This window comes from Manis pentadactyla, chromosome 2, assembly GCF_030020395.1.
Source record: "Manis pentadactyla isolate mManPen7 chromosome 2, mManPen7.hap1, whole genome shotgun sequence".
Classification (NCBI taxonomy): Eukaryota; Metazoa; Chordata; class Mammalia; order Pholidota; family Manidae; genus Manis; species Manis pentadactyla.
In genome coordinates, this window is record NC_080020.1 from 47,199,283 (window position 1) to 47,271,371 (window position 72,089).

The following is a 72,089-nucleotide window of genomic DNA, read 5'->3' on the forward strand; positions in this document are numbered from 1 at the left end:
GTCATTCAGCCCCTAAAGCCTCCCAGCAGCACCCTCAGCGACAGCCGACTTCCATCTCATCATCTACATCTTCCCGTCAGGCTCAAGTTCTTGCCCGTCCTTCCAGCAAGTCCACCTCTCTGTGACTGGGCCGAGAAGGAAGCACAGGAAAGCCTGTTGTCTGAGGTTTTCCCCTTACCTAACTGCATGACCTTCCCCAAAGCCATGTCAGGTGAAAAAAGAATGTTTTTCTATGGCAGACTCCAGCTACACTCTCCTTATTACACCTCAGACACACACCCGGCTAATTTCTGCCTCAAGACCTTTGCCCTTGTCCTTCCCTCTTCAGCCACATGACCCTGCCTGGGTGCAAGTGGAGTTTCCCTATGTGTCCAGGAGGAGAGAGAAATGGGTCTGGTGAGTGCCCAGGCTGTCTTCTCCACAGTGACTCTGATTCCAGCCCATCCTTACGGCGCTGGCCTCTGTCAGTGGTGGTCTGCCGGGCGGGGACAGCTCTGTTTTGTGGGCATATTGTTGGAATATGAGCACAGACTGTACTGCCACTCTGCATGAAAGGGAAGGTGATCTGTAATTCTTTTACTGCCAACGGGGGTGGAGGAAACATTAGGTGATCAGGTGCTCCACTTGGAGATGAAAACACAGGCTTGGAAGTTGGTGTCACAGTGAACAAGACACCATTCTCCCTCCATCAATGTGTGCGTTTCACAAGCATTTCTCATGTGCCCATGCTGTGCCCCGTGAGGAAGAAAAGGCCACATGGCGGCATGGACTCAAATAATGGCTCTTTTATGCTTGGTCCTCACTTACTAGAGGGACTCCAGGAAAGTCCATGTCTGACCCTCAGTTTTCTCATCTGTAAAATGAAGATGATTATGTGTCACGATTCTACGATCTTACCCAGAAGCCACCTCGAGTAATAGCTTTCTCGTGGGTGCTCAATAACTGGGCTTTTCCTTCCTTTTAAGAGCTTGGATCATCTGCTCTGAAATTTTAAAGACAAAGGTTTTTCCAACAACTGGTGTGAGCAAAGCAGGTCGGAACTTAGGTCTCCACAAACTCACTTCATATGCACAAAAATAAAGATACTGCCTGAATCCAGGAATGAGGAAGGAGTTTTAAAAATCTTTGATGTAACATAATTAGCAGGGAAGAAAAAGGTTGGCTTGTTCCATTTTCTATTGACAGTTATACAAGACTGGATTGGGGGATAGTATCTTGGTCTATTCAAGCAGCTATGACAAAATACCACCAGCTGGGTGGTTTATGGACAACAGAAATTTATAACTTATGGTTCTGGAGGCTGGAAGTCTAAGATCAAGGAGCCAGCCTAGTGAGGATTCTCTTCCTAGTTCATAGCCTGACTTCTGTGTTCTCAGGCTGCAGAAGGGGCCAGGAACTCCCCAGACCCTCTTTTATACAGCACTGTTCCCACTCACAAGGCCATATGACTTAAGCACCTCCCAATGGCCCCACCTAATACCATGGCCACTGGGGGTTAGGATTTCAACATATGAATTTGGGGGGACACATTCAGGCCACAACAGGCAGCATCGTGTTGTCTCTTACTACTTTCTTCTGTTCCCCTCCTTCCAATACCTTCTCCCCTTGAATCTTCTGGGAGGTAAGTGACATAAGGTAAGGAACCTTTGATGTTAGAAGGAACTGGGTTTGATTCCTGATTCTGCCCTGTATGTGAAAAGTTGGGCAGATTTTCAACCTCTCTGAGCCTCAGTTTCTTCATCTGTGAAATGGAGATAAGAATGCCCACCCTCTAGACTGCGTGAAGCACGGGGCACTTAGTAGATAGCAACACGTGGTTCCCCATCTCCTCCCTTTTTACCTTGGGAATTTAGACATGTGCCAGCAGCATGAAGCAGTCCAGTTTTTCATGTAACAATCTCTCAGGTCCTTTTTGTTCTTACCTTAACCTGGGAGGTTCTCATTCCTGCCTCCTTAGCGCCCTGCCCCTGCCCCACCTACAGGGCAGCCCCACACCTTTCCTGGCCTCACTTCCCTGATCTCACTGCTTGTAGCCTCTACCCTCCCTTCTGCCATGACACTGAAGTGATCTTCCCAATTGTGAATCTGACCCTTCCACGCCCCTGCCCAGAAGCTGTCAGAGCTCCCTATTGCTCTTAGGATGAGGCGCACAGGTCTTGACTTGTAGCTCAGGATTAGCCCTCCAGCCTCACCTCTCAGTAGAACCCTGTGACCCTGTGCTGTCGCCCTAATGAACATATCCTACCACAAATGCATCCTGTTGTTTGACACTCTGGCTCTTTGCACACACAGCTTCCTCATCCACCTGGCTAACTCCTACTCATCCCTCAAGGCCCAGCTCTAGTCTCATCTGGGGGAAGCCTTCCTGGACACCACTCGAGTAGAGCCTGCCTCTTCTTCTCTTGTCCCCACCATTACTTATGTATCTGTATCTGTTATCGTGGCACTGATTGCACTGAATTGATGCCATCTGTCTACTTACTTGTTTTCCCCACCGACAGAAGTTCTTTGGGTGATGCACTCTGTTCACCATTTATTAATAAATTCATCCACTGGTCTTATACTCAATATCTCATAAACCAGGCTCTGGGCTGGCACTGGTATCTGCGTGGAGAACAGGACAAATAAGAACCCTGCTTGAAAGGTACTCTTGTATCAGAAGAGTACAGAAAATAAACAAACAGATGAATGAGAGCTGTTGATGGTGATAAGCACCGTGGAAGGAAATGTGTCAGCGGGAGACAGTAGTGGGTGGGGTGTGTTGGGAGAATGATGGTCGACCTCGTGGGCTCTCCATATCCACCACTGAAGGTTTAGAAGGCTTGTTGGCAGAAAGGAGGAGGGAGAGGATGAGGGGAGCATGTCCCTCTCTTTGATGCATGTGACATTGTGACTAGTGGCCAAGTTCATTAGTGGGAAGTCCACAGGTTCTAAGAGAGTGTCCCTTTGGTCAATATTTTCCCAGAATGACAATTCTCATATTGGACTCGAGTCTTAATGAAGCTGGCAAAGTCTTTCCTTTCTCATTACCACCACCGCGATCGCCCCCTGGGGGGAGCCCAGTGCATAGGAGCTGGAGGGGAGTGATAATGGGTTCAGGGTCAGAGAAAGCTCCGGAACAATTAGTGCTGTGTGACATCCTCATGATGACAGCAATTAGGACAAAAATAACCCTCACTGTCCACATGTGGCTAGCCATTTCAAAAGTACATCCAAAGTCAATAGCGTATTTGAATCTCCCCGCAGACCTGTAAGATCGTGAGGCCTATTTATGGAAAGGGGAGCTGGAACTCACAAGAGTGAATCCACTTTCCCAGGATCATAAGCTGAACTGAATGTCCAATCCAGGGCTCTCATTCCAAAATATGGGTTCCAGAGAAGGCTGTCTTGTGGGGTGGTGAGCTCCATGTCCCTGAAGCGCAGGAGGGAGAGTGTCCTAAAATGTTAGCCCTCCCCAGAAGGAGTGCCTCTGACTCTGGGGCAGGCGTTCAGCCCCTGCCATGGCCCCCTTGCCTTCTGCAGGTTCTCAGGCTGGCAGCAGGAAGAGCATGCCCACTCTTGATGCTCCTCTTGGTAGTGGCTGTGCCATCAGGCAGAGCAGGTCTGTGTCCTGGCTCCGCTGCTTGCTCATGGGGGATCTTGGCCGCAGCTTAACAGCTAACAAGACACATCTGTTATCTCACAGCTTCTTGGGCAGGAATCCTAGAGTGGATTAGCTGGGTGGTTCTGGGGTGGGTCTCTCATGAGGCTGTCATCAAGTGTTGGTGGGCACTACAGGCATCTGAAGGTTTCAGGGAGCAGAGGACCCATTTCCAGGGTGGCTCACTCACATGGCTGTTGGCAGGAGGCCTCAGTGCCTTGTCAGGGACCTCTCCTCAGGACACTTGAGCATCCTCATGACATGGCGGCTGTCTTTCTCCAAAGGGACTGGTCTTTCTCCAAAGGGACTGGCCCAAGACAGATAGCAAGGCAAGGCTGGAACACCTCTTACAACCAAATCTCAGAACTCACACTCTTATCACTTCCTCCTTATTCTGTTTCTTAGAGGGAATCATGGCATCCATCCCACACTCCAGGGGAGGGATATTCAGTTCCAACTTTGGAGAGAGTGTCAAAGAATTTGTGACTGTACTTTAAAACAGCCACAGTCTCAGGACTAGTAAATAGCTTCACTGGTATTAAAACCTAAGTCATCAGGGTCCACAGGTCTGGAGTCCTTTTTCCGATCACTGTCATCCCCTCAGGATTAATATGGCACAGTATCATTAACTGACAACTCTCAGTCTCCATGGTGTAAGTAGGTATTGAGTGATCTGAGTGTGACTGGAAGGTCCAGAATCAGGGATGAGCTGCCCTGACCTGGAATTTAGGAGGTATTTTTTTGGAAGACTGTGGGCTAGAGTTGCTGAGGTTTCCAGCTATGCTCAGCTCATCTGTTACCAGGGAACAGGAAGGAGGTCCACGCCCCTGTGAAAGTGAAGGCTGTGAGTATGTGCGCTTATGTGGGTCTGTGTGTGTATACGAGTGTGTCTATGTGTCTGTGTGTATCTTTGTGTGTCTGAATCTGCTCATGTGTTTGTGTGTGTGTGCATATGTGTATCTGGGTCACTGTGTGTGTGTGTATGTGCCTTTGTGTGAGATGTGTGTCTCTTGGCGTACTCTGTCTATGTGTATCTGTGTGTCTGTGTCTGTGTGCGTCTATGTGTGCACATGTGGTATGCCTGTGTGTGTGTTTGTGTGTCTGTGTATATCTGTGTGTGTGTGTGTGTGGTGTCTGTGTGTGTGTCAATGTCTGTGAGTATGTTTGTGAGAGTGTGTGGTTGTGTGTGATGAGCAGCAGGCATGGGACTTGATTGTATGGCTCCTCACAGGCCCTGTTAAGGAGTTTGGGCTTCAAACTGTGGTGGGGGGAGCCATATAGGGGTGGCAGCCAGGAATGCCAAGGTCCGCCCTGGTCTGTGGAGGGAGCTGCAGGTGGAGAGCAGGCCCAGCTGGCTGAGCCCACCTTCCAGGTGGCTGTGAGCAGGCCAGCTGGACAGCAGAGCGGGAGGAGACGTGGGGCGAGGGGACAGTTGCTGGGATTTGGTGACTGACACTGAAGCCCAGGAGAACAAGAAAGGCTGTGGTGACACCTACTTTGTTAGGCACTGCGCAGTGGAGCTGGGGCCATCACTGGGGCAGGGCCCCAGCAGGAGCGGGCCCTGGGTAGGGGAGGACAAGGAGCCTAGTTCTGACCATCTTGAGGGAGGTGCCCGTGGTTCACCCACGGGTGGTCGATGAGCCCTGGGCTCTTCGGGTGGAAAGATGTGCAGAGGGTGGGGGCCAGGCATAGGGCGAAGGAGGCACCCTGGCACAGTGCAGGAGAGCGGGCTTGCAGCTAGAGACTGGAGCTCTGCATGTTCATCCTCTCTGCATCTCGGTGTCCTTAGCTGTAAACTGGGGACACACGGTGCCCTGAAGACTGTGAGCATACAGCAGGTCACAGAGTACTCTGGCAGACAGCTGGCACAGGTGGACTAAGAAGGCCCAGGGGACTGTGAGGGGTGTGGGCCTCCTGGGGAAAAAGAGGGAGTTAGAGCGGGGATAGGGGGCCTCCCTGGAGCTAGAGTCTGGGAGGGCCTGTGCCCTGCCCCAGGCAAGGCCCTGTTTCCTGCAGGCCCAGGCCCAGCTGGGAGTCGTTGCTGCCGCCTTTGTCCTGACTGTGCCAGCTGCAGCCTAGCTCCGCGCTGCAGAGGCTGATGCCGTTGCTAGGTAGCCAGGCTGCAGCACAAATCCTCTGAGGCACTGTGCCACTCAGACCTCAATACAGGGCTGCTGGCAGTGGCTGACTGGAGCTGCCTGTAAAAATGGGGAGGGGTTCACCTGCACGTCCAAGGGGTATGTTAGGGCTGCAGGTGTTTATGTGCGTGATGGGGAGCAAGAGGCAGCGATGCTAATAGCTCCCATTCATTGAGAGCTTGGTCTGTGCCAGCGTCTATCCACGGATTACCTTATTTTATGTTTTATAATAGCCCTCAGATGCAAGTTCTAAGTCCTCCCATATTACAGAGGAGAAACCAGGACTTAGAAGGGTCAAATGCCTTATCCAAGTTCATCTAAATCTTAAGTGGTGGAACTGATATTTAAATTGAGGTGTGTCTGATTCCAGGGCTCAAGAGAGGAAGGGGGATTCAGCTTTAATTTTTTGCCTGATTTCAGCACTCCCTGCTGCACCCAGTGTCCACTGTAATTCATTCCCTGTGAAGACCAGAAATCTGATCACGCGCTCCTGCTATGGCCCAGCCCTGCTGCCAGTGCCCTCAGGACACTCATTAAATTAAATAGTATTGTTGTGTGTGGCCTGCCTCTGCCCAGCCCTCTGATACATCACGCCCCCGCCCTGTTCATGCTTCCTGCTTCTTCCTTGTCCTGTGTGCTTCCTTTTCTCTAAGCTGGATGCTCTCAATTGCCTTAGAGCAGGTCACATCCCCTCCTTGAGCCTGGGAGCTCCTCCTCCTCCTTCAGGTTCAGCTCCTCCCTGACTGTGGCTGAGTGTGGGGTCACCCTGCTTCCAGGTCACCCTGCATAGCCCTCTCTGCACATTCACATGTCCCTCCTTTATCAGGGCTAAAATTCCACATCTTGCTCACCACGTGATCTACAGCAACACCTGTACGTACTTCCTGAGTGAATGAGTGTCTCCAAAGTGGGTGTTTGAATCTGTGAAGTGAACTTCCTGTGGTCTTTGGTCTTACATTCCTCTAGGAGAAAGAGCATTCATGTTTAATCTGCCTCTGTTCTGAGCCAGACATTGTGCTGGAGTCTAGGGCTATTCCTGGAAAATACTCAAGCCTCATTGCTAGTGCATTTTGCAGGTGAGGAACTTTAGGTTCAGAGACAGGAGGCAACTTGCCCAAGGTGGCTCAGCTTGTAATTAATGGTGCCAGAATCCAAACCTGAGTCTATCTGGTCCTACAGCTCTTTTGTGAAGTTCCAGGTCTCTCCGAAAAGCATTTAAAATGAAATGGTACAGAAATGAGAGCCCTGACATTTTCACATATCCTCCGTGTTCCCAGACAACTTTGGTTTGGAGACAACACCTGCCAGAGAATGAAAAGGCCAAACGGAGAGTGGGAGCAGAGTGTGGAGAGCAGCAGGGTAAAGGAGATGGGGGGGAAGCACAGGCAGAGAGCTGCAGCCCTGCCCTGTGCCTGGCCCTCCCGGGGCCACCAGGGGTGCCCTCTCCCATCCACCAGGTTCAGTGGGACCCTGTCCCCGCCCTGCTGCCACTACACACACCAAAATAGTCAATGATGGTGAATCAGTGGGCTTGCTACTGAAGTCTTTGCCTCTGTGCCCTCAGCAGCTCAGAGGCCCAGCCATTGACTCTGCTCCCCAGGAATGGGGCAGAGCCTCCCTGGCTGAGAAGGGAATCAGCCATCCCTAGGCGGCTGCAGCCACTCTTCTTGGAAAGTGCTTGGAACCTGGAGATGGAATGCAGGAAGCTCTGGGACAGCCAGAGAAACATTGGGGTGGAGGGGACAAATGGGGTCAGACCACAGGGACCACTTGTCCCTCTGTACAGCAGCATCAGAGGCAACTTTCTCTATCCATGACCTCCGTGGCTCACTGTTTTTCACAAAAGGAGACTTATTATCCCCATTCACAGAGACCCTGAACCTCATTCATTCATTCATTCACTCATTCATTCATTACTCATTCATCCAACAAGTTTTATTGAGCATGGGTTGAGCACTAGACATCTCCACTTTGCCTCAGAGACACGGCCAACTCCCCCCCAACCCATCCCTCTCCCAGTCCTCCTGTCTCCATAGGCAGCTCCCATCTGCCCAATGATAAGAGCCATTCTCAATTCTCCTTTTCTGTATCCAGTCCATTTGTGTCTACTGCTTCCTCTACTTCCCGTATCTGTACTGCTTGTTTTTCTTCTCTCCAATTCCAGGATCGCTCCCTGGACCTGGTGGCCCTAATCTCCAGCTAGGAAGACTGCATCAGCCTCCTGACTGGTACCTGCTTGCACCCCCAAACTTTGTAGATAACAAATCAAGCACATACAGCCCCTGAAGGAAATCCTCTGTGGCTTCAAGGAGCACATAGAGGGGCATGCCTTTCTTACCTGGGCCTGCATGCCCACAATGCTGCCCTCTATCTACTTCTACACACACACACACATGCCTGCCCCTGGACCTTTGCTTTTGTTTTCTTCCTGTAACACTTCCTATAACATCTTCCTGTAACACCTGTAACACTTTCTTTGCACAGCTGTCATTCATGCCTCAGCTCATGTCAGTGTATCCATGAGATCTTCCTCTCCTAGTCACTCTATATCACATCACCCTATTTTATTTATTGGCAGCTTATTTAATTTATTGTCTTGTGTATTCTCCATACCCCAAACTATGTTATAATCTCTGTAAGAGCAGGAATTGGTTCTGATGACAGTACCTAGAACAATGCCAAGCTCTCTGCTGACAGGGAGGATGTACTGTACAACTCCAGGGGCCATGATTCACATGAAAGTCTCTACAAAGGAAGCTTTGGAATAGTGCAGTGCACAACATGTGCAACTGTATGTGGCAGCCCCAGGGATATATTAGTGAACAAGGCAAAACCAGTTACTGATCTCACAGACCCTGTAGTTTAGTTCAACAATTTGAGCCTATTATAATAAATTCATTTTTCTTCTCACAACAATTGGGTACAGAGACCCAGAGAGGAAAAGGGACTTCCACAAGGTTATACATAGTGGAATGTAGAGTTGGGAATAGGAACTCAAGCCATTTGATTTCCTGGTTCTCTCTGCTTTGTGGCACTGCCCAGGAATGATCATGATTAAATGTGGCAGCTGCTCTAATTGAGGAATGAGCAGGATGCTGAGTGATGAAGAAAATGTCTGACTCTGCTGAGAATGGGACAAGTGTCACAGATAATGGCCTTGAAACAAGCAGAAAGTTTCCAGGGAAGCAGGATTCATTCCATGGGGCTTGAAGAAGTTCACTCCAGGCATAGGGCCATCATTAGAGGTGGCACCGGGACCAGAGCCCAGACTTCCTGACTCCAAGTCTGGCCTTTTGCTCAGCTCAGGACACCGGATATTGTTAGCATTTGTCCCCCGTCCTGTTCCCCTCTTGGTTCGTCCCCTCTCCCTCAGTCAGGACGTCCCTTAGGCTTCGGCTGGAAACAAAAGAGAGGGTGGTTTCCCAGCAATGCTGAGGGCTTTCACGAGGGCATGTTTCCTTTCCTTCTAGGTGCTTCCATCAGCTAAGATGTGACAGAAATGTAATAGCTGGCCTTGAGGGCAAAGGGACTTAGGTGACTCTGCCTCTGAAGGTTTCAATTACTTGGCAAGATTTCTCTGTTGTGAGATCGTTGGTGTTTCTGCTGGGATTCCTGCTTCCACGGCACTTCTAACTGTCACCTCCACTCATGTTCCAGCTGCCATCATCCATCCCACCTCAGCAAACCGTGCCATCCTCCATCTTTGCTTTTACCAGAGCGTAGAGAGTATTCACGCCTCCTTCCTCCAACATTTACTCCCACATCCACTTTATCTCCAAGTTCTGCTCATTCTACCACTCAACAAATCCCAACCCTGGGCATGGTCCCCCGCTTGCAGGCCTTCCTCTCCAAAGTCATTTCCAGGACATGATGCTGCTGACTCACAGCCAGTTGCAATTCCAGGAGGAGCTGCTGCAGGGAAGTGTGGGCGTGAAGAGAGAATCGCTCTCTCTCTCTGGGGTGGGACAAAAGGGTGGCTTTAAGCCTAGCCTGGAAGGCTGGGTGAGGCGGGGTCACCAGGCCTACAAAGGAGCCCCTGACCAAAGACCCCAGGAAGTTCTGGAACCTACCACCATCCACCCCAACGCCACGGCCCCTGCTGTGGGTAGGCAGAGGAGGCGCTGCCTGGACCAGGTTCTGTAGGTGGGCAGAGGGGATGAAGCGCGCTCCAACCTCCCCGTGTATACGGTGGGTGGAATCGTGTCTCCCCATCAGGTCTGCGGGAGGGCTAAGCCAGGTCACGGCTGACTGCATCCTGCTGGAGGCCAGGAGAGCCGGGATGAGATGGACGGAGAGCTCGGGCTGAGGAATGTGCGTAGCAGGGCTTTCCGTGCCGTGGAGGGGGCTGGGAGCCCAACTGCCGGGGTTTGAATCCCCCTCCACCACTGACCAGGGAGTGACCCCATTGAATTAATTGCCCTGGTGCTTCCCACCATTTCCCATGTCAAGACCCACACAGACAATGCTGCCATTGGTTTGTCACCCTGGAGAAGAGAGGCGGGTCGAACACGAAGGCCTTCGGTTCCCTCTGAGCACACCCCTGATCCCCACAGGGGCACCTTGCTGAGAGGAGTGACGTGCCTCTGACTTCAGACTTCTCATCTGTGAAACGGGATTGTTGGTAAAAGTCACGCTTTCCTCCACACACACACATTCTGAGCTGGATTTTAAAGGAAAAGGCAAAGTTTCTTATTCAGAAATGGTGGGAAAGGGTATCTAAGGCTAAAGGATCCTCATGTACAAAGGAATGAAGGTGGAAAATGTGATAAGTCGGGGCTCCCATACGATAGCTTTCCTTTAAATAGACAAGAGAAAAGCCTTGGAAACACACACAGCTATAGTTTTTGGCGAACGAGAACATCTATGTCAAGTGCTTCCCGCCACAAGAAGACTTGGTGCAGTGTCATCCCTGGTCTGCCGGTCTCCCCTAGGCTCTGCTGCTGACGCTGATCCATCCACTCCCGGCCCTGCCCTGCCTTCAGTGGGCTCCTGATGACCCCCCAGAGCGTCCTCACAAGCAGCGCAGCCCCTGTCTCAGGGAATAAACAGAGCACGACTCAGGTGTGTGCGCCAACCCCGTGGACTCTGACAGCTTCTGAGCCCAGGAAGCTCCTCCCCAGTCATGGTTCTGGTCTTGGCAAGCTGAGGCAGGTCTCCTAGCATGGTGGGGTGTCTCTCTCTCTGTCTCTCTCTGTCTCTCTCTCACACACACACACACATTCTATTTCTCTGCTGATAGTTCCTATCTATATTATTCATTAGCATATTTTCTCTAACCTCACTGACCGCAAGTATAATTTTTTTCTAATAATTCTAATAGAGTCATCAGTGGTTTACCATTGTTGATTTTCTCCTCTTTTGAAAATGGGTTGCATTTTCCTCATTCTTCATATATTGAATGATTTTGGATTTTATCCTGAACACATTGATTATTATGTTGTGGAAATTTCTTGATTTCTGTTATATTCCCCCCAAGAAGGTTGAGGTTTTTGTTTTAGCGGCCACATAGTTACAGTACGCTGGCATCTCCGGTTTGCCTGTGGCGGGTGGCAGCTCGGCTCTCTCCAGTGTCAGCATTTAATCCTTACTTGGGCTGCTTCGAGTCTTCCCCATGCATGCATAGATCAAGGGGGCAGCCAGACACTTTGACGAAGTTCACACACAGAACTGGGAGCTCCTCTTCCCCCGATCTCTGCCTTCTTGGATTTCTCCCCTCACTGTCTGGCACTGCAACCCACCCTGTGCTCTTGATCTTCAGGTCATCGGGGTGGTGGGTTTCCTCTCAGAGCTTCAGTTGCCTCACGGGCATCCAGGACCACAGTCCATGTCAGAGCAAAGCCGCACAGATGGGGACTCGCCCCATGCTGGTCTTTCCCGCGTTTTGACTCCTCTCCAAAACGTGCTGCTTGTGATCGGTCTCCAGAATCTTCAGTGTAGTTGCTATTTGTATCTGTCCATAGTTTATAGTTTTATTTCTGGGAGGACTGATATCTACTAGGAGTTAACTCACCATGTTCTAAACAGAATTCTGAGCTGGGTTTAAAGGAGAATGAAAAGTTCATTATGCAGAAATGGTGGGAAAGGGTATCTAAGGCAAAAAGATCCACATGTACAAAGGAATGAAAGTGGAAAATGTGAAAAGCTCGGGGCTCCTTTATGATAGCTTTCCTTTAAATAAAAAGACAAGAGAAAAACAGTTACAGCTAAAGTTTTTGGCATCCCTTCAGCCTGCTCTTGCCCTTAGAGAGAAGAATTGAGATAGTGAGTGTTTTAAATTCTTCTTTCTGACTATAGTCCAAATCCTACCACACATGTTCTCCGGCACCCAAGTCCTTCAGCTAGCAGCCCTGAAGGGTAATGATACATTTTGGGCCCATTGCTTGGGACAAGGTCTGGAAACTTATTTCTGGCATCCAGATATTATCAAAAGAATGTATCATTTCCTATCTCTTTAAAATTCCTTGCAGATTTCTATGACATATACGTGGATTTATGCAGAAACAGATTGGCAGCAAACTCCATGTCCATCATTTAAAATGTGTCCCTTTCTTTGCACCCCTTGTTCCCCACATTGCTTTACCTAACCCGACAGAGCAGAAGCCTCAGAAAAGCAATCTGCATAATAATCAGGGAGGTGGGTGGGACCTCTTAGCTTGTGACCAAAAGCTGCTGCATTTCATTCCTAGGAAGCTCACAAATGTGCCATTGCAGAGCGAGAAATAAAAACCAATTAATTTTGTCTGACTCTTGCATTTCTGACCATAGTTGCAATAATTTTTGAGAACTAAATTTTTAATGGGCAAAAAAATAGATAAATAAATAAAATTGATTAAAAAATTGATAAATAAATGCTTATTTACTGAAAATAAAGGAATAAGGAACCCTAGATGGTTGTTTCTACTCTACGCACATCTGCCTGTAGTATTGGGAAAGAGTGAAAACAGAATGGATTCGAAAAGACAAATGTGGTATTTTATTTATGGACCTGTTGGTGACTTCGCTTTTTGCAGTTAGGATTCACTAGGAGATGAATGTTTCTTGGTGTGTGTGTATGTGTGTGCTAAAGAGAGCTCTTTTCCCTGTTTTACCTCTCCCTGTGACAGCTGGTGAGACCTGGACAGGTTGAAGCCAGCCCTGCCCCTGCCTGCTCTTTCTCAGTGGGATGTGGCCTCCAGCCCTGAGGGCAGGGCATACACTGACTCTCCTCCTAGTTGGGCTTGGGTGGCTCCCCTCTCAGTGCAGCTCACCCTGGTGGCAGTGCAGCAATGGGCATGGGGGTGCTGGGGCTACTTACCATTCCTGGGTGAAGCCATCTGAGCCAATATGTCCTTGGACACCTGGGTCTATGCAGCAGAGGCAGCATGGTGAAACTCAGGCTATGGAAGGTCAGCCTTATTTCTGACCCTTCCTGGCTGCTCAAGCATGCTTCAACCTCAGGGCCTTTGCATATGCTGTTTTCACTGCCTGGACCAGGTGTCTCATTCCCTCATTCCTTCTCTCCAGTGTCAGCTCTATATAGATTATGTTATATTATGTTATGTTATGTTAAGTTATGTTATGTTATATTCAGCTCTTCATGGAATAACAGGTAAAATTTTTGACCTACAGTAGGTGCTCCATGTATAAGCTGACCTCTCTGATCATTTCCTCTGTCTTTAGCAGTTTTATTTTGCCTTTGGAGAATTTGTCACCTTCTAACATATTATATTTTCTTTTGTTCATTGTAGGTCTCTCCCCACAAGAGTGTCAGCCCCCGTGAGGGCAGGGACTTTGTTTTCTTCACAGCTGTAACAGTGCCCAGCACTTGGTAGGTAACATTCAAAATGTACTTCACCATTGGAAGCCTGTCTGCTCTCCCCTGCCCCCTGCCCCCAACGGCCCTTCCACCTTCCTGTCTGGGGAAATCTGACAAGTCCTTGAAGATGCAGCTGAAGTATCACCCCTCCCTTAAGCTTCCTGTGCCCCCCCCACACCGAGCAGCTGCCTCCCTCCTTCCAGACTGCACGGGAAGCAGTGCCCAGGAGAGCAAGCTTTGGAGTCAGAGGTGACTGCATTCAAGTCTTGGTTCCATCGGTGACTGTCATTGGTCCAAGCCACTTCACCCATCTGAGCCCCCTTTTCTGTAAATGATGACAAATAACAACTTCTTCACAGCGTTGTTGGAAAAATAAATGAAATAACTTAGGTCAAGTTTCTGGCAGGTAGTTGGTGCTCTGTAGGTAACTAACCACAAGCTGTCATCCTGACGGCTCCCTGTGTCCTGTCTCTGATGGCAGCGCACGGTCGTGACTTCCCTTCCTCTCATTCTCTGACCCCCATGAGGGCACTGGGTGGGTCTCCTCCCTCTGTGCCAGTGCCCGGAGCAGGGGCGGGCAGGCTCCAGCCCAACATCCTGTTCCTGTAGATAAAGTCTTCCTGGAGCCCCCTCCACCCCTGTTCATGTATCATCGATGATACACAGCAGCCCTGAGAAGTGGCTGCAGAAACCACATGGCCCACGAAGCCTTACAGAGTCACCATCTTGCCATTTACAGAAAATGTTTGCTGACCTCTGACCTAGAACGATGTCTAAAACCTAATAGATAGATGCTCATAAATATTTGTTTTGAGAATGAATGATTGAGTGAATAAACGAATGCGCTGTAACTGTGCTGCAGACTGGGCATCATGGGCTACAGTTAGGGGTTTGCTCAACTGGAATTATCCTCTTGTTTTTTCTTTTTCTGGAGTAGGGGGCTTGGCAAGTAGGTTCTGTCTCTTGAGCTAACTGGTATTTAAAGCTGACACCCTGATTATTACCTTCAGCAGAATGTGGCTGTCTGTGCAGGTGGTGAAGCCCTGGAGAGGAGAGAAGGAAGAATAGTCAGGGAAGCGAGAGGAGGAGGCACCGGATGGGGAGACACAGAAGCTGCCCCGACCCCTGTCTGCTGCCCTGCCCTTGGTCAGGCCTCAGTAAACCAAGCCTGGATTGTTGGTGTAAACTAGACCTGAAGACAGCCTGGCTCCTGGGAAGCACTCAGGTTTTTGCTGAGAGAATGAATGAGACCGTTCATTGTGGAGCTCCAGAAACAGCGTCGGTGAGGAACCCAGAGACCGAGTTTAACCATTCCAGCTTTATCCTGCGGCGCGACCTTAGCGAGGTCAGCTTACCTCTCGGCTCCAACAAGGAGAATGTAGGTCTTTGCCTTGCTTCCTTCTTAGGAGCACAGAAAGCAATGAGTGGCTTGTGTGGGTACCAGATGGAAGAAAGCTCATTTGTGGAACAGCAACTATGTGCTGAGCACCAAGGAGGACATTTCATACACTCTCATCCATATTCACAGCAAGTAGTGAGGTAGAGATAGATGTTCAGCCAATTTTATAGCTGGGAAGCTGAGGCCCAAGAACATAAGCTGATAGTCTTTTCATGTCTCTTTGAGCTTAATGATTCCGGCATCTCCTAGGGAAAAGGAGGGACATCCTCAGGTGTAAGATGTGAACATTTTATCTGGGCAATGAGCAAGAACATGGGGAGAGGAGCTAATGATTTGCTAAGAACATGCACAGTCCGTTATCTTAATTCAATGAAATAATATGATATCAAATAGAAATAACGCTACCAGGTAGTGAGTGCTTTTTTTTTTTTTTTTAGGAGAGCAAGGTACAGGCTTTTATTTAGAAATAAAGTGAGAGAATAGAGCTCCCAGCTCACCCCAGGAGGGGACAAGAGAGCCCCGTGAGTGCTTATTTTGTGCCAGACACTCTGGGACTTGTTTTGACATGCCTTATTTCGCTGACTTAATGGGATGGTGTGAGGGAAGACATTTCAGTCCCATTCTACAGATGAGAAAATTGAGACTCTGATATATTAAGTGACTTGACCAAGGTCAAAAGCTAGGCAGGGCAGGACCTGTCATCCTGTGACTGAGACCACTCAGCTACCTGCCTCCCATTCCTTGACTTATTTGTCATCAAGAAAGGGTTGCTTTGTTTCCTTTCAGAAAAAAGGTCCTCACTCAGTAGTGTGATTGATTACGGTAATTATTCTACCGAACAGGTAGAGTTTTCAGTAAGTCCAACACCACAAACACAGCCTAACAGCGATTCTTTTGAAAAAGCTGATAATTAAGTTCTTATAATTACACACCCTGTTTTTGCAGAGATAGAAAAAAAAATAAGTTTCTTAGGCTGAAGAAGAGTTCTTTACCAATTGTCAGAGATGACTATCTGAACTGGGAAAAATGCAGAATGTGAAAATGTGCCTTTGGGTGCTGAAGTACAAGGAGCATAAGGCCAATGACTTTGCATCTAGTTTTTTTTTTTTACTTTTAATGACTGTAACTGAAACACAAAAAGGCTTAGGCAAGGCTTTATTTTAGATTGGATTTCACTGACTACAGCTGGTGCTAAAGGTAAGCCTTTGGTTAGACTGTGCCCCAAGGTGCACTGGGCTGTGGGGTTAGGTACTGGCCTTCTGGCAGGTTCTCCTCCTCCTTTGGGTTATGCATCTTCCTTCATGTGGGGGCGCCCCCCCTGCCCAGGAAGTTCTTGGGTATAAAGAGTGGAACCTGGGACTTAGGCCCTTAAGCTCTTTTGTTGCTCCAGGTGATCTGCGCCAGCCGACTGACCTCTCCAAACCTCAGGTTCCTGACATGCAGTGGACACAGAGTCATACACAGGCTGTGAGGGTCAGACAGATGAAACCCGTCAGTGCCTGGCACCCAGCACATGCTCAGCATGGCTGGCTGTCATCATGCTTATTACTGCTTGTCATGGTTTATGAAATCATAGTCACATTCTTTAAACTGTGAAGTTAAACACTTCCATGTTACTACAAATCCCTCTGAGAATTCCAGCCATCAGTGCCTCCTTACCTGGAAGGTAGGCACATGCCTCAGTTTCCTCATTCTGCCCTCTATCTAGTTGGGCAGAGGCAGCAATGGCTTTTACAGCCTCTCCCCTCTTGGTGACAGTCCCATGGCAGGGGACTCACCAGTTTGGAAACAACATCCATGTAAGCCAGCTTGCAGGCAGGGTGCTGGGGATGTGTAAGGTGAGGGAGGTGGCTAATGAGATGCCCTTATAAGCAAATACCCTCTGCTGAGCTCTTGATCTGAGCAGTGACTGGGCTCTGAAACGCTCTCCTTGGGCTTAGCTCTCCATGCTCGGACCCCTCTGACGCACCACTTGTTTCTCCAGTACTTCCTCTTGGCTGGGCTGAGCTTCTCCCTGGGCTGCTTCAGTCAAGCCCTTTAAGTGACCAACTGTCCTGACTTACCTGGGATGGAGGGTCTGGGGGTCACTGGACCTCATTTCTCCTCTCCTTCTTCCTGGTCATGACACTGGCCTCCCTCCTGGGCCCCTTCCCGCTGCATGTGTGGAGTCCTCAGCCTGTCTGACTTTCTCCCCCCGACCCTCTTCCCTGCTCCTTGCCAGTGCCCCAGGACACCCCAGCCCTAAAGAGGGACATCACTGGGGTCTCTTCTGATATCAGCTCACCTCTACTGACCCTCACCCTGGTCCTGTCCCGTTTTAACCTCACTGCATCCTGGGAGGAGGGCACGGTCTTTACTGCTGTCCTATAGACACGGAAGACATAGAGATCTAGGCAGTAGGCCACCCAGCCAAGGTCACACAGCAGGTGACTTGTGAAACTGTCTTGCCCTCAGCCTGCGTCCATCTGCCTCCCTGCGCACCCTGCTCCCTGGCTGGGAAGGAATCTAGGGTTACAGTAAAAGCTGCCATGAATCAAGCCCCAAGGACCAGCAGCTGAGGTTCCTCGGTGTTTTCCATTCTCTTCCCTCTAGTGCAGCTCCACTGTAGGTTGGCTGCATCACACTTAATTATTCCCTGATTGCTTGGTCATAAAATTCAAAAAGCATTTATTGCATGTCTGCTACATATCTGACAGAATATTATATGCTTCACCTATATCATCATTTAATTCATGCTTTTGTAAAATCCCAACGACAACCCCAGAAGGTGGATGTTAAAAAGTCAATTGTACAGATACAGAAGCAGGTTCCCTGGGTCTAAAAAATGGTCCACCTGGCACAGCTGGCAGTGGCCATATCTGGACTCCATCCCCAGGGCTGTGGAGTGAAAGCAGCCTTGGTTGGCATCCACCTTCCCTTGCACCCACCTTTCTGCTTTCCAGGCTGCAGGCTGCCTTGTTCCGAGCTCTTGCCTCAATGCCGAGGCAGCCAGTTACCCAGGTGGCTGCCAGTCCCCTCCTGGGAGGCTGTGTTGGGCCATGTCGTGTGACAAAGTCCTCCTAAACTCCTGCTGAGACACAGAAAAACAGTGGCTCAAACTGGCAGAAGCTCTTCTCGTCAAGGCCTGTGGGACGGCTGGATCAATTGTGGCTTTTCCTCAAGAAATCAATATTTTTGGTGAGGCAAAACCCGGGGAAAGAAACCTGCTGAGTCCTGGCGCTCAGCAGAAAATTAGAAATTCTCCTTGAGTTTGGTTGTGCAAAGGAGATACAGAAAATCTTTAGTCTGATGAGTCCTCAGCCAGGGTGTGCAGGGAGAATTTATGAGATCAAGCACATGGAAAAATGCAAATTCTGTGACTGCTGTCCCAGAAGCCACGAATCGTGCTGACTGCAGAGTCCTGACTCGTCTTGGACATGGGGATTTGGGGATTACATTATTCAGCAAATGGAAACTAAGACCCAGAGGAGAAAAATGGCCTGAGGCCCACGAGATAGGTGGTTCAAGAACTGTTGAAAACTTCTGGAGTGAAGAAATGAGTTTTGTCTACCAGAAAGGAGAACAGAGACTATCCCTGACCCCAGGGGGCTCAAAAATCAGGGGATGCCCATAGCAGGGATCTTTTTTATAATTCTGAAAAAATTGTCCCCCATTTTTCAACTTTTGAAAAATTTCCAAAATGTTATTGGAATAGTATAATGAACATCTATGAATCTTAGGCTTTTAAAAACTGTAGTTGACATATAATATTACATTAGTTTAAGTGATTTTGGTAATTATATACATTACAAAATGCTCACTGTGTTACCATCTGTCACCATACAAAGTTATAGCAATATTATTGACTACATTCTCTATGCTGTACTCTCATCCCCATGACATATTTATTTTATAAGTGGAAGTTTATGCCTTTTTTTCTCCTTCATCTGTTTTTCCCATCTCGCATCCTCCCTCCCTTCCAGTAACCACCAGTTTGTTCCCTATGAGTCTTATTCTGTTTGGTTTGTTTGTTCATTTATTTTTCTTTGAGATTCCACATAAGAGTGAAATCATTTGGCAGTTGTCTTTCTGACTTATTTCACTTAGCATAATACCTTCTAGATCCACCCATGCTGTTGTGAACTGCAAGATTTCATTCTTTTTATGGCTGAGCAATACTCCATTGTACATATGTATTACTTCTTTATCCATTTATATATTGATGGATACTTAGGTTGCTTCCATATCTTAGTTATTGTAAATAATGCTGTAATAAACATAGGGGTGCATATATCTTTTCAAATTTAGTGTTTTTGTTTTCTTTGAGCAAATGTCCAGAAGTTGAATTACTGAATCATATTGTATTTCCATTTTTCATTTTTTGAGGAACTTTGATAATGGCTGTATCACTTTACAATCCCACCAACACTGCATGAGGGTTTCCTTTCTCCACATCCCCTCTAACAGTTGTTATTTCTTGTCTTTTTGATACTAGGCATTCTGAATGGTGTGAGGTGATATCTAATCATAATTTTGACTTGTGTTTCCCTGATGATTAGTGATGTTAAGTATCTTTTCTTGTGTCTGTTGGCCATTTGAATGTTTTCTTTGGAAAAATGTTTATTCAATCCCTCTGCCCATTTTTAATCAGATTATTTGTTTTTTTGTATTGAGTTGTGATTTCTTTATATATTATAAATATTGGCTCCTTATGAAATATATCATTTGCAAATATATTCTTCCATTTAGTAAGTTGCCTTTTCATTTTGTTGATGGTTTACTTCCTGTGCAGAAGCTTTTTAGTTCGATGTTAGACCATTTGTTTATTTTTGCTTTTGTTTCCCTTGCCTGGGGAACATAGCCAGAAAAAAAGTTGTTAAGGTCAGCGTCTAGGAGTTTACTGCCTATGCTTTCTCTTAAAAGTTTTATGGTTTCAGGTCTTACATTTAGGTTCTTGCTCTATTTCTAGTTTTTTTCTTTATATGGTATAAGATAGTGGTCCTATTTCATTCTTTTGCATATAGCTGTCTGTTTTTTCCAACACCATTTATTGAAAAGACAGTCTTTTTCCCAGCATATATTCTTGCCTCCTTTGTTGTAGATTAATTGACCATATAAACATGGGTATATTTCTGGGCTGTCTATTATGTTCCACTGATCTTCGTGTCTATTTCTGTGCCAGTACCAGACTGCTTTGATTACTGTAACTTTGTAGTATAGTTTGAAATTGGAGCACATGATACCCAAGCTTTGTTCTTTTTTCAACACATGGCAGTTGTATCAGGAAGTTTCCAGGCTCTCTGGGAGCACAGATGCTTGAGGCTGGGCAGGGCAAGGAAGCTGCTCTTTTACTATTCACTCAGTGTACAGTCCTCCAGGAGAGTGTGAAGTTTACCATGCTGGTGGATTTAAAGACAGGTCATGTAACTTTCTGAATTCATCCAATGACTATTTATTGAGTGCCTGCCAGGGGCCAGGCACATTTCTAAGTGCTGGGGATGGGATTAATGTCAATACAAATCAAGTCCTTGCTCTCCTTCTTTCTAGTGGGAAACAAGCAGTTTGATATATAGAATAATTATGACCTAAAAGGCCAGGGGGTGATGATTAAATATGGATACTTAGAAGTTGCTGTGTGACTTCTTGCTTCTCCTCAGGGAAATGGTACATGAGGCTCAGTGGCCTTGTTATTCACTTTACACATTCTTCTGATGGGAGGGCCTGAATTTCTCTCCTGAGCTGGATGAGCCAGAACCAGCTTGGGAGTGGTAAATAAAGCTAAGAAATATCAGAAGAATGGAATCCAGGCATCAGAAAGTGGGTGGTCATCTAAGTGTGGACCAAGATCAACAGGTCCAGACAGAGAGGGGGAACTGGCTCCATAGAGAACGGACTGTGCCTGAGGACAGTGGACAGGCCAGGGGGATGCAGAAGGTGAGTTCAGAGAGCTTCCTGAGATCCTTACAGCTCCAGATCTATTTTGCAAGCACCCAGGGTCTTTCCCATGGTGTATGATGGAATTGTTCTTTTTTTCTCCTGAACAATCATTATTGAATGCATGAAATTAAAAAATGCTTGAATATATATTCAGCATGAAAGATTAAAATAATCTAAAAGAATACAGAGCAAAATAAGGATGTTTTCATAGCTCCTCCCTATTCCAGTTTCCTCCCTGAAAGTATCTGCTTTAAATAGTTTTGCATCCATCTTCTAGATTCTTTTCTATGTATTTACATTCAAACATGTACTTGCACCATAAATCAGAAATGATATTAAAATTATGGTATACATATTCTTCTGTGACTTACCTTTTTTCACTTTATAATATGTATTGGAAATCTTTTTATGTCAGTAAGTACACATCTTTTTCATTATTTTTTAATGATTGTATTCCATCCATAAATTTTTAAATATCATTCTAATTTTTTCCTACTGAGAAAGGAATATCATTTATTGAGGACACATGTTACCATAAATAAATTCTTAAATATATATGTTTGTTTTTATATTCTTTATTTTGTTCTATTAATCGATTGTCTATTTCTGAGCCACTAAACTCACTGTTTCAATTACTATGGCTTTACAGTGTGGTTTATATGTAGTATAGTAAGGTCTATATCATTGTTCTTTTTGAAAGTTTTCCTTGTAATTCTTATATATTTTTTATGTCAAGTTCTGAATCCACTTACCAAGTTTCATTAAAAATTAGGCTCAAATTATGACTGGGATTACATCGAATATGTGGAAATATATGACATCTTTATAATTTGTCTTCCCATCCAGGATTATGGCATGAATCTCTATAATTCAGGCTTTTTCATTGTTGTTAACATTCATTTCATGAGTTTTAATCATTTTGTTCTTGTAAATTTTTCATGATTCTTATTAAGTTATTCCCAGATACTGTATGCTTATTTCTTTGTTTCTGTTATGAATGGGAATTTTAATTACATTTTAGGGTTGATTATTATGTAGTAAAGGAGATGATTCTTTTTTTTCATGTTGTGTAGATATCCACCTACTCCTCTGTTCCTGATGTCTCTTATCAGTTCTGTTATTTTGTTAGCTGATTTTGTAGGGAGATAATAACATTGGCTACAAATAGCATCTTTGTTTGAAACTTTATTCCTTTATATTTTCTTGCTTTTTTGCATTGGCAGGAACATTGAGTGTCATGTTGTTTAGCAGGGTGATCCAGAGAGCCCCTTGCCTTGCTCAAGTCCTAAGAGAGAGTGCTTCTATAGCTCACTAGTACGTCTGATTTGTTAAGCATCAGCTACTAGGTTATGACTTTTTTTCAGCAGAAACAGGTGTTTAGTTTTATCATGTGCTTTCGAAGCATGTGTTGAAACAACCATATATAATTTTTTTAACTGTTAAGCTGATGAAATTTAATACTAGATTTTTCTGATATGAAAACAGTAAGCTATCCTTGGCATTGTGATTTTAGTATACTACTAGATTTGCCTTTGCTTGATTTTATTCAGTATGTTCATATGTATGTATATATGTCTACTGTTTTCTTTTTTAATTTTGATGTCAGGGTTTTGCTCAGAGACTAAGGAGAAATAATTGGCATCTTATTCTATGTTCTGAAACAGTTTATATATCACAGAAAACATGTTTTAAAAAAACTGGTGGAACTAATCATGAATCACTTGAGTTTATTTCTTTTTTAAGGGATAGGTTTTCAATGGCTTAAAATTTTCTTCTGTATTTACTGATCTATTTAGGTTTTCTACCTCCTCTTGAGCTGGTTTCAGTAATTTATATTTTCCTAAGAAGCCAGACATTTCATCTAGATATTTACATTCAATACATTAAGGTGTACCTAACATTCTTAGATGTATTTTTATTATCACTGTTATCTATAGTTCCTTGCCTTCTCCCATTTCCAAAGTTATTTTTTAATATCTTCTCTCTGATTTTCTTGATAAGAGTTGGCAGAATTTTGTCTGTTATAAGGATCTTTTCAAATGACCATCTTGGGTTGTAGTGATCAAATCTGCTGATTTTGTTTTGCTTGTATTCTATTTTATTAATTTCTGCTGTCATCATTCTTAGTTGCTTCCTTCAGTGTAGAGAGTAACTTTGTTCTTTTATGCCCTTTTTTTAGATACACGTGAAGTCCTTTTCTTGTCAACCTTTGTGGTTTTCTAATAAATGCACTTAAGGCCATAGATTTTTCTCTAAGTGGCTGGAATGGCTGGAGATATTAATGATGCTAAACAAGGTGAGACAAGATGCTGCTAACCCTTGAGCATGCCTGGACAACCATGCCATGAGACCCATCATTGGTCCAACATCAGATCAGACTTGGTTACATAATGCAAATCATGTTCCAACAAATCCAAAGAGAATTTCAAATTGGAAAGTAGCTCATCCCAGCACCATCTCTTCTTAGTTTAGCTTAAAACACCTTTTAGTCACATTTGCATGCTCTCTTCTTTCCCCTGTCCATCTGCATATGTTGGTGTGTGTGTATGTGTACCAATCAACCATTTAAAAATTCCTGAGTATCTACTGCCTGCTCAAATTGCAGTGATGAACCAGTCGTAATCTCCGTCCTCAAAGCGTTCACAGTCTAGTGGGGGCACAGATATGTAAGTAGGTAACTTCAGTGAGTGAAGTAGCTGCTACGGGTCTAAATATTTTGAGGGCGGAACCTAAGGGATGCATGCATGGAGGTGGAGGGGACCAGAAGTTAGGGAAAGTCTTCCAGGGGAGATGTCACAAGCTGAATTTGGATATTCAACCAAGAGTTTATGTGGCTCATGGGGAGTTCCAGGTATTGTTTTAGGAAGAGGAATCAACTTAATAAAGGAAAAGGGGTAGGAAGGAACAGGGGCTGTTTGGCTACCCATGCAGAACTCAGTTTGGCTGGAGCCATGGTCTCATTTCTGGGGGATGATATTGGAGGCTCAAGGGTGAACCCACCACAGGGACCCAGAGTCTGGTGGGTCATCTTGTGCTGTCTCGGCAGAGGTGGGACCACATGGCCAGGTCATGCTTGCATAGACTCTGTGGCCTCAGTGAAGGGGGTTGGGTTGGAGAGATAGGAGTTCGGGAGACCAAGGCAGAGGACACTCAAAAGCGTGAGAGTGGATTCCAGAGACATCTGGGGCCCTGGGCTGCAACCCCGTTTGCATCGGCATAGCCTGGAGGTGTAGAGAGAAGATACCAGCATCCCTTCCCTTCTCCCACGGTGCCTGGCTCCTAAGTCAGGAGCTGATGACATGATCACTGTTTCCTGGAAAAGCTGCATTGTTGGGCAGTCCTCTGAGACAGGCTTCCATCCTTACCCCTCCTCTTATTGGTTCTGCACCCTGAGAGGGGCTGTGTGCTGCTCTTAAACTAAGTTTCCTCATCCGTAAAATACATAGCTAGGAGGTTTTAATGGTAGGTCTCTTGTTATTATACTGTTGTTTTGTTAAAAGATCAGTATATATTTTCCAGTTCCCCAACTGGGCACCAAAGTACGTTTTATTAGTTTTGTTTTTTTCCCCCTTAGAAAAGAAAAGCCTTAGTTCTTTTGATGTAATGCAATGATTTATGTATTTTATTTAAGAGGAAAGAAAAAACACCTCCTACAGAAAGGGCTTCTGTCTCCAGCACTGCCCTCTTGGTCGCTGCCACCACCTGTCACATCTCCCTTTGTTTGCTGCCTCCCCCCTCAGCCTAATGACATTCCCGAAGGTGGCAAAGGAGAGCTTCGGGTTGCCATGGGAACTGGGTGCCTGCAAGAACACGCGAATTCTAGCCCCTGCAGGCTGCGGATTTCTTGCCATCCGCAGGGAGCAGGGCTGGCTGCACAGATTTGGGGCGGGGAAGGTGCGCAGGCTACTTTAGGTCTTCCATGGACCCCATCGAGGCAAAGGAGGCTGGGAGGCCAGGGCTGTTGTGTGGGAAGACCCAGCGCCCTCTTTGGAACAATCTCTGTAGCTCTAGAAGATGGGGGAGGAGCAGGGGAGGGTGAAGGCAGGAGGGCATTCCTCGGGCCCTGGCAGGCGCATCTGCACCCACATCCTGAGTTCTGAGCAGACCAGAACTTTCTAGGTCCGAGCTCTCTGCAGGGACTCTGCTAGGGGCTTGTCTGAGGTGCCAACATCCCGTCATCACCCTGTTTCTTCACAGACGACAAAGCCGTTCCAAACAGGTAATTCATATGCTCTTTGAAACAACCCTGCAAAGGAAGGGATGAATCCTGACTCACTGCACAGATGCAGACCTGGAGGCCCAGAGCGGCAGTGCCTGGAAAGGCAGAGGTGAGCCCTTAGTCCCAGGTCTGTTGCACAAGGATCCGTCAGTCTCCAGAGTAGAGAGGGGGCCACAGGGTGAGTGGGGAAGGCTGTGTGGGCAGTAAGGGCTGAACAGCAGCCTCTGTCATGACAGAGGTTTAGACGGAGGCAGGTTGACTCATGTACCAGACCAAGGGCTCCCAGTGGGAATGAAGTAGAGCCCAGAACCTTCCTCCATCTGAAATGGGCAGCTATGATTTGCTTCTGTGAAGCCAGCCAGGTGCCAGGAAGTCTCCACGCCTTACCTTGAAGAGCCTCACAAAGCCCCCTGCAGGCAGGATTGCTCCCCAGTTCCCAGGGGTGGGAACGGAGGCCCAGAGAGAAGCAGCTTTCTCAAACTGTACATGAGTGTGGAGCAGAGTCAGGCTTAGACTATGGATTCTGTTTGACTCCAAGGCCTCCTATACCCTGGGGCGGGCCACCGCCTGGGGAGATCATCCTCCCCTGCAGCGGCACCCCTGCAGCCAGAGGGGGCCCCTACACGCTCCCACATCCACACCCACATTCTCTGTCTCATGCACACTCACATACATGTTCACACATTCACACAACTCACACACATCACATACACTGTCACATACATATACACACACACACATTTACATACACAAATACACCCTCACACATACAATCACACGTACACACACTCACACAACTCACACAACTCAGCTCCATGTTGTATTGAGGGTTTGTCAGTCATGCTGGTGTTGAGCACTAAGCCATCCTGGCCACTCCCCTCTCCCTGCACCCTCCCCTCGCACCTGGCCCCCACTGCCTGGCAATCTCCCCAGTTTTTCTTTCTATGGGGTGTGGTCTGAGAGATTTGAAAGTCAGTGTGTTAAGTGAAAAGGTATCCAAGCTTTCCAAGCTTTCATGGTCCAGCTCCTACACCTTGCCCAGCTGCACCCATTGGAGTTACCTCGCCCTACATGGCTGGCTCTCCAGTTATTCAGCCATAGAACATACAGGGTCTCTCGTCCTTCCTACTCTCCTCTGAGCTATGTCTCTGCCTGGAATGCTTCTCCACCCACCTGCAGTCACACACACCCTCTGCCTCCCCCCAAACTCCAGTTTCTCCTATAAAACCCATTAGGGAGCCACCCCTCTCTGAAGTTTTTCTGCCCTTCTGTTCTTGACCCCAAAGACATCATTCCCCCTGATCTGTTCACACCCCAGTCATTTTATGTCATAATAAGCAGAAGTTGTCTGCTTCCCTATCCTTTTATTCCACTGGGCATAATATTCCATCCAGGAATATGGAAGGAGGGCTTCCTGGGCACCAAGCAGTGTCTTATGCACTGATCTAGCAGCAGTTAACAAAACACACCCTCTGCCCTCATGAAACATATGATCTACTGGCAGAGGCAGGACATAAGCAAGTAACCCAACCAAAAACATCGGAAGAAGCTGTACTGAATGCTATGAAGGGAACGAGGGGTGGCCACTTGAAATAGGTCTGTTGGACAAACCCCCCAAATGCAGGAAGTCTGTTGGATGGAGTCCACTTGTCTATCACATCAGATCCCGTCAGTATGGGGGGAAGGGGTGGGCTTTGTTCCGTGCACTCATGTGGAGACCTGGGCCAGTGGAGGCCACGACACCTTCCAGCATGGGGCTTCCCAGTTGTCTGGTGTCCACTTCCAGGAGGGAGGAGAGAGGATGGAAGGCAGGCATGGAAGCTTTCTATGGGCTTTCCATCATGTTTCATGAGTTACAAGGTGAGTGTGCTAGGGCTGCCATAAAAATGTACCACAGACTGAGTGCCTTAAACAACAGAAATGTATTGTCCCCCATTTCTGCAGCCTACAAGTCCAAGATCAAAGTGTTGGCAGGACTGGGTCCTTCTCAGGGCTGTGATGGGGAATCTGTTCCATGCTCCAGTCCATGTTCCATGTTCCATGTCTCCTGTCTCCTAGCCCCTGATGGTTTGCTGGCAATCTTTGGTGTGCCTTGGCTTGTAGAAGCATTTCCCCAGTCCCTACCTTTATCTCCATGTGGCATTCTCCCTGAGTGCCTGTCTGTGTTCAGATTCTGCCTTTTCATAAGGACACCAGTCATATTGGATTAGGGATTCACCCTGCCTGTTCCACTTTGACCTTGTCTTAACCAGTTATATCTATAATGACCCTATTTCCAAATAAGATCACCCTCTGAGGTTCTGGGGTTAAGACTTCAACATATTGCATCCCATAACAGATGTTAATATCTTATTGCAAAGGAGGCTGGGAAATGTGGTTCAGCCATATGCCTGGGAAGACCAGGAAACTGATTTGGTGAACAGTTAGCTGTCTCCATTACACCCTGGAAATTTTTAAGCAGAGAAGTGACCAGATCTGACCTGCACTAGACCACACATGCCTGCAGGGCCAGACTTGTTCAGAACTGCCCCCGAAGGTCCCTGCACCAACTAGAGGTCTGGGTTTGCATGGTGCTCAGGGAGTGTGTCTGTTGAACTGGATTCAGAGTTTACTTGTGCATAGAAAGGGGGCAGGTAATGCAAAGTTAGAGGATGGAGCATTTATAACCTGAATAGTTAAAATAATTCAGAAACTAAAGCTGTATGCATGTATGCTCATGTGCGACAACTGTTTTATGATTCTGGCTGGAAACCCAAGGCCATTCTGGCAACTCTGACAGAAGCCAGAAGCTACAGGTAAAAAAAAAAAAACTCGCTTTGCAAATTTACTTCTGGAATCTCCCTTGCTAAGCCATCTCCAGATGAGAACAAGGGATTTGGGTGTGGGATAGATGAGTGTTTCCCTTCAATTTCTTACATCAGCAACCCCACCTCCTCACCAGGGCCCTCTCCTGCAGGCCCTGAGGAATGAGGAAAGAAAGGCTTTTCATGGATGAGGAACAGGAGTCCACAGGTGGAGGGTGGATTGATCTGATAGTCTTCCAAGGCTGTGAAAGATTGGCATAGGCTAGTGACAGAGCTCGGGGCTGACTTCCTTCCAGGGAAGCCCTTATTTAAGTCAGACAGGCAACTTGGATGGCCCTGGGGTCCCTCCAATGTCCAGCTGAGAGGCTACAATCTCCAGAGTGCATAACAACAGGTGCCATTTCCTGGGGGCCCCATAAATGCCAGAAACTGGACCAAGTGCACATTGACTAGCTGAATCTCTAAAACAGCAATGCTGTATTTTCTCCATTTCACAGGAGAGGAACCTGAATATCAGAGAGGTACAGTCACTTACTCAAGGTCACACACGAGCTATTCACACCCAGATCTGCTGACATCAATGCCAGGGCAGGGCCTCCCATGACCATTTTCATCTCCTTTGACCTGGGCTTTGGTCCAGAGATTCTGTCAAAGGTGCTGGCTGAGAGCCCTCCAATTTAATCACACCTCCTGGGTTTGAACCCTGGTCCCTCTGCTTCCTGCTGGGTCAGTTACTTCACTTGTTTAAGCTCAGTTTCCTCATCTGTAGAATGGACATAATGATAACGATTATCATTCAAAGGACTGTTACAAGTATTAATATAACTTAGCACAGTACCTAGCACACAGTCAGTGCTAAACAGTAGTTTGCTATTACTGCCAGCTCATTCACATGTTTGTTTCCATTTTCAACTCAAATGCCACCTCTTCAGAGAAGAGATTTGCCCTGGCAAATCAGACTACTTTCCTCACAGCATTTATCACTATCTCGATGGTGTGTGGTTTATTACCTATTTTATGCCTCCCTCTCTTCTACCCCACCACTCTCACACTAGAATGCAAGGTCTTGGGGGCATAGCTATTTCATTCACCCCTCTTTCCCCAGGCCCAGCTCAGTGTTTGGCACTTGGCAGGTGCTCAGTAAATTTGTATTAACTGTTGACTGACTGCTGGCTCGATGGCCTTGCCAATGGTCCTTCTTGGAAACCTGAGTCTTTTCACCTGTAAAATGAAGAGTTGGTGTTACTCTGGGAAATGCCTTCCAGGCCTGGTGGCCAGGAATCACAGCTTTCCCTGCTCTGGGGCCATGGAGATTCCAGCATATGCTACACACTCAACCGATATGAGTTCCCACTGGCAAACATCAGTGGCCAAAATTATTGTAAAATCTCGTCTTATCACTCTGAATAGTGTGCTCTGGCCACCATGTAGCACTGCCTTTCTGTGGTTAAATAGGAGCCAAGTCAAAATAGGTAAAAACTGCAGCTGCCAGTCAGTGAGTACTTGGCAGTACAGTGCTCTGTGCTGAAACCCCAGCTCATCTGCACAACCCTTCAAGTCGAAGCCCATTTGCCTCATTTTGCAGGTGAGCAAATGGGAAGTGACTTCCCCAGGTTGATTCAGGGGCAGGGCTGTAGAAGTACACAGAGGTTACACACAGGGGTCAAACTGCCTGAATCCCAACCCTAGCTCTGCTGCTTGCTGGCCAGTTGTACTAGCCTGTGGGGAAAGTGGAAGTTTAGGGTCAGGATCCTCACCTGACCCTAAACTACTTGATAATGTAACTGGCCTGCTGCTAGGCTACTGCTTCCACACCTGTAGGCAATACGCTCTTATTGACTGAGTCACTATATAAAGAGCTCTGTCCAGTGCTCTGGGTGGAGGCAGAGACAAGGAGGATCACAGACCTGCAGACCATTGGATGCAGACGTAATTCTAGTGCTGACCTATGGCCGGGAAAACAAGCTGGGTAATAAACCCTTTTACCCCAAGAATGTTCCATTGTCATTCCTCAGTCTCACTGAATCCGGTGAACTTGCCAGGGGCTGAAACCCAATGGTGAGACATAGCCCCTCACTGACTTGGTTTTCTTCTCTGCAAAATGCACGATTAATAGTGCCAGTGTCACGGGCTTGCTGTGAGGACTAAGTGAGTTCAGCCATCTAAAGTATTTAGCACAGCCCCAGCACCTTGAAAGCTGTGTCAGCTCCATCGGTATTTCTACCCAGGTGCTCTTAGTCCTCAGGCTGCTCTGACAAGAATAGCATGAACTGGGTGGCTTTATTTCAGTCTGCAGGCTGGGAAGCGCAAGATAGAGGTATCAGCAGACTTGGTGTTTGGTGAGAGCCTCCTTCCTGGTTCCCAGGTGGCCCTCACCATGCTGTGTCCTCACAGGAGGGGCAGGAGGGGCCAGGGAGCTCCCTGGGGTCCTTTAATAAAGGCACCAACCTACTCGTGGGGGCTCCCTGTCATGACCTCAGCACCTCCCCAAGGCGCCACCATCACACTGGCCTCGAACATGCAGCATGACTGTGAGGACACAAACATCAGTCTAGAGCGCCAGCTCTGCTCACTTAACACCTGATTCTCCAAGTGAGGACCCTCCAGCATCGGCATCGGCGTGGTGGCCACTGGGGGAGCTTGCTCGAATCACAAATTCTTGTCCCCCACCAAAACATGCTGAATCAGAAATCACGGGGGTGGTGCCCTGCAGTCTGTGTTAACAGCCCTCCAGGCAACTCTGACGCATGTTCAAGGGTGGGAACGCTGCTCTTCATCACCGCCTCCCCGGGAAGAGGGACAAGCACTCGAGGTCACGTTTCACCTTTGATGAGGAGACACACCATTATTTCATATGCCACAGAGACAGAAAGAGTGTCACCAAGAAAATTACAACGCAGTCCTTTCTTATCACAATGATTGTAAGACATTGTTATTTTAGAGATGTTAAACTGTGAAAAGAAAATTGCATCCCAGCGTCACTGGAATTTAGCATTAGGAGTGTTTAAAAGGTGAGGGGCTGAGGTGTTGCTCATCTTTCCTGTCCAGGGCTTCGCGGCCTGACTGCATGTACACTCCCCTGGCTACACGTGAGAATGGAAAACCCTCATGTCCAGATGGCCCCCGGGTCAGTCCCATCCGCACCTCCAGGCCTGGGGCCCAGGCCTCTGTAGTGCTTAAAGCTCCCTGGGCGGCTGTGATGTGCAGCTGGGGCTGACAACCACTGCTTTGGATGAACTTTCCACCCTCACCTACTGCAGACAAAGGTGAAATCAAGTGTGCTGGTCTCCAAACAAATAAAACCCTGCCCTCACAAGCCCCATCAGCATTCTGGACTCATCTAATTGACAATGGCATGGAGGGGGCACTCAGGCTGGTTTCCATTTCTTAAATTTCTTTCCATTTCCAGAGTCTGAAGTTCTCCCCCAAACCTGCCCCTGCTCCCCAGTGGTTTAGGTTGCAAATCTCATTTGTGCTCTTCTTGATTCCAATCTGGGAGCCTTTCAGCTGAGGAGGATAAACCTTCCTGATGAGTTAGTGGGGTAGGCTGAGCCCCGGCAAGAGCCGAGGAGCCAGGTCTGAGAACTGAGAAGGAGGGAAACATTTACTATGCATTTATTAAGAGCCAGAGGCTCTCTTGTCTATATGTGACTTCATTTCATGCTCATGACATGAGGTAGGTTTTATTCCTATTTCACAGAAGAAGAAACTGAGGATCAGAGAGGTGGAGGGACTTGGCAAGGTCACAGTGAGGAGTGGAGACAAGATTTGGATCTGAGACTGTCTAACTCTCCCCTCCACAGATGCTGCCCCTTCTCTGGTTCATAAGCCTAGGTTTTGGAAACTGGGAGCTCATGCAGGGATTCTGAATTTTCCGTGCTCTTTTCAGTGAAAAAGAAATAGAGGCTAATATCTGTGCGGTACTCTGGTCTGGCATTTTACATTTGTCATCTTGTTTGTTCCTCATGACAACCCCGCCATGTAGATGGTATTATCCCCATTGTACAAATGAAGAAACAGGAGCTCAGAGACCAGGGCAACTGTTCACTTTCACACCTGGGACCCAGCCTGGGAGGAATGGGGATCCCAATCATACCACTGGTGGGAGTGTTTCAGCAGCACCGCGAGCTCCTTAATAGCAATGATGTGTTTGATATGTCCCTTTGTCCCCAGATCTTGGCACTGGGCTTGGCCCAGAGCAGATGCTCAGGAAAATTAGAAACCAAACTGTCAAGTGGGAAAATGTCTTGTAATCTGACAGGTACCACCTGAGAGCTAGCCATTGTTATTTTTTTATTTAAACAACCACACAGTCATCTGCGGCAAGTTTAAAAATGGGTGACTGGAAGATTTTGTTGGTCTGCTTGGAACTCAGATAATCGCATGTGAAAAATACTAGTTTCCAGTTTCTTTAAAACACTGAAAGGCTCTGGCAGCACTACAATCACTTTTGTACAGGGTAGGGCTCAAGTGGAGCCAAGGGGAAGCTGAGCCAGGAGTTCACCAGAGGCTCCACCACACCCAGCAAGCTTCACTATTTGCTTCTCCTATTTGGTCCCTGTGGGAATTAGAACTTGAGACCCCAGCTTTGGGGCTTAAATTGAAACAGTGCAATTGCAACAAATAAGGAATGTATTTTGAAATTGGCATGTCAAATGGGAATAGCTGGCAAAATACAACAGCTCCTTAGGAGGTCAAAGACACACCTACTGGTAACCATTTGGTGTAACAGCATTGGTGCAAATAGTCAGTGACATTTCAGCCAAATGTGCATCTACCCCCATGGACTGAACCATCTAAGACCTTAGGTTTCCAGGAACAGTACTCTGTGGCTGTTGGAGAAATGTGAACACTGTGCAAAAGTGAGATGGAGGCTCAGGGTGTCAGGGGAAATTGCCTCAGTCATTTGTTCAATTTTGTTTACAGTCTGGGTGATTTTGTGCAGAGTCTTGCAAGGAAGATTTAAAAGAACTGAGCAAAAATGTTCTTGCACCATAAAATGCCTTTCCTGTCCCAGGAGCAAGAGGAATGGGGCCATAAAAATGCTGTTCTGGCCTGACCAGGTCTGCAGGTAAATTTTAAACCCTGAATAAACATCTTTTCCTTCTTCAGCGGCAATGGTAAAAAAAAAAAAAAGGCATCTTCTATAATGTACTGTGAAAATGCTCATCTCTTCCTACAACAACTCTTTGAGGTGGCGTCTCTAATCCCCACTTTGTAGAAAAGGAAGCTAAGGCTGAGAGAGGGAAAGTCATTTGTGTGAGATTGCACAGCTGGGACATTGAGTAGCAGGACTGGAAATGAAACATGCTGCTTAGTGGAATGGCTTGAGCCTTTTGTTCTGCTATCTGACCCTAAGGAGAGGGTACCCCCAGCATCCTTCCTCCATGCTGTCCTCTTCAGTCTGGCAGTGATATGGGATGGGGCAGGGGTCATGAGAAGGCATTCATGCCATTGGCCTCCCAGAATTCTCTCTATGGCCCTGACTGTCCTGACTGAGGTCCTGCTGTTCACTAACTTCCCAGCCCATGGCTGACCCGACAGGCTGCCCCTCCAGACTCACACATCTGCTGGGGAAAATCCCCATCTTGCTGCCTGACTGTGCCCCACCGCCCCGGGCTTCCTGGTGTCTGAAAAATGAGTTCCCCTGTATTTCCTGTAAATAACTCCAAACTTGGAGGTCTCCTGGATTCTTCTTTCCATTTCATCAGTTGTCAGTTTACATTGCTATTTTTTCTTTACAATCTTCCCATTTACCTGCTCACCTGCATTCTCTTCACCCTGCCCAGTATGGGCCTCACGACTTCTCACCTGGGCCTCTGTATGAGCACCCACACCCTTCCTTGCTCCACCCATGCCATCCACCACCCAGCGGCTTCAGAAGGGTCTTTCCAAATTGCAAAGACTGCCACAGGTCTCCAGAGTCAGAGGTTACAGTCAAATGCTTTAATGTAGGGTGATATTCAAGGCTTGGGGGTCTGTGCACTGCCACTCTCCCAGGTCTCCTCTCTCCCCTCGGCCCCACACGAGCTCTAGACTTCAGACAATTGGCACTACATGCTATTTTCTAAAATATTCTTAGTAGTCTTGCTTCTGAGATTGACTTGCGCTGTTCCTTCTGCTTAGAACTCTTTTCCCAGCCCATCTTGGCCTAACAGGACCATATTCATTCTTCAGGGCCTGTCTCAAAAATCCCATCTTCTAAAGGGTCTTCCTCCCTAATCCATGGAAGGGTTGGGAGTAGGCACATTAATCAGAAATTTCTTGGTGGTAAGTGACAGCGGCTCAACACAAACTGACTTAGCCAAAAGGAAACGTACTGAGTCATGCAGATGAAAAGCCCAGCTACAGGGCTCGATTCAGGCACAGCTGCGTCCAGGGACGGAAATGGTGCCACCAAGCTGTTTTTCTTTCTCTGATTTGTTATTTCTCTTCATCCCTCTTTACTGTTTTTCTTGTTTTGCCTTTTTGGTTTCCTATTTAGATTCTTTGCCTATGAAGGCCGTGTATAGTCCTGCTCACATCCTGCTAGCTTAGCAATGCTGATAGAAAAAGTGAGCTGCTTTTTCAAAACTTCCAGCCAGTAGTCCATCCTTTCACTGTACTGGCTGGATCACTTGCATATTCTTGATGCAAGTCCAGGTCCATTATTGAAGCAGAGTGGTATGGACAGTCTACATGGATGGAAGGGCTGGTTCCCAGGGCAAAACCAGAGTGCTGGGCAGGCAAAGATAGATGTCCACACAATGGATGGAACCAGAACCAATGTGCAGTTAGACTTGTAGACAGTCGTCAGAGAACATCCTGGTGTGTCAGTCTCCTATGGACTCTGTGAGGGAAGAGCCCATCTTCCACACTCCTGTCCCACACGAGCCACTGGACCATGTCTGGGGGATGAATGCGGGATGAAAGGTCACCTCTCCTCTCCCAGTGTCTGTGCCAGCCTAGCAGCTGCCCCATTGCCTCCCCTTGCCCACCTGTTGTCTCCACTTGCTGGTGCCTGTCTCTGAGTAACACAGTCCTGGGTTCTAGTTTTGCTGGCCAGTCACGCCCAGAATTTATGTTCTAGTGGTTGGAGACAGTAGTAATAACGGACTTTAAGGCTGTCTGTGCCTGTGTTGTGGAAGTAGCTATGGAGGGGTTATGTGGCAAGGAGCTGAGAATGGCCTCAAGGTGCTGAAACCAGCCCCCAGCCACCAGTCGGCAAGAAAATAGGCACCTTGATGCTACAACCACAGGGAAATGCATTTGCTGACTGCCACAGGTGTATTCTCCTATACACCCCAGCTGACGCTTTGAGTTCAGCCTTGTGAGATCCTGATCAGAAGACACAGCTGGGCTGGGCCCAGTCTTCTGCCCTACAGAACTGTAGGTCATTTATTCTGCAGCAATGCATCACTAATGCAGTGATGGCAACTGCCTCCTAAGATTGTTATGAGGAATAATCTGCATACGGAGTGCAGTAAAGAGCCTGGAGCACCCTGAGTGACTAATAAAGGGCACTTGTTATTATGAGAAGAAAATGTATATGTATGTGATATGTGTGTGTCTGTATACTGCTAATAAGTGCTAATAAAAATAAAGGAGGAAAGGGAATGATGGGGAGTTCTTGGTAGTGTGTGCATGTGCGTGTGCCTCTGTGTGTGTGTATGTGTGTGTGAAGTGCGTATTCATTTTAAAATAGAATCGTCAAGGGAAGTTTTACTGAGAAGGGGATATTTGAGGGGCCACCTGATGCAAGAGGAGGAGAAGGGAGCATATGGCTTTCCGGGGAAGACTGGTTTGGGGCAGAGGGAGCAGTAAGCAAAAAAGATGGGGTACCCACATTGTCAGGTAGTCCCGGAATCTCCCTGCTGGCCCGCCTGCACCATCTCTAACTCCCGTGCTGCTCAGGCCCCAGCTACCGTGGGCGGGCTCCCTTCCAGGCTCAGGGGCTGCCTGTCCTCAGATCCCGCTGGCGGGTGGGCCGGTCCGCAGCAGGAGCAGCACAGAGAGCTGGGCAGGGGTGGACCAGGGCAGGCAGGCGGGGTGGGGGTCAGGGTAACATATTATTACCCTGCCTCGGGCTTTGCGGTCACCACACTTCCAGGTAATTCATGGGCATCTGTTTGCCGACATTATACTCAAACGGTGTGTGGTTCTGCTGCCAGCCTCAGAGGGTGCCAAGGCACATCTCCCAGCTGATACCTGTCGCGTCATACACACAAGCAAGGGGAGACCAGGCCTTTGATCAGGAGGGCTGATCAGGGGGCTGAACCCTCAGCCTCACCGCAGGATGGGCACAGCTCAGATGTTAAAGAAGATGGTTTGCCTTGAGGGCAATCTTGGCTGTCAGCCTCTTGCCGATCCCTTTGCACTCCCTGTGCCTCTATCCAGGGTCTTCGTTTGTCCAGAGGGAAGCAGCTGGGGAGGCCACCCTCTCTTACAGCATTCAGGTCGCCTCCCAAGGAAGCCCCACCAGCACTGCCAGAAAACCCGCACCCCATCTGCACAGACCCAATTACAGACTAGCCATGTTTTGTTCCCAGGGTGGGGATGAGAGAAAGCAGAATTCCTGAGTTTGAAAGAAATCTGAGACTCGAATAGAATCACAGCTTTCATCGGCCTTGGCTGGGTCTCTTTTGGAATTGTGCCCAGCGTGGCTTAATTATGCCAACACACTGAGCTGGGGAGTGCGGTGGGGATGGGTGGCTGATCCACCCACTGAGGAGATGACTGGATTCCAGGAGGGAGGAGGCCAGGATCGCCAATTCCAGGAGGTTTCTGAACAGTTTGCTGACTTAGAAAACCAGCCTCCCTGTTGAAAGTCCCTGAGTGAGAACTTACTACCTGCAGCATAAGGTTCAAACTCTTTGGTGTGGCATTCAAAACCCTTTGTGAAGCGTCTCCAGATGGCCTTTCTGCCTCTCTCTACCCCACTCTCTCATTCTGTGGTCTAACAACGCCATGCCTGCCTATTTCCAAGGCAATATTGCTGTGTATATTATCTCATTACCTAAGGATCTGCCCAGAACCCCCCACTCATCCTTTAAGTTCCACCTCAAATGTCCCTTCCTTTATAAAGCTTTCCCCGGTCTTTAAATGGTGTGCCCCCACACTGTGTGTTCCTACTGCATGGGAGAGTAATAACTCACAAATCTTGTATTCACCAGGAATCTTTCAGTTACAAGTATCAGAAGCCCAACTGGCCTTAGCAAAGAGTATCCTACCTTCAGGAATGGCTTGATCCAGGTACTAATGCCAGCCCAGTGAGGAATTGCTGCAGTGCATTGCATTCATTCTCACATAGCCACCAGTGACTTTAAATTTCTGTTTTACCAGATAAGCAATATCTTCAGGAAAAGAGACTTTTTCCCAAAAGTTCCAGAAAAAAATCCAGAACTGGTGCTTGCTGGCCTGGCTTGGATCAGGTGCCTAATCTGTCCTGATCACTGTGACTTCAACTGGCCAGTCAAAGGTCACCGGCTACCCTGGCGAGATATGGGCAGCACCCCCAAGCCACATGGTCTGAGCATGGGTAAGGATGCCTCCCCAAAGGAAAATCAAGGGCAGCAACCAAAAGAAGGGGAGCTGGATGCTGGACAGAAAACAGCTTTAGTCACCACCACAACTACTGGGTACCCCTCAGGGTTCGTTTCCCCCACCATGCTGTGACCACCCTAGGGCAGTACCGGAGTCCAGGCACTCAGCACAGCGGATTTGGCTCCACTGAATGTGAAAGAGCCAAGAGAGTGAACCAGTGAGAAACTTTTTGCAACACAAAGAAAAAATGTCAATGTTCTTAGAAAGAGAGGCCTTTTACAGAGGATCTTCTAATGGCTCTCCCTAGGAGCCTGGATCCATGACTGAGCTGTGTGACTTCAGGCGAGTTACACAGCCTCTCTGTGCCTCAGTTTCCTCATCTATTATAATGTTGAAACACCAGCTAACATGCAGGGTCACCATGGAAGAAAAATGAGATAACGTGTATTGAAATTCTTTATAAATTCTAAAATGGTATTCTCCTGTTTTCCCCTCTAGAATATCTGGGTTGTATGGCCAGCCATGTGACTTTCCTGAAGACAGAACCAAACAGCCTGATACAAAAATGCTCAAATGCTAATAAATCTCCATGTTGGTTGGTGCAATAAGGTTGCATGGTTGCAAGCATGGACAGAGTCCTTTTCATTTCAGTCATTCATGTGTTCAGTTAGGAGTTTATTCATTCAAATGTTGATTGTCTTCCTTTTTGAGGGGTAGGGCCGTAGGCACAGGAGGTGCAGAGGTGAACAACAGTGGCATGTGCATGTCCTCATGTGGCTGGGATCCAGTTAGGAGACACGCAAGTAAATACGGGAATCAAGCAATTTCAGATTGTGATAAGTGAGGAAAAGAAAAGAGAATCTGAGGCAGATTGGCCAGGTGCATGCGGTGGTAGGGAGTATGGGGGCCACTCCAGCTGGAGGGTCTGAGGAGGCCTCTGAGGGGGGGCATTTGAGCTGAGGGACAAGGAGAAGGCAGGTGTGGGAGACGAGGGAGCCGGGCGCTATGCTCTGAGCATACAGCAAGTGTCCACACCCTAAGGCAATGTGAATTTGGGCTTTTCAAGGAGTAGCTAGAAGGCCAGGGGTCAAGAGGATAGGGTGGGGGCACAGGTGAGAGAGAGATGGGGGAGCCAGGAGGGTTCCCGGGAGTCAGGTGGGAGAGGCCTGGGTGATGCGGCCGGGGGAAGAGGCTCGGGCTCCTGTTGTGGGGGGCTGGCAGCTCTTGGAGGGCTTAACCTGGGCAGTGATGACTGGATTGATGTCTTGGCATTTTATTAATTGTTTTCACAGCCCCATTCCTGGGCTTGGTCTGTCCCTTGCAAACCCTCTGAGGTCGATTCAGGATTATTGCTCCTGTTTTACTGATCAAAACTGGAGGCCAGAAGAGGCTCCATGGGCCCATAGGATAACAAAGGCCCCCACCGCCTCACACAGTTCATGAAATACTTTTCACATGTCACCTCTTACCTTCATGCACCCTGGAGGTGTGGGAGGAGACACACATTAGTGCTGTGAAGCTCCCAGGCGCACCTACACTGTGGAACTCCACCAAGCCTTTGCCCCGGTGTGCATGCGATTCACTCACCCTTCACCATGACTGTCCCTGCCGCCAGAGGCCCTGATGCGGTGAGGTTGGCCCCTTCCCGCTACCTCGTTACCCTCATGTCTAAGCTGCCCTTCCCAGACTGTGCTACAAGAAGGGGAGGACAGTTTCCCTTGACCGGTGTAGGGTCCCTGGCTTAGTCTGAAAATAAAGCTGATAAAGATGAACAGAGGAAAGCATGCAAATGGTACTGAGTATTTACAGGTACATGGGAGCTTCCCAAGAGAATGAACACCCAAATATGTGACCAGAGACGAAGTATTTGTACCTTTTAGACCAAGAAATAATGGAAGAATTGGCAAGACAGAGAGATTTGGGTGAGGGGTGGTAGCAGTGAAAAAGTAACTAGGAAAATTAGAATTAATTTAGCACAGTTTATAGGGCCTTCTGGGTCCCAGTTCCCTGTCTCTGGGAATGTCTTCCTTCCACCTGGAAAGAACCTTGCACATGAGAGGGGAGGGCTGGGGGTGAGGAGAGGTCAGAGACCTTCCTGCCATTTCCACAAACTCAGTTAAGATATTCAGCGATGGGGTAGCGTGTCCTGAACCCCATCACCTACAATGGGGCGTTTTTTGCTTCCGTCTCCGCAGGTGGCCTTGGTTACCTGGGTGGGCCCAGGAAAATTCCAAGGGGAACACAGGAGGAGCGAGGCCCCAGGAGAAGGCAGTGAGATGGTGCAGGCAGAGCCTGGGGTGACAGCCACAGGCCGAGGAGCCAGGGGGCCCCCGAGCTGGAAGGGGTGAGAGCAGATGCTCCCCAAGAGCCTCCCAGGCGAGGCATCCCTGCCGACACCCTGATGTTGGCCAGTAAGGCTGACTCTGGACTTCTGACCTCCAGGTAGGAGAATAGACTCATGTTGTATTAAGCCACCTAGTTTATAGTAATTTTATTACAGCAGCCACAGGAAACAAATACACCCACCATGCCCTTTGTTATAGAAGTGGGCTGTTTGTAACCAGCAAAATAATCTCTGTCTTAGTTGTTTTGCCAAAAGGTCAAGGTCAAAGACATATGGTCCTTTGGAAACATCTATTTTCCTGTTAACCTTAACACTCTGCACTTCCTGCCCCCTGACGGAGCAATGGCAGCAGCCCAGCCACCTCCCTGCTGCCCTGTGCTTGGAGGAGGGAAGCTTGTATCAAAGGCCGGGACTGGCCCGGGTGCTCTTCAACTCCCCACATACCAGAACAACAGAAGCAGATGGACTGGCAGACCTGGGGGCGAGGGCAGAGCTCTATGGTGCATCCCCGACCCTTCTCAGAGCACTGATGGGTACCCTGTTTAGCTGGCCTCCAGGACCCAGAGGGCACCGTGGTGATGGCAAGATGATGGTGAACTGTGTCAGACCCTCCTGGCTGGCCCAGCCGCCCTGGGCCGCAGCTGATCTTCCTTCATGTCTGCTCTTTCTGCTCTGGTGAGTGTCCTTTTATTTGAAGTCACATATCCTTTCTTGTTTAAGTGGCAGGGATTTGTGATGGCTACTATTAGTTTTGAGAGCACCACAAGCCCAAGAGTGGAGAACAGGAGGGCCGGAGAGCTAGACTTGCTCCTTCCAAAGGTATCTGCTTTGAAGGCGGAGGTTAGTCTGCCAGCGAGGGGACCCGACTAGGCTGGGGTTGCACGTGTTTCTAGAGAGAAGCACTTGAGAGTTTCAAAACCATTGTGAACGGGCGGGAGGGAGCCTGCGTGGAGGCCTGGTCAGATGCCGCGCTGGCTGGGGCACATCCTGACACCTCTGGGGGATGAGGTGGCCTCCTCAGGGCCCCGCCTCCTCCTGCCTCCCTCTTGTTTCCTGGATGCATTTGCAGCAGCTCTGAGAGGGAAACGCCAGCGAGCCGCACTCCGCAGGGGCCTTGCCACAGGGGGGCTCCGGCTGGCTGACGGCCTTTCAGTGCTGAGGGTGGGAAGCCAGTTACCCCCTGTGCCCTGAAGGAAATGTCATGTGTGATTTCCAGAGAAAGAGCTGTGAAAAGCCAACATGGAACAAATACATCCTTACGCTGGCATACATGTAATGGGGACAAGAGACTCCCTCTCCCTCCCTGGGACCATAGTCACCATAAGGGGAGCAAGTGGATGTCCAGGTTGGCATGCTTTTAATTGGTTTTCCTGACACACACACGCACACACAGGCAAACAGCAATTAAAGCTGCCTTTTAAGTCATGACAGTTCCCTGAAGTGGAGGGCTTTTTGTTCTGCTGGCCCTGGGGTGGGTGCAGTTGGAAGTTTAAGGATAGAACTGAGGGTAAATTGCTGTAACCGGTGAGGAAAGTTGGGAGTCCTTGGGAATTTGGGTAGGGGGGTGAGAAATAGTCGGTGGGAAAGGGGAGAACAGAAATGAGATGTAGAAACGGCAGAAGGTTGCATGGGTCTTGGGCTAACTTCTCTCTCTGACATACAAGTAGCCAGTAAAATCGACTGAAGGTATGAATTATGTATGGAGTTTTTGGTGGATTGGCGAAGCTGGACGGAATTGTTAGGGTGGTTTTCCTCACATGGGGAAGGATGGCCCCTGTTGGCTTAGAGATTCCAGGATGGCAAGGCTGCTATGATTAAAGGTCTTTGCAGTGCAGCTTAAAGGCTTCTGGGAACTGTGGTTAGCTGGTGCTTGGCAGACCCCGCAGTCAGGAGTCCATTCCTGGGAGGAAGGGGAGAGTGCAGGGGGCAGGTACCCAGCAGTCCCTGCCACAGTGGGAAAGGAGCAGGGTCAGGTCAGGGGGACATGTGGCAGCATGAGGACATGTCATGGATAAACTGGACCCCAGGAGGGAGAAGAGGCCAGACAAGAGAGACCTTCCAGGAGTTTGCAGAAATCTTGGGAAGTCAGACTTTAGTTTAAATCAGTTTTACTGAAAATTTGAGCAGCATGAAGGTCCCTGTGATACTGTAACCGAGGTATGGCTTTGCATGAATCACTTTGCTCCTCTCTGAACCTCAGTTGTCTCATCTTTAAAATGGGGGTAATGATCCAAGATTGTTGTGAGGCTTAAATGGGATAATGAATGCCAGTGCTTAGCCCCATATCTGACAACTAGTAAACAGTGGTTTCCCATCCTTGGACTTGGTTTTCCCAGCTGGATGCATATCCCTTGTTGCTTCCACTAATCCTGGAGAAGAGAAAGGACTGTTGTGGTGCATTTGTCTCAAGGTCACTGGCTGCTTGGTTCACATAAAAGTCTGCTGAGGTTGCAGCTGCTGTAAAACGTATTCAGGAGAACTAGCAGCTGCCTTCAATTGCTGCACAGGTCTTAGACGTGTGTCTTTCATAAGGTGCTGATGCCGGGGTTCTTGTTCATGAAGCTGAAGAATGAACTTCACAAACACTCAAGGTAGGAGAGCAAGGTACAGGCTTTTTTAAATTTAGAGATAAAGTGAAAGGACAGAGCTCCTGGCTCACACCAGGAGAGGACAAGAGAGTCCGGGGTGGTGTGTTGTCTAGGGGTTTTATAGGCAGATGAGGATTTTCCGAGAACACGAAAAAATGCTTAGGGGTGTGGACTTATTAAGTGGTCCCAGAATATTTAGAATTAACACAAGTAACTTCCTGCCCTGTTGATTTCTCCCTGAGATACCAGCATCTTGGTCTGGGGGCATATGAAACAAGGCCACCTGCTCAGCTCCTAAGGAGAGGAGGGCTGAAAGTAAGTTAAGTGCAATCTTATCTTCAAGGTGGAATCCTTCTTGTCTTTTACTGTGTTATGGCTGGGCCTGCATGCTAAATTAGTTTGCCCAGTTTGCAAAATCATTTTATCAGATCTGAAGGAGGAAAGACAGCACATAGGCCTGAGCCTTTTAGCATGTTAAAGTGAATCTTACACATGATTATAAATGATTAGCATAAAATAAACATGTGCTACTCTTCTTTATCTGGAGTACACCAACTGATCTCACTGAAGAATGACTAGAGCTGAATGTTTAACACAGAGTTTTAGTAGGGGGTTTCCTTGCATGTAGTTACATTGCTCTGACTGCAAATATCCTGCCTTTTTTCCCCAGAGGCCCTCACCCTACTCTGACGACCCCCATGGTCCCTGTCTCAGTGTTTTGTCTGAGAAACATTCAATTTTCCAGATCCCAAACAAATGTCACCTCCTTTGTGAAGCCCTCCTTGACCACTCTCCTTCCTCATAGGACTGAATTGAATGCACCTCTCCATCCTTTCTTGGTGTGCACAGAGACCTTAGCACATTCTGCCTCTACATTTATCTTCCTCCTTCTTCCAGGAGACATAAATGTGCCAGTTATGTGGGACAAGGTGGAGCTATCTGGGTCCTGAACCAGGCCTCATCACTTATCTCTTGCTCCCCCTACCCCTGACTCCTCCACTCACATCTTCTTCCACCTGAACATGGCCCCAGTGAGCCTTCTTAGAAACACATGGGAAATAAAACAGATCCTAAAGCCTCATAAACCACATCACAAAACATAAGATACCACTTGTGAGGTCAGGGTGGCTGTTCTGAAGCCACTGTCCCGCACAGCAGGTTCCACGTCAGGAACTGGGGCTCTTCAACCCCGCCTGACTGCAGATGGTCTTGCCTCATCCTTATTGTCCAGAAGGTCCTTGTCGTTGACTCCACTATCAAGTAGGGTGGTCCTGCCTCAGTCCAGGCCCAGGGTCCTCCCAGCCTGCTAAGCATCAGACCGAGCCTCACCCACCCCAAGACGCCACACTCTAGTGCCTAAGGACAGCTGAGCAGCCCCGGCCAACTCCAGCTTACTCCCATGAGGCACTGGGAGCACTTATTCCAATGAACTCCCCACGGGCTCTGTTTCACGCCTAATGCGTACCAGGCATATGTGTTAATACCTATCACATTGAGAGTTTTTATAATTTTTTTAAACCCCCAAACAATGACTTATTTTCTATATGAAAAACTAACAATGAATGATCTGTCCAAGGTCCCCACCTAGAAAGGTTATGAGGGGGATTTGACCCTGAGTTGCTGGGCTCCAGAGCACAGGGGCTAAGCAGTGTGCTGTGTCAGTCTCAACCCTGGTTTCCTCAGTTCTCACAAAAGTGGTGGGAAGTAAAACACACTTGGGGAGGTGAATAGTTTCCAAGAGAGACCACAGCCAGAAAACAGCAGAACAAGGCTTCAAGCCCAGGTCCGCCTGAGACCAGGGCCATAGCCACTTCCTGGCTGCCCTCCTCGGCCTCAGCCTCTGCCGTTTGCTTGCCCACAGCTGCGGGCTTCCCCATCAGTGCTGATCCACGTCTGCTCTTCCACTGCGAACAGCACAGACAAACAGTTAATCGCCCCAAGACTGATTGTTTTTGTCTAACATCTGGTCCTCAGCGAGCAACAGTCTGGTTCTTTGAAGGATGAGGCGGGCTGGAAAATGGCTATTAACTCTTCATCAAAGCTGGTCGCAGGGGCATGGAGGTCCCTCCTCTGTCATATACCACCCAGGAAGGGAGGTGGCCAGGCTGGAACCTCTCTCTCCCACTTCTAGTCCAGGATTCTTTCCTTGCACCATCCATTGTCATAGTTTGCTTATTTATTTATTGGTCACTGAATCAGACAAACCCAGAGTCTAGTTAAGAGCATGGCATATTGTAGCTGTAGAATATTTATCAAATGAATTAATGAATCAGCCTCCATTCATCAGGCATATAGAACATCTACTCTGTGTTGGAGCTTGTGCAATGCAGAGAGGAAGGCGGCATGGTGCTTGCTTCTAAGAATGGTTAGGAGCTCAAATTCTAGGAAAGAAAGGCGAGTAGATACTTGCTGCTCAGAATGATGGATAAGTAGGCATGATGGAAGTCTGTGCAGCCTACGGTGAATTAACCAACAGTTCAAGGAATGGGCTGTATGCCTGGCCTACTGAGGGGAAGGGAAATTAATGAATTACTCAGACTGCTTGCCAATTAGTGTTGAACTCTGCTTGATCTCTGACCCTCTCACTTGAAATACTGCCCTTAAGTAATATATTCTGAGAAAGAAAGAGTCCTTTCCCCAACGTCAGAGGGAGAAGTGAACAGAGCCCCAAGATCTGTTTTGGTTCTTTTCTTGCCAGGGGTGCCTCTGAGTAAACCTAAGCACAAAATTCACCAGACCTCATGAATGGGGGTGGAGTGGGTCTGGGTCATAAACATGCTGAGTGCCGAGGAAGCTGCTTTGCCCCGGATAGATCCTTAATGGGGCTTGAAGGAGAAAGAGCCTCAGACATCTGCTTGTCAGGGAGGTCTAGGCGGCGCATTTATTTTGTTTGATAACCTTGACTCCGCGCTGATGGGTTGATCTGGCAGTTCCTGCCTCCAGAAGCTGGGGGTGGGTTCTAGGGGTGGGGGGACAGAGACAGGGCTGATCCCCTAGCCACAGGGACACACGCCCAGCTAGGACCACAGGAAGTCCGGCTTCTCCGAACTCATTGCAGCCCCCTCAATGTCAAGGCATTGGGGTCTTCTTCCAATCCAGGCTGCTGTGTATCTACTTATCAGGCCTGAGAGCCACAGACCTGAATTCAAATCCTGCCTCTTTCACTCTGGCAGTGGAGGTCTTGGCCAAGTCTTTCTCCTCTAAGACTCTGACAAATCATTTGTAACGTGGGGATCTAATAATGTTGCCTTTTTATAAGGCAAAGGGTAGAAGTTACCAAAATTTGATCCAGAAATTCGACACTCCAAAAACGCCAAGATACACACACACACACATATACACAACAGGAGTGCACACATAGGATGTTCCCTGCAGCCTTATTTTATAATGGTCGGAAAGAGAAACAATGAAATGTTCCCAATGGAGGGTCCTTAAATATTTTGTGGCTTCCATGTTATTGATTATTTTGCAGCTGTTTAAGAAAACAAAGCAGTCTTACTGGTTCTGACAAGGAAAGATCTCTAAGGTGTATTATGAAACTGGAACAGCAGGTCTTAAATCAATGCGTGTCATTTCACTTCAGGATGAAAACAAAACAAAAGCCCCCAAACTGGACAAGTGAAGGGGAGACCTCTGACTGCTTCTGTTCCCTTCCAACTGTGCAGAGGTGGAGGGGCCTTTTGGTCTCCATCACAACCTCCCTCCATCTTCCGAGGTTCAATCCATGTCCTGAGAGGGGTGCTCATGAGGGTCCCAGGAGGCTGGAGGGGTGGTGGACTGCCCAGGTGTGTCAGATGGGGGCTGGCACAGGTGTCCTTGGATGTTGTGAGGGCTGAAAGTGATGGGCACTGCTCAGCTTCATCAACAGCTAACCGGCTTCTAGGTACTGGTGCCCCCCCACTCTGGATGGGCCATGGGTGCAGAGCAGGCCCCAGGAGCGTGCAGGTGGGTGGTCCCCCTGACTGACCCAGCTTCTGCCAGTGGCCCCTTGGTTGGCTTCCTCTCCTAGGCTCTCCCTGAACCTGGGCCCTTTGCTGTCCTTGCTTGTCACCCTCTCTCCCCTCCCCTTGTCCCCACTGATGCAGAAAGTTCACTTGGAGTGGAAAACAGGCTCTGACCATTCACCTTTATTTTTTATATTTTGTAATTGGACATCAGCTTTAGAAATTCAAAAGCCAAGGACTGGACACCTGTGTTCTCTGTCTGTCCTGATGAGCTGCCTGGCAATCAGTAAAGGAATGCTTCATATCAGACTGTATGAAATGAGGACGCCACCCCACAACAGAAAAAGGAAGGGGGACATTGATTAAAGCACAGAATTGTATTACCACAGCTACTACTGCTTGAGGTTTGCGTTGCACACAGTGAAGGGCACAGACATTTTGTCGCTGCCTGGTGACCCCATATAGTGAGTCCCTCTACCTGCTTCCTGTGGGTTTCACCTTGTAGACACTTAGGTTTCATAATCCATTTATGTTCCTCATCTGGTATTGCCAGCTCCCAGAATTCACACAAAACTCTCAGTCTCGCTCTCACTATTAAGAGAAATTGCCTGGGTGCTGGACACCATCAGAAAATATGGTGGACACCTGCACCCCATCATGTCACCCTGCACCCCGGCACCCCATCCCTGCACCTACATTTTCCCTCCCGCTGTGCCCTCCAGTACCTCTTCCCAGAGCAGCCCAAGACACCTTTTCAAAACAGGCACCATCTCATAGGGAAACCCTTCAGCTGCCCCAGTAGCTTGAGATAAGGCTCAGAATCTTCAGCCAGCCTCGGAGGCCTGTGCAGCTGGCTTCTCCCAAGTCCACTGGCATGAGGCTTTCTCTCTGTCTGAGGTAGCCAGCTTGTCTGCCACCCAGGGTTTCTTGGCAAGAGGACCCAGGACACCCCCCTGCTTTGGGGCCTCCTTGCTCCTGCCTCCTCCCGAGCACATGACACCTTTCCCCAGTTGCCAGACTTTTCCTAAAGTAATATAAGCCAACAGACCTCAGGTGGCTGAGGCAGCTCCAATTGTTTGAATATAGCACTAGGGCTGGGGTTGACCCGGTTTTGAAGTGTGTTTTTATGAGAGTGGGAGGTTCTTTGTGCTCCAGTCACCACATAACCTCTCTTCAAAAGATGGAGTGTTCCCTGGCTGGCCCCTACAGGGGCAGCCTGTTGGCATTGCTCATTCACAGCCTACGGTAGCCGGACACCCCCGCCCCTTGGCTGGCCTCCATGCCTCCAAGCCAACAAGAAAGGGTTGTCTTCTGAGGGATCATAGGCTGCTGCAGAGATCTCTTGCTGCCTGTCGAGTGAGAGACTCCCTTCTTTGGCTGAGAGTCCCTCTTCACCCCCAGGAGGTCTGGGGAACCTGGGAGCTGGCTGTGCATCACCGCACTTGGCCATTTGTGAGTAGGGTCACTAGAGCCAACCCAGAACCAGAGGGTAGTTCTTGATCAGACAAGACCCTGTGCCAGCGTTTAATCCTCCTAGGAAGATTTCCGGCCCCTTTCCCGGAGTAACTCCAACTCCATTTTTCTGATGAAATGCCACTTTGCTCTCAGGACACTTTCCTGCAGTTGACAGTCAGCTGTGCTCACTGGATGCACACCTGTCTCCCCAACTAGGCTATAAGCATCCAGAGGGCAGGTACCGTGCCTGTCTTGTAAAGAGCACCTGGTACACCGGTCATTAGCCAGAACCTGGCACGGAAGAGAGGCCCACTCATATTTGTTGATTGAATGAATGAGTGTATCACTGAACGAATGTGCCAATGGCTGGGTGACCTTTACCCCTCCCAGCCTCAGTCCCTCCGGCTGCCAAATGGACAAGATAACAGTTCCTGCCTTGCTGCATACCCTGATCACTAAAGGTAACACACCAGATCCCAAGGTTCCAGACAAATTAGCCACACCAAGCATTAAAGACAGGTGGAGACTTGTCTGAGTTTAGGCTGCTATAACAGAATATTGCAAGTGGGTGGCTTATATACAACGGACATTTATTTCTCACAGTCCTAGAAGCTGGGAAGTCTGGGAACAAGGTGCCTGCATGGTCGGGTTCTTGTGGGAACCCACATCTCTGGGGTCCCTTTGATAAATACACTGTTCCCCTTCATGACCCTCATGACCCACTTACCTCCCAAAGGCCACCTCCTAATACCATCACACTGGGGGATAGGCTTTCAATAGGTGAATTTTGAAGGGACACAGACATTCAGTCTATAATTAGCCCCATGCTCCAACCCAGGAATAGTCTGATTTCTCCCCTCTTCCTTTCCACCCCGACCCCTGGGATGAACTTCCACCCCGTAAGCGCCCAGCTGAGAATCTGCATTTGTTCACCTGCAGTAACTCTCTACAGTGTGACTGTCAGGCTGGTTTAGCTTCTGGGCTGGCATGTTTTTTTAATGATAACAAGACTGGCCTCCGGCTGTAAGATTAAGTGGTGACTGTACACCCAGAACTCTCAGTACATCATCTCATGTAATCCTCCTATCAGCCCTACAAGGATACTATTATCCCCAGCGTCTACAGGGAACTTGCCTGGGATCTGCCTGGGAACATGTGGCTGGTGAGTGTCCAGGGTAGGACCTACCCTGGGACCCACCCCAGATCTGCTTGTCTCCAAGCCTGCATTCGCCCACCAGTCCCTTGAGGCCTAAGGCTGTGTCTTATTCATCTCTGCTTCCTCGATGGCTGGCATAGAGCAGTGTCCTGTCCTGGATGACGTGGCCTCCCTGCCAGATGCACTCTATCATCCAAGAATAATTGGCCAAGACAAGCAATTCCTGAGCACAACAGGGGTGCCAGAGCTCCACAATCCTCAGAAAGAAGCCAACTCCTCAGCAGGGTCTGAATACACAGGGCCCTCCCCTGGTATGGGCCTGGGCTTCAGCAGTTCACGTGGCCCCTTTGCAGAGTCCTCGATTCCTCCCCATGGAATTGTGTCACTTACTTTATTTGTCTAGGCTCCAGTATCCTCAAATCTAAAATGGGAAGGACATTACTTTGGGTTAATGAGAGAGATGCTTTTAAAGCACCTGACAAATTATTGGTCCAGAAAATTCAGGTTCCTTCCTTTTCCCGGTCTTTTGTTTTGCTCCTCAAGAAGAGCAGGATGCATATGAAAGCTTTCCTTGTTCTGGCCCAAGTCTCTCCAGACCCGCCAGCCAGTTCTGCTACTACCACCCCACACCCCAATGCGGATGAATGTGGAGGTGCTGACACTCTTTGCTCAGGGCTCAGACCTCACCCCCGGGGTCCACTGAGCTCCCGGAAGGGCTCGGCATGTCAGTCTGTCTGCTTTGTCTTGGAGGCATTGTAAGGTGTGTGGGGACTCTTAATTATGGAGTTACAGACCTTGGAGATTTCTTAAAGATGTTAAAAGCCCCAAAATAACCAAGAAGAGAATCTCTGTGTCCTCATGCACCCAGCCCGCTCTTTTCTTTTTGGCCTCGGGGACAAAGCTGGGCCTTTCCTTGCTCTCTGGAGTCCCCTAAGACTCTGCACAGTACCTACCACACTGCAGGTGCTCAGAAGATGTGGAGCCACCGAGCAGAAATGGTCCTGATGGAGCAACCAGTTGGTGCCAGACCTCATGCTGAGCCCTTCATTGAATTCACCTGGCAACAGTCATGCAAAGCAGGCAATATTCCCCCTCACTCTCCATGTTACCGAATAGCAAATGGAGCAACAGAGAGGTCGGTCCAGCTGCTGGAGTCACACAGCTTGTAAATGGCTAGACCAGGATTCCAAGCCATCTCCATCCAATGCCCAGCCTGCCCATGAGCCACATTCCCTCTCAGCCTCACTGATGAATGTCTGTCACTCTATGACTTGATTTATAATAGGTCTAGGTCACCGTGGGAACGCTGGGGAGGGAAGTGTTAACTACCCAGTGCAGGAAGAGGTCAGGAAAAAGGGAAAAGGAAAGCAAGGGAATGACATTTCATCTGTGCTGCTTCTCTGTACTTAGCTTCCCCCCCATGCTGGTACTGGTTTAATTTGTATTCATTAAATTAGAATAAAAATTAATTGAATTTATTTGGAAAAAGCAATTAAAAGGCTCAAATCTTGCCTAGAGGAATTACCTACAAAACTGGCCTGTAGTCTGACGTTAAGAAAATTCTTTGTAATTGTATATGTTTTAAAATAGGTAATTTCTGCACATAGGACAGACTTTAAAATATGCCTTCTATTCCCCATTCTCTGCCCCCAGGCCCCCCTGGCCATCCTGTTTTCCTCCAGAAAGCAAGCACTAATACCGGTGCTTTTGTGTGACCATCCGTAACTGTTCTATATGCATGCGAGCCTCTAAATATGTATCAGCTTTCACACAAATCATAGCGTATTTCACACTGTGCTGCATTGTGCTCTTCTAACTTTTCGTTCACATCGGTTCATAAATGATTTTCTTTTTTCAAATCACATTCTGTTGTATGACTCTTACCACAGTTTATTTATGCAATCCCCCATTAATGGGCACTTAGGCTGTTTTGAATCTTCTGATATCACAATACTGACATAGACAAGTTTGTACCCACATCGTTTTGTACAAGAGCCATGATAGAACTGTAAGGCAAACAGGTAGAAGTGTAGTTTCTGGATACGTTTGGTGTGTGCCTTTGGGGTTTTTAACGGGCAGAGCCAAACGTCAGTCCTGAGCCAACTTCCAGTGTGCAGCACTTTGCGCCCCTGGCACCGATGGCTGAGTGAGCCTGTCCCCACAGAGGCATCGGCCCAGCGTATTGCCTCACTTCTTGATCTTTGTCCGTGTGAGTAGTGAAAAACAGCTTTTCCAAGTGGTTTTCATTTTCTTGTCTTACTGTAAGATTTAGGACATTTCCCCCTTTTTGAGTACTCTGAGCCTTTCCTGTGGGGTTCTCCCTTACGTGATGGTGAGGCGTGGGAGAAATGGCAGCGGTAGCAGAGCGCCATCCATTTGGATGGTCGCATTTTCTGTGCTCCTGGGGAAAGCGGTTGGGTTCTGCTCATGGCCCATCAGTGAAACAGTCACTGCAAGTCAGTTGCTGGCCTTGACTTTGCCAGGGGGGATCCCAGGCTTTCACAGCTCACACATGTGGCCTGCAGTCTCGGCTCCTTCCCTGTTTGGGGCTGGACTGTGTCCCCCCACCCCACAGATTCACATGCTGAAGTCCTCAGCCCTAGTACCTCAGAATGGGACTGGATTTGGAGGTAGGGCCTTTAATGCAGTGATTAAGTTAACACAGGGTTGTTACGGTGCTCCCTAATCCAGTATGGCTGATGCCCTTATAAAGCTGAAATTTGGACACAGAAATACACACAGAAGGAAGATGATGGGAAAAGACTGAGAGAAGAAAGCCATGTATGAGCCAAGGAGAGAGGATAAAAGAGGCTTTCCTGCCCAAACCTCAGAAGGGAACAAGATGCCAACACCTTGAGTTTGGACTCAGGGCCTCCAGAACTGTGAGAAGATTAATTTCTGTTATTTTAAGCCACCAAGTTGATGGTACTTTGCTCTGGCAGCCCTAGCAAAATAATACCCCCACTGGCTGGTGTCCTGGGCAAGGGAAGTCGCCTCTCAGGAGCTATTCCTCCTCTACAAGACAGAGGTCCTGACCCCTTCACAGGTGACTGTAAGTTCTTGGTTCACATCAGCAACTGGGGGCTTTAAATCAGAGAGATGGCACGTATCTGCTGCCTGGCAGACCCAGGAAACCTCAGTAGGGATCCTGAGAAATAACTGAGTTTAGTCACCAAAAAGATTTTTTCAGGGCCTTAAATACCCAAGGCTGAGGCCATACAGCACAGTGGATAGTCTGAGGCCTGGATTCGTTCTCACTTTTGCCTTAATTCGGAGACCTCTTAACCTTTCTAGGCCTCAGCTTTCTTATCTGAACAATGTGGCCGGGGAGAGGAGTAGATACAATTATCTCTAAGGAATCTCTGACCAATATTCTGTACTCTGCTTTGAGGGAGATAATCAGACAAATATATTCATGCTCTGCAAACAATTCCATAAAAAGTCCATAAACCTTTCTAAAGCTGCTGCTTTCTTGGAAAGAGCTTTTCAGAGGGATGACTTGGAGGGAGCCCATAAATTGATCTATCTGTATAGAGACATCACTCTGTCCCAAAAATAAAATAAAATAAATTATTTTCCAATAGCTGTCACACTTACAACAATTGTCCCTGAATTCTGTTATCTGGTGGGTTGGTTAAGACATGGCAATATTTCTCTCAAGCTTTGCATGGCTGAAAATGTTGAGTTCACTTCAGCAAACATGTATCAGACACCTAGTGGGACTCAGGGATTGCACTGGGTACAGGAGCTGTTCTGACCCAGCTCAGAGCCCCAGCCCCACCCAATACAGCTGTGAGGCTTTGGACACACTGCTTCACATCCCTAAGATGACATGACAATCAAGTCTATTTCATAGGACTGCAGGGATTAGAGGTGGCAGTGTGCATGATGGACCTGGCATATAGTGAGAGCTCAGTAGGGTTGGCTCTTTCATTTGCACAGTGTCACTTCTTCGCTTGTGACCATCTTATGAATGAGGCTCCAGTGCATCTTTTTAGGAGTGAGGAGATCTAATTAGTGTCTGGGCCTGCTGTGTCCTTTCCTGGCCTGGGCTGTGCCTCATCATCAATCATTCAGCAGCCAGGGGCCAGAGCAAAGCCTGGCCCTGCAGGATGGAGTACCCGGGGGTGGGGACATGTCCATCCCCAGTGTATCTGTCACCCTGTGGGGGCGGTGAGGGGCAGGAAGTAGAAGGAGCACAGGCCTGGATGAAAATGTCTCCTTGGACAGGTCACTTCCCCTCTCTGGGCCTCAGATTTCCCCTCTGAGAGTAGAGGTGATCTCTAAGGTTCTGGTCAGTGCTAACATTCTGGCCTGGGGAGCAGCCCCTGCTGACCCCTCTTAACTGTCTTAGAAGTAGAGCCCTCCTCCTTTCTTCTTACACTGGACACATCCTCCCACAAAGGCCTTCCTTTATGTCCTGCCCCCTGCAAGTCAGCTGCACCTTGCAAACCTAATGTCCTATAGAGGTAAGGGAGCTGTCAGGGCACTGAAATAGGCAGGGAGGGAACAAACTGTGGGCACCATCACCCACCATTCTCCATTAAAGGCCCTTGGCACATCTTTGAGCTACTCCCAGTTCCCCCCAGGAGGCCTCTGTCCAGTCATACCCCATGTCTTCCCCGCTACAGGGGTTGATACCTGTCAGGGCTCTGCCTGGAAATCCGTCATGGAGCCTACTGTTGTCAGACCTGGGGTTTCCATCTCCTCTACTCTGAAGAGAATCCACAGGGGCCACTGACATCTAAACTCCTCTCTTGTGCACCAACTCCTTCTCCCATACCCAGAGGAATCTTGATTTGGCTTTCATGGTGGGAGATCTAGCTCTTCCATATCTGTGTATTCTCCAAAATGTATTGTCTTTTCTAGAATTTTTGCATTTTCCTCATAGGGCCTCAACTTTTATAACTGACGATCCTCTGCTTGGCATTCTTTCTCAGGGATGATGAGCACAGCATACCACTATGGCTGTTTGGCTAAGGAGGGGACCAGGGCTACAAGGACACGACAAATCTCAGTTAATCCTTTAACATATTGTTCTGCTAAGATGCCGTGTGCTGTCCCCCATGTGTCTGGTCAATCGCCAACACAATCCTTGCAGGCTGGTAACTCTTGAAGAGGAAAGAAGGGAAGGCCCACACCCCAGGCAGTGCGGGGCAGGGCCAGCTCGGGGTGCATGTTCTATCCAGTCTTCACCACAACCCAGCAGAGCAGGTGCTCTCACCTCGTATTACAGATGGGACAAACTCATCTCCTGGAAATTACACAGTGACAGGGCAGGAGCCGGAATTGTCTACTCTTATGTCTGTCCAATTTCAAATCTAGAGCTTTTGCCAAGAGCTCTCTTTGTGAATTCATTTGTTTTGAGCTTTCTGACATAAGGCAAAAATTCATTTTTTTATCCACCTCTGCCTTGTTGAAGTGGGAATCCCAAAACACTACACATTTAGAGTCTGAAGGCTAAAGTCCTCTTTGAGTTCTTTAGATAATTCTGATTTGTGTTCATGCCCCTGGCAAAGGAAGGCAGAAGCATAATTAGAACTGTGAAATCTGAAGATAAAGGAAAATTCTCTTTTCCCCTCCTGGGTCTAAGTTTGGCATACCTGGCAGATGTCAAAACAACAGGTCTTTGGGAAAAGAGCAGGAGACTAGGGGACACACCTGTTTGTAAAGTGCTCTCATGACATCTTGGCTTCCTTTTATGTGTTCCCCATCCGTAGGTGACCGCCAGCTGATCTGCATCCCTTGGTATGTGCGGTGGGCCGTCGCCAACATCTGGCTCTCCTCCCCTTGCGGAGCACAGGACCCTGCTCTTCTCAGCCCCTCACAATTGGCCAGGGCCATATGACCAGTCCTGGCCTATGAAACGTGAATGGAAGGGACAGTGCCACTTCAGGGCCAAGACACAGAGAAGCCCATGTGCCCTGCCCTGGTCTCTTTTTTCCTGAACCACAGTTCAGAGGAAACACTGTGTTTCCTGAACCACAGTAGATATAGAGGAAACACTGTGTCAGGATGGCAGAACCACAAGTTCAAAGTGGACAGAACTGCTGGGTTGCAGGTCAAGTTCCCTAAAAAGATGCTCAGACTCCACTGGACTTGGCAAAAAAGCATAAAGGAGATCATTGCTGTATTCAGTCTTTGAGATTTGGGAAACTGTGAACCTAGCTTATCTGGGCTAATACTGGCTGCCAGAGCAAGGTTTCCCCAATCCCCCCAAGTGCTAGGCCGCGTGGGCTTCACGAAGAGGCTGCATGAAGTCCAGCACCAGCCACAAGCCACACAGATCCCACCTGGGGGGCTGGCCAGAGCCTCTTCCTTCCCAGCTAATGCACGAAGGGGACTAGAAGGCAACTTCCCCAGCTATAGACATGTTTTTTTTTGTCCTCGTAGTGGGCCAATGAGTGGCCCCTCAAAGATGTCCACATTCTTATGCCTGAAACCTGTGAAAGTTACCTTATATGGCAAGAGGGTTGTGCATATATGCTTAAGTTAAGGCTCCCGAGAGGGAGAGATGACCCTGGGGAGCCTCACGTGCTCTCACGCTCCTTGTAAAAGGGCCGTGGTGGGAGTCAGAGTCAGAGAAGACCTGGTGACGGTGGAAGCAGAGGTTGGAGTGATGTGCTTTGAAGATGGAGGAAAGGGCCACCAGCTGAGGAACCCAGGGGGGCGCTAGAGGCTGGGAAAGGCGAGGAAACAGAGTTTCCTCTCAGACCCTCCAGAAGGAAACTGTCCTGCTGACTCCTTGATTTTAGCCACTAAGGCTGAGTTCATACTTCTGCAACTGTAAGAGAAGAGTAAGAGAACAAATTCATGTTGTTGGAGCCACTGAATGTGTGATAATTCATTATAGCAGCAATAGGAAGTGGATACAGTTCCCAAGCCAACAGGCAAAGGATGTAGATGGCGCAGTGTTGGAAGGTGCACATTGGGGGCTAGAGTCTAGTGGCACGACGGGAAAGTGTTCCCAGGCAGGAGGGACATACGGTAGTGAGGAGCAAGGAGAAGCCCACTGGCCTCCAGGAGCAGGGATGAGGAGCGTGAGGGAGAATGGTCTCCACTGGCAAGGGCCCAGGGGTCCTATATGATCAGGGTAGGGGCATAACGACATGAGGCACAAAGCTGGTTATATGGAGGCTGTTGACACTGGAGAAGCGGTAGCAGAGTCTCGCCAGAGGCAGGGAGATTTCCGGGGCTCTTACTCCTCGTCATCTCTGGATGTAGGTCCTGCAGGAGAGACCCCAGGGAATGAACCCTCTTGTCCTCTGCTGATGGCCACCTGCAGAGGAGGGCCTGCAGCCACCCTGCCGGCTCCCTCTGAGAGCTGAGTTCCTCCGGCGCCAAGGCTCACAGCTCCCTTCCATTGCACCAGCTCCCCACCGAATGAACTCTGGATTTTATCTCAGGTTGTATATTGACCAGTAATGGAGTTGGAGCTGGGTACATGGCCGCCCAGGGAGTCTCCATTTCCATCTTGAGAAGCCTGGTGCACGCTCTCCTTTTCTTCCATTTGAGGTGGGGTCTCAGTTGCAGCCATGCAGTCAACAGAAAGCCAGCAACCTGGTCCCTGGATTACATCACAGAGCAGAGATGCTCTGTCACTTCTGTTCTGGAGAGAGAAAAGCTTCCGTGTTCTTTAAAGCAGCCAATGTTTCAACATCCTTTCCTATAGTAGCATGATGCTCTCCTCAGTACTACTAAGATGAGCTAGGCCGTGTGCTGACCTCCCACTTTACTGATATTCTCTCATGAACACCCACCAACCCTGCGAGGTAGGATCAGTATTTCTATTTTACAGGTGAGAAAACAAGCTGGGGAAGGCTGCGTGGCTCGTTCCCGGTCCCAGAGCTACTAAGTGGTAGAGGCCGCAACAAGAAACCAGGCCCTCCTTCCTTCCATACAGCACACTGGGAAAGCCAAAGGAAAGTTATTAAAAGTACACTCAAACTGGGAGGGAAAATCACGCCTCATTCCCAGCCTATCAGGGAAGGGAGTTGCTCCAGGAGATCAGCATGCTGGGGGCCAGGGAGAGGACCGCATAACGGGCTGTTGAGGACTGTTAGAAGAGCAGCTGCAATCTCTAGGATACCCAGGAGGGGGCACTGTAGTGACTCTCCCGGCTAAGATCCTTTCTCCCAGCAGGTCTTGGTGAGCGGCCAGCCACTGGTCTGATTTGGTCAGATTTGCCCGTCTCTGCAGATCTATGTGACTTGGTGCTACAGGATCTGAGGCCCATGCTGGCAAATCCGGGAGACGCTGGGTCAGGCGCGGGACATGGAGTTGGCTGCTACGAATCCCAGGTTGCCATCTTCCTCGCCGAGGAACTGAGGAACATACGTGCCCTCACTGACCCTCGGTTTCCTCCCCTAAAAGAAGGAGACGACAATAACAGAAACTTCCCCACTCCTGGGAAGGTAGATTGGATGATTACTTGCACTTTGTACAATTGCGCTGTGCACCAAGAGGAGTCATTTTGCTTTCCCTCACCTGGGAGGATTTGCTTCCTTGTGTATAAAGGATGTAGTTTGGTCTTGGAGAGAGAAGATTAAGGGAAATCCCCTTGCCACGATTGATTAGGCCTGACATTTCTTGAGGGCAAACATGCAGAACCCTAACCTCATAATGCTCCAAGGTGGAGAGTATTTTCCCCACTTTGCAGATGAGTAAACTGAGGCTCAGTGAGTTTAAGGGGTATACCTGGGCTTAATGCCAGGAACTCTGCTCATGACTTTTGGAAGGATTTGACACTTCAGTCTGGCCCCTCTAACCAACAGCTGAAACAGGAAACTGAGTTTGCCCCTCCCTGAGGGCAGACCTCATCACGTTAGTGGGTAGGTAACCTCCTCCTGCCTCTGCTCTCTCCTACGACGATCCATCCTCCTCGTGACTCCACCCAAATGCTCTTCCTGAATGTGAAACCTCACTGTGTGGCTGCCCTGTGCAAAAGGCCTCCATGGCTTCCCACTGCACTCAAGGGAAAGTCCAGCACCTTAGCCAGGGCTTAGCTGCTCAGGGCTCCTGGTGAGCTTTCCAGGGTTCTTCTTATTCTCCTGTAGGGTCTTGGATTTTCTTCCTCCTTTACCCCAGGGAATTTTGCTTTCCCACCCCTGTGACTTTGGCCATGTTGTTTCCTCCATGTAGAATCCATTCACACCTGCTTCATCCTCTCAACCGTACATTTTCTGCCTTCTAAAATCCTACGTGCCCTTCAAAGTCCAAGTCATGATGTAGCATAAAGTGACTTCAGATCTTGCTAGTGGAGGAGAGCTTCTGTAGGTATATCTATACATTTGATTATTCTCCAGTATCCAATCCCACTTTCCAGGTGTACATGAATTTCCTGGCTTTGAAGTTTGGGTAGGATTGACTCCACCTTTGGCACCAAGGTTGAGCCCTTATTGGCTTAAGGTTGGCCACACTGCTAGGTTCAAGGATGAACACATAACCCAACTCAGGCCAATATTGTTCAACTTTAATCACTGGTTCACATTTAGTAAGGCAGATTTTCTTTTTTTACTACTATATTTGAACATGGAAAAACATGACTCAGGCTGTTGCTTAAAGTCAACTTGCAACCCTGAACCTGTAAGAATGAAACCATTCTGAGCCAGCAGAAATGTAAGATATTGGGTTATATTATTAGAGTAGCTGGATCGTACCTCTCCTGAAGCTGTTATGAATAATTCAGTTAGGAAGGCACTCAGTTCTCTTTATTGTTCTTGACTATACTCTTCCACACCAACATTCTCCCAGATCCAATGGTCCAAAATCTCTAGAAAGGAGGGACTCCTCTGTCCTTTGATAATCACCCCAGTCATTTGGTTTTAGGCTCCCAGGATGTATGCAAATAAAATCACCAAGAAATTTCTCTTTCCTATAACATTTCTCTTGGGAAACAAAAATCCACAAAGTGGAAATTAAAATGAAGTCCTGAGATTACAAATAATTATGTAACAAAACTGTTTTTTCCCTACTTTTATTCATAGCTTCTTTCAAAGGAGAATGCAAGGGAAAAGAATGGATCCTGTTAAATGAAGCAAGAGCTGGAGAGAAGCGAATTATTCTGCTTAACAGAGGGAGAAGATTTTTGAGTTTTCAGAGCAGTTCAAGGGGAAAGGGAGAGAACAACATGAGGATGCAGATGACACGGGGCAGAGGTTGTCAGCAGAGGTCCACAGGCAGTAAGATGGAGCAGGCGGGAGAAGAGGACACTGGTAAGGACCTTGCTCTGTTACAGTCCCTGTTCCTCATCTTGAGTGAATCTGCACCCATGGAATATGTGCCAATAAATAATTGTTAAATAAATGAATGGATGAACAAACCAATCAAAGTACAAGGACTTCACAAACTGCACATCAAGAAAATTACCTCCGGGGATAGGCAGGTTTCCAGGTGATAAACCTTGAAGGTGTCAGTTTCAGTCAGTGAGTGAGGATGAAACCATGCAAATGCTATGTCCAACTGTAGATAAATCTGACTAAAGTTACACCCTAATCCCTTCTGCCTCAATAATATGAAGATGGAATGAGAGAAATAGAATGGAAATGCACACAGGGTCTCTTTCCAAGGAAAGCCAGCAGCAGCTGACTTCCCTAACGGATCCGTTCCTACCTAGGGTGCCTAGACTGGGACCGTCAGTTCCCCAACTGGAGGCTGTGGGGAGGGTCTTGCTTCTTAAAGGGTGCAAAGCTGCAGAAGAAGGATAGGAATTTTTCCAGACAAAAATGAATAAATTCATTCATTCATTCATTCAACCACAGCAGGATTCAAGATGCTCACAGTCCCTATATGCATGGGATATATAGTCTAGTGTGGATGATAAGCAATTATAAAAATAAATGTAAACATTAAAAAGTTTATTTTATAATAGTAAATAATAAATGTCCAAAGAGGGGTGGAGAAGGCTTCTGCAGCCTGGGACACCAGGAAAGTCTTCCCTGAAGGAAATGTGGAGGGCCACATCGTGACTCTCATGGGCCTTAGACACTCTTGCTTTCTGAGACCCCTTCCTCTATTTAAAATTTTATATATGTTACTTTTTTTTACTGCATTGGTATGTTGGCAAAAATATCAGTATAATTTGAATGGATTAGTAATTATATATCCATTATCCTCATATCATTTTTTTCTTATTTTAAAATAGAGCAAAATGAAAATTTCTATCTCCAGCTTTATTTTATTTATTTTACAATAATTGACAAATATACTTGTACAAACTTAAAGTGTACATGATTATTTTATATATTAAATGTACATTGTGGAATGATTACCAAGATCCAGATAATTAAGAGATCTATTACCTCACATAGTTAACTCATTTTTGGGTGTGTGGTGAGAACAGGTAGGATCTTCTCTCAGCAATTTTCAAGTCTACAATGCCTTATTAATGACTGTAGTCACCATGCTGTACATTAGATCCTCAGGACATTTAACTGAAGGTTTGTATCCTTCGACAAATATCTCTCCATCTCCCCCAGGTCCCGGAACTACCATTCTATTTTCTGTTTCTATGAAGTTGACATTTTTTTTTAGATTCCACATATGTGACACCATACCATTTTTATCTTTCTCTGTCTGACTTATTTTATTAGCCTAATGCCCTTCAGGTCCATCCACGTTGCCACAAATGGTAGATTTCCTTTTTTTTATATATGACCTAAGAATATTCTATTTTATATGTATTTATCTACCTACCTGTCTGTCTATCAATACCACATTAAAATGAAAACATTTTGTGAGTGCGTGGTACTTTAGACACTGCCCAAACCATGCTAATGGTTATTCTGACCCTGGAAATGGGTTTGAGATGGTAAGACAGTCAGGCTGGGGGTCTCTCCAGCACTGGAACAACCTGCACAATGGCCCTTAGTGGATGGAAGTGGCCAGGCAGAGAGCGGTGGGAAGGGGCAGGAAAGCCCCACAGGGGCCCCACCGTGGGAATGGGATTTGCTTTTTACAATTACTCTGGCCGGGGCACCTGCCACAGTCCTTCTTTCTGCCTTCAGGCCCACCTCAGGTCTTCCCATCCCGGATGACGCTCTGCTCCCTCCTTCTCTGAGCCCCCACCCCTCCGGATCCGTCCTGCTCAGGTCTGCTGTCTGGCACAACTATGTGTACCTAAGCGCCCTGCGCTTGTCGGGACTCTGTGTTTCAAATGGCCACCTTCACCTGCAGCTGGCAGAGGCGGTAAATGGAACCTCTTGGTTCCCTTGAGGGGCATTTCCGGGTTCAGATGGTGTCATCCCCATGTAGCCTGTTCTTCTGGTACTGCCTCCATCCTCAATAACAGCAGCTGCTTTCCTTTCATGATGGTGAGAAGCCACCACAGAACTGCCTCAGAGGGGGGCACAAAGTTGCATTTCATTGACTCTGCCAGGTTGCAAGGCAGACTTGGTCATACAGGCACCCCTTGAATCAAGAGAAGAGTCAAGTTCACCACAAGCCAATGGGCTCAGAAAGGGGGAAGGAATTTTCCCAGAAATAGATGGAGATGATGTTGCCAGCAGAGGGGGCATGGATATACAGGCAGGGCAAAACGCAGACATCTGCCCTGTGCTCCTGTGGTCAGTGAGCTCTGGGACAGAGGAGCCGCCTACTCATCTCAGAGCTTGGAGGAGTCATACGCTGCCATGTTCAAAGTCCAGTCCGTACGCCCAGAAGAGAAAATGCCATCTGTGCCTCTTACAATGCCAGAAAACCTCATCAGACTCTGGCTCTACTCCCATTACACTTTTACCCTGGCTGGTGACCAAAGATAAATCTCTTAAAATATTTTGAGGCTTTATTTCCTAATTTGTAAAATAGGAATGCTAATATCCGTGGATGTTTTGTTGCCCTTGTCTAGCTTGGATTAATACTTAGTCTATAGGCACAGACCTGATCATCTACATTTGCCTTCTTACAGCACTAAATTATGTTTTCTACCTTTATCTTGCTTGCATCTACCTACCACTTCAGCATTTTATTTAAAAAAATAATAATAATAAGGGAGAGATGTGGGATTCACATATAAATCAAGTATAAAAATCAAACGAATAATCATATCTGACTTGATTGTTTATAGTTCATGATGCGCGATCAAAACTGAAAGTTTCTGTGATGACTGCCCTTGTACTGTTCACCATGTAAGAACTTATTCACTATGTAAGAATTTGTTCACCATGTAAGAACTTGTTCGTTATGCTTCAGAAGATTGGAGACTGTTGAGAATTAGGCTTGGGGTTGATTAATGATTGTGCATTGAGTCCCCTATACAGAATTTTATTGTTGTTAACAACCATATGATCAATAAATATGAGAGATGCCCTCTCAAAAAAAAAAAATAGGGATGCTAATAAAGGCCCGGCTATGATAGCCTGAATGGACACACTGGGAAAATGTCATCCCTCCCTGATGCCCAGCAGGGGATATTGGTGTGTTCACCTCCCCTGCTTATCTTTACATTTCTTGGGGACAGGCATAGCATCCTATTCATCAGTTTCCTCCCCTGTAAAGTGGGGATAAGTTTAACCTTGGAAGACAATTGGGAAAGTTAAATGAAATAATGAACACAATGTGCTTACTGAAAAAGAATGAATGAGTGAACAAATAAATGAAGCATATGAAAAGATACTAAGGCAGTATCAAGGAAGGATGAGGGGAGAAGAGGAGAGTGGAGGAAAGAACCAGAATGATTTCCCTTTGTGCTCCCTGAAATGGCAAGCTGAGGCAGCCCCCAGATCTTAGGCTTCCGTGGGGTGTGTGGACTGCCAGCAAAGCTGTGATTCCCAGGCTGTTAACTGCTAATATTTGCTTCTCTCCCCAAGGCATTTTGGCTCTGGTTTGATCATTTCTCCCCCCCGCATTTAAGAACTTTCAAATGTGCAAATATCTCAGAGAATGTTATATCCCCAAAGGAGGGAGGGATGGAGGGGAAAGATGGGGCAGGCCTTGTAGGCAAAAGAGAGGGTGCTGGTCCAACATTAAAGAACTTCAGATGGGAAAGACGAAGAGGGAGGGGCCAAGTATGAGATGAGAAGAAAGGCGGGTGGGTGGGAGTCACCTCTGTGGCCTGCATCGCACCTACCCAGCCCAGGGCCCTCCCAGTTGGCCCTGCTTGAAAGGTAATACAGAGAAAGGCAGGATCATGGCAATCCAGGCCAGGACCCACTTTTCTAATAATGCTTTGGGATCACAGAATATCTTAGAAGAAAGGAAATGACAAAGAACTTCCTACTCTCAGAATCTTAAGAGATTTCCTTCATGATGATTGCTATGTAAGCTGACCTTCACTGAGAGCTCACTATTTGCCATAGCAGAAACAAAGCTCTTGTTTTGATCTTTGTAAACATGGCCAAGGCTAGGGTGAGGCCAGCGAGGGGCCTCGGGTTCCAAATCTAAGGAGCTGTCACTGCATGCTTGCAGTGAGAACAAGTGCCTCCTTATTTTGCATCCAGGGCCCTCCTCCTTGTCCCAGTCTTTACCCTGTTCATAGGAACCTGGGGGGAAGATGAGATTCCTATCCCCCTGTTACGGATGGGAAGACTGAAACAGAGAGGCTGAGTAAGTGAGCCAAGGTCACACAAAAGGTGGAGATTCAGGATTCAAACCCAGGCTCATAGTGACAAGCCGGCACCCATGCTTCCACATGCACCCTGTCCCAGAAAGTTTCTGAAACATTCCCTCTCCCTTCACAATGTTCTGCAGTTCACTGCCCATTGCAGCCTGCTCACCACCTGCCAAGGCGATGGGGAGTGGGGAGGATGGGAGGGTGACACCAGGTGGCACAGGCCCACTCACCATGGGTGGCCTCCCCACATCCACTCACCAGTGCTCCACACTGAGGCCTTCAGGTCTACTCTGGCGCAGGCCCCTCTCCTATGGCCCAAGTCCATGATCAGGTACATACCTAGAACTTTACAGGGCTTACTTACAGTTAGAAGGAAAGGAAAGTGCTCCAAAACAGAGGCAGAATGGCTTTTTTAAAGAATAGTTTATCAAGCTATAGTTCACCCACTTAAAGTGTAAAATTCCATGGTTTTTACTATATTCACCACTATCAATTTTAAAACATTTTCTTCACCCCATAAAGAAACCCTGAGCCCCTTTGCTATCACCCATCAAATTTCCCAGCCCCTAGCAAATCACTAATCTATTAATATACTTTCTGTTTCTCTGCATTTGCCTATTCTGGGCTTTTCACATAAATTGAATTATATAATACGTAGCCTTTTGTGTCTGGCTTCTTGCACTTAGCACAATGTTTTCAAGGTCCATCCACATTGCAGCATATAGTAGAACTTCCTCTTTGTGGCCAAACAATATTCTATTGTATGGATGTGCCCTTAAAAAAAAGATCCACTCATCACTTGATAAACATTTGAGTTGTTGGTGGCTTTTTTATGGATGAGACCATGCGTCCAGGTGTCAGAAAAGAACTGACTGTAAAATGGTTTAATCCCAGAGAAGCTCTAATTCCAAACCTCCTGAACTTAATTAGCAAGCCCAGGATAGCTCCTTGCACTCCAAGCAAAGCTTCAGCACCAAGGACTGGCCCCACTTTAGAGATAAGAATGCTGAGCCACAGCAAGACGGGGAACTTGAGCTCAGGTAACGTAAGTGCCACAAAGCAGTGGATTGCTCAGAGCAGTGTTCTGGGCTCAGCACCTCCCACAGCCATCCCCCCGGGCTCATCATCCCATTTCATACAATCTAAGGGGTCATGGCCTGTGGAAACATGTTTTTGATGCACCATTAAGAACAATAAAATGCTGCCAACCACACTATGATGTGTGGTTTTCTGGACATGTTATTTGTGAGATGAATTCCAATTTCCAAGATATTGAAGTGTCAGACAACGTGTGTCCTGGACGTGATAAGTGTGGTCCCCTTTCAGCTTGTGTTGGGTGATTCTAACCATGTCTGCTCATCATCTTTTCCTCCCCCAGCCCTGTGTCTATCTCTCTGATTCTTGTTTTAATGTGTTACCACCCAGGGACCTCAAGCTGCAGTCCCACAGACACCCTTGTCCCCTCTCTCCCTCTGTGTGCCATCTCATCAGTCACCTTGCCTGGCTAGTCCTCTAAAGGTTCCTCACTCTGGCCAACCTCTCTCTATTCTAATGTCTGGACTTGTCCTTGTCCATAAGCATCCGGCAGCCTCTCCCACCCTCTACTCTGCTGGAATCAACAAGGGGACAGCATTGCTTTGCTCTCCATAAGCCTCTGACATGGGTCCCCAGCACCTACAGAGTAAAGGGGAAACTCCCAGCGCAGCATGAGGGCTGGCCTGCCTCCCAGATCTCCCCTCCAGGCTTGGGTGTGGGTCCCACACTTGCTGTCAGAGGAGTGAATCCAGGACCGCCTGCCTTTGTCCAGACTCCTGCACCAGGAATGCTCTTCCCTTTATTCCCATTTGGGATATCGGGGTTAGATGGGTCATTTCCCCACAAATGAACTTCCAGCGTGTCCCCCTTCCAGCTGAACTGACCGCAGCCTTCATGTGACTCCAAAGACCCTCACACAACCTTTCTGCACTATGGTGCACACAGAGCAGGGGCTCTGATTGTTGGAGCCTGAATCCCTCTCCTCACTTACCTGCTGGGTGACACTGGCTAGGCCCCAGGGTCTCTGAGAGCTCCGGCGGAGCACCAGCCCTCCCTGCACCCTGGAAGAGGAGGAGCACGAGCTGCAGAGGAGGGGACTCTTCCCAGCGCCCTCCTCAGGCGCTACTCCTTCCCAACCTCTTTCCACTCCTCCCCACAAGAGAGGAGGGGTGGCTGATCCTGGAGAGCCAGGCCCTCTCTGGAGCCCCGGGGTGCTATGGCCCCAAGATCAGCGTGCAGGGTGGTGTGCTCCCAGGCTTTCTGGTCTCAGAGGTGAGGCCTGGCTCCCAGGGAAGCCCCTCTGCCCCTCCCCGGGATGCTGCACGGGCAGATGTGCTCAGGGGCCTGCCATCCTTCTCTCTGCAGGTGAGCCCCTGCATACACTGGCTCAAGGTTTAGATTTGGAAGGCAGGTGGTCTGTTGGAGAAGAGGCTTATTCAAGCCTCCAACCTAAGTTTGATTGCTTTAGCCCAGGTTTTACTGGAAAGTTCTGCTCTCAGGAAGGTAGCTCAAGGCAGCTGTTGGTATCAGACAGTTGCCCGGGGAATTAAGGGCTTCTCACTTCCCGCTTAGCTCTTGCTCCTCGCGTGTTGCTCCTGCTTTAGAACCCTGCAGGGGGAAAGGTAACAAAGTGGGTGTTCCTGGACCTCCATCCTCATGCCACCTGGATTCCAACAGATGCCTCTCACCTGGAACGGTGAACACATTGTTCTTGCCGCCCTCCTCATCTTCATCCCCTTCACCTGGGCCTCCCACTGTGGACTGTGGGTTCTCTGAGTAGATGGGTATTTTACTCATCACTGCCATCCGAGGGCCTAGGGCAGAGTAGGTGCTCCGTGGCTGGTGGATTCAGGCTGAGCTGTTCTAACTAGGGACAGTGAACAAATGGCCCTGTTCTGGAATGTTCTGCACCCTGCTGACTTGTTGAAGTGGGGAAGGGATTGCTATACAAATCATTAAGGAGGAAGGACCTCAAGCTGTGACATCTGTGACTCAGGTTGATTTGTTCTCTGAGCGGGTGGACCTGCACCTCACACACTCTGGCTGCCAGGAGCCCTGGGCTTCTCTTTGTCTTCCAAGATGAAATCAAACCCTTTTCTTCTTTATCAAACTGCAGCTCTTGGCATCTTGTCTGCTCATTGTGAGTTAAATGAACTCGGGGAAGTGGGGAGGTCCAGCAAGCCCCAGCAACTCCTGCACATACTGCAGACTTATGAAGGAGGAAAATGAGAAAAATGTACAGACAAGGGAATGAGACTGTAACATTTCTGGACTTCAGGCCCCTGTTCTCTCTCCCTTGAGAATTCTAAGATACATGAGACTTGATCCTCACTGTTGTCACAGTTCGCACTCATTATCAAGACTTCTGCTTGGCTGGGACAGTTGTGAAGAGCGCCGGGAAGATGAGATGAGACTGGAACCGCTCCATTTTGCCTGGTGACCACCCCTGGTTTGCTGCCTCTTGGGGCTGAGAGCAGAGACCAGTAGGCTTTGAACTTCTCTGGGAGGCTCATGAAACCTCACGCTTTGGTTCAGGTTGACCTTGAACTAAGGACCCATATATCCAGTCCTATCCAAATATCACCTTGCTCTCTGAACTTATCATGTGAAGATCTGACTGCCCATCTTCCCACCAGTTATCTTCTCATGGGTTAAGAGAATCACCATTTGTGCGGCTGCTCAATTTAGAAACTGGGGAGTTATTAGAGATCCTCTTCCTTATCTTCTGAGGCAGTGGCAACGTTCTGGGTCCCCACTCCTCCTGGGCACACAGCTTAGACACATTTCCCAGGATCCCTTGCAACTAGATATGGTTGTGTGACTGACTTCCAGCCAGTGGGATGTGCTCAGCAGGGATATGGTCACTTCCAGGAAGCCTGGCCCAAGAAACCCCTCCCACAGGGAATGCTTTCTCATTTTCCCCATTCACCTGCTGGAATAGAGGTCTCTGAGGACCTCAGGGACAGCAGAGCCTCCAAAAGGAGAGTCTAAATGACTATGTAGCATACAGTCACCCACTGGATTTTGTATAAATGAGAGATAAATTCAAATCACTGAGGCTTTGGGGCTTATCAGTTACCACAATGTGTTATTAAATCTAAAACTCCCTCCAAATATAATCTGATCACAAGGCTTGAATTAAGGCAGAAATTAATGCTCTTAAGCATGCTCCCTCCTTGTAGTCCTTCCCACCATGACATCACCTCAGGCCCTAACTCTTCTCCTTGAACTGTTTATCAGCCTCCTGTTGTCTCCTATCCCCACCCCCTCTCTCCCCCAACCCCCTTTCACCTTGCCTCTGACTTTGCTTCTTATCATGGCCCTCCCTCCACCCTGACTTTTGAAAGACTCTCCTTGGCTGGCAGGGCAGGACCCCCACCGCCCACCGGCCCCCAGCTCTTGCAGCAGCAGCCCCAAGCACCTCATTTCCCTGTCGCACTAAATTACTTCCTGCTGTCTCAGTTGAGAGTGCCTTTCCCTACTTGTCCCACAGACAAGTATTCATCTTTTAAAAACCTGTTTTTGAAATCACTTGCTGGTAGCTTTTCTGTGACTTCCCAAAATAGAAATAATCATCCTTACTTTTCTTGTCACTTCTCTCCTTGTCTTAGGACACTTACTCCATGCAATATCATTTGCTGTGCCTGTTTCTCCTCCATAGACAATGCGTTTCATTTTTACATCCCTAGCCTTGCCTGCTGTCTGACAAAAGCAGCGCTCAGCAGAAATTTGCAAATGAATGAATAGATGCAGAGAAGCAGGGATTTCAGCTTAAGCCTGGTTGCATCCTCTGCTCATTGTCAGCCATGCATGGATGTCTCTTTGACACTCATAAGACAGTTGTGACATGTAGTGACTGGGGAGAACTATCTGGTCATTTGGGTGGGAGGTCAGTCAGTAGGCTAACAATGAAACAGGATAGGATACTGGTATACTCAGAGTGCCCCTTGGAAGCACACTTCATCTCAGTATACCAGTATCCTATCCTGTTTCATTGCAAGGGGCACTCTGAGTGCTATTGTTCTGTAAATGCTCTTGAGTCTGAAGTCATCTCCCCACCCCACAAGTTGTGCACAAGAAATAATCAGAGGCTAGCCTTTGCTGCTGGGACCATATATGGATCATAGTTTCCCAACCAGACCGCACTGAACCTAACTTTTCAGAGGTAGTAGCCTCAAATACACATAGAAGCCAGATAATAACTGGAATGATTGAGGAGAGTCTAGTATAAGGTAGTAGGGAGTGGTGGGGAATGTGGCAAAATCAGGTATAATATACCCCATTTAAAAGAGGCAACTGCCTCTCAGATCTCTAGCTAACGGCTGCCATGCAGAAATAAAAGGCTTGTATTATCATTTCCTAATTTTTTGAATGAGAGCTTGAGACATGTTTTCTTGAAGTAAATACAGTAGCTCTTCAAACTTAAGATGTCATCTGTGATAAGTTGCACCATTATTTTATGTACTAAGAAAGAAAATGTTGCCAGTTAAACTACCACATAGGGCTTTCTTATCACTTAAAGATTTATTTTATACATATAGGAAAAGCTATGTAGACTTCTTTAGACACATTTTTATCATATATCATATATGAGAAAAATCATTTGAAAAATTAATTGGCTAGAGCACACCTAAGATATCTTCCCATTTAGAATCTTACTCCTTTTTGTTGCTTCTCCAGAAGCATTGTCAATATCTGCACCCTTCCACACAGTACCCTCCTCTGTGCCTACTCTACTGTTGTTTCCAGGATTTTTTGCAAGCTGCTAACACTAATTCTTGCAAGTCTTGATGGAGCATACACAGCAATGACACGTCACAGCTTGTGCATCACCGACAGCAACTTTATGATGCATCTTGATTTCAGAGATGCTAAAATGAGAAAAAAGAGGGGAAAAAAGACAATCATTTAAAAAACCAAATAAGTATGGGAAGCATTGACATTGCAGGGAAAGAAGTACTACATCTCTGGATCAAACTGGCCAGCAGCCCTGATTAGCAAGCCCAGCCTTATAGAGTCTGTGGGTTCCCAGTGAAATGGCCTCCTGCATCCATTCCCCAGTTTTTCCAGGAATTATTATCTCCTCTCCAGCTGAGCAAGCGAGGATGTGGACATGAAGTCCACTGTCCACTAGCCTTTCAAGTAGCATCAAAAAGAGGCTGGCTGGCAAGAATGATGGGATTGGAATAGGATGGAGCAAGACAGCAGGTGGGGAAGCTTAGAAGCCTCTAATCAAGTGGGATGAGAAGGAGTGCATCCATGGCCTGATCCTGCCATGCACCCGCAAGGCGAGCTTAAATTCTTATTTTTCATCTTGAAAATGGGAACAATAATAGTACTGTCCTTCAGATTTATTGTGAAGATTAAATGAGGTCTTGCACATAAAGGCATCTCCCCACAAATGAACTGCCAGTGTCTAAAGCACATGGCACCTGGCATTTACTAGGTGACCAGCATGTTAGGGGCACTATTCAGATCTGATTAAGAACATTTGGCCAAGCAGATTCTGGGAGTCAGGGTTGCATTTAATGGGTCTTGTTTCTTATCTTGTGCTGCATGTGACCCTCTCTGTGGAGTGGAGTGATCTGAACCCAGTCTCTCCAATGTCCAGGGAATTGATATCCAAGGGCAGTGTTTCCTTGATATGGCAAACCTTGCTCCTAGGGCTGTTTTGAGGTCCTTGTCCAGGATGGGGGCTCCAAAATCCATTAGAGACAATACATCAGGCAGACAGTGCCAGGCAGGACTCATTGACGTAGTGAGGGTGCCTCAGTCATGGAAGAGAATGCTAGGCCCCAGGAGGGCGGCTCAGAGGGATTCTTGGCCACACCGTTTCTGGCTTCAAATAGATTAAAAAACTAAACAGAAGAAGAAACCCTGACAGCACTGCTTCAGTTAAGTTCTGAAAACTGCAGCCCCAGTGACACTGCTTGGGACCAGCGTTGTGAGGGGCTGCTCACAGGGACGCCAGCCATCCCCACCCCTGGCCCTTCCCGCTTTCCCAGGTAGGCAGAGCTGGGCAGTGTATTCATTTCCAATCTCCACTGTAACAAATGACCACAAAGTCAGAGCTTAAAATAATACTGTTCTCTTATACTGCTGGAGGCTGGAAGTCCAAAATCAGTCTCCCGGCTAAAATCAACCAACGTTTTGGCAGGTCTGTCCCTTCTGGAGGCCTCAGGGACAATCTGTCCTCCTTGCCTCTCCCAGCTTCTCAGGTGGCCTGCATTCCTCAGCTCAGTGCACTCTTCCAGTCTCTGCTCTATTTTCACAAGGCCTCCTCCTACACTCATCTCCTGCCTCCCTCTTGTAAGGATGCTGGGATTCCATCAGGCCCACTGGGGTGATGTAGATCATCTCCCCAACCGAAGAGCCTTGACTTGATCACATCTGCAAAGTCCCTTTTGCCATCTAAGGTCACTTCCCCAGGCTCCAGGGATGAGGATATGAGCATCTTTGGGAGCCGATATTTAGCTACCATGACCAGCAACGAGGAGTGGCTGCGGCTGGTGCCTGTGCCAAGCTGGTCAGCAGCGTGGCCAGGGACAGGTGGCTGGGGTGCCCGCAGCATCAGGGCAGCTGCCCCACTCAGCCCAGGCGACGTGCAGAGCGCACGTTAAGTCTCCTCCAGGGAACTCTGTAAAAGATGTAGCTGGGGTTAGGGAGGGGCAGAGGAGAGGGACCCACGGAACTAGAAAGGACAGATGCGCGAGCCAGGCGGTGGCAGAAAGGCAGTAACTTAGCCTTTACAACCATCCTGTCAGCTCCACAGGGCAGACATTTTCCCAGGTCTTAGGATAGAATAAGAGAACAGGGGAAAACAGGTCCCTTTCTCTGAGTGCTGGCAACACATGCTTCAGCGTGGAGTGCAGGAGACCATCTCCCGCAAAGCGGACCTGGGACTGCTGCTTCACTGAGCTCAGCTAAGGGAAGGCTTTGGGCAGCCTTGGCCTCAAGTCCCTGCTCAGCCTCCTAGACAGACCTCTTATCTCAGGCCCCCTGAAAGGCCCAGCACAGGCAACAGAGCCCATTAATTAGAGAAAGTGTTCTCCACATGCATACTTTCTGGAGAGTAGATAATTGGATTTCTGCAGTTACAGAGACAAACTCAGTTCAGGTTCCCCCAAGAAGGGGGTCATTTCCATGATAAACACAGCAGATTTCCTCCTATTTCATTAGGGATGGAGAGACTGTGGGATATGGAACCAAGAGAGGGATAAACAGGAGCACACCCTGCGGGTATTCAAACCCCTGAAGCTGTTACTCCAGATTTTAATTATAAAGCCAAGACATTCCTTTTTTTTTTCATTTTGGTTGTTAAGTCAGTTTGGGGTATTTTCTTTCCCCCCCTTTTTTAGGACCCAACACTATGTACCCTCTTGTGTCTGGCTTATATATATATATATATATATATACATATTTTTTTGGTATCATTAATATACAATGACATGAGCAACATGGTGGTTACTAGATTCCCCCCATTATCAAATCCCCACCACACACCCCATTACAGTCACTGTCCATCAGCATAGTAAGATGCTATAGAGTCACTGCTTGTCTTCTCTGTGCTATACTGCCTTCCCTGC

At 47.9% G+C, this 72,089-nt stretch overlaps 1 long non-coding RNA gene across 1 annotated transcript; it reads left to right on the forward strand.

The window, feature by feature from the left end:
• The first annotated feature begins 20,736 nt into the window (after nt 1–20,736).
• Nucleotides 20,737–38,030, forward strand: LOC118912046 (uncharacterized). Its single transcript, XR_005024701.2, has 3 exons — nt 20,737–20,885; nt 37,233–37,428; nt 37,932–38,030. It is a non-coding gene; the product is annotated as an uncharacterized LOC118912046 (long non-coding RNA).
• Nucleotides 38,031–72,089: the final 34,059 nt, after the last annotated feature.